The sequence below is a fragment of the Mercenaria mercenaria genome, chromosome 5 (genome assembly GCF_021730395.1).
Source record: "Mercenaria mercenaria strain notata chromosome 5, MADL_Memer_1, whole genome shotgun sequence".
NCBI lineage: Eukaryota > Metazoa > Mollusca > Bivalvia > Venerida > Veneridae > Mercenaria > Mercenaria mercenaria.
The window spans coordinates 19905533-19977621 of NC_069365.1; the positions used below are offsets into that span (position 1 = coordinate 19905533).

General features: G+C 34.4%; 2 protein-coding genes and 3 non-coding genes across 5 annotated transcripts; 2 read left to right on the forward strand and 3 right to left on the reverse strand.

The window, feature by feature from the left end:
- Window positions 1-710: 710 nt before the first annotated feature.
- On the forward strand, window positions 711-5152 carry LOC123558807 (uncharacterized). The gene is made up of 3 exons (XM_053544826.1): window positions 711-1149; window positions 3119-3259; window positions 4595-5152. The coding sequence occupies exons 1-3, from the start codon at window positions 933-935 to the stop codon at window positions 4846-4848; spliced, it is 612 nt and encodes a 203-aa protein (XP_053400801.1). The 5' UTR covers window positions 711-932; the 3' UTR covers window positions 4849-5152.
- Trnat-agu (transfer RNA threonine (anticodon AGU)) lies at window positions 4283-4355 on the reverse strand. Its single transcript has one exon. It is a non-coding gene; the product is annotated as a tRNA-Thr (tRNA).
- Window positions 5153-6785: 1633 nt separating the features above from the next.
- On the reverse strand, window positions 6786-6858 carry Trnat-agu (transfer RNA threonine (anticodon AGU)). The gene has a single exon. It is a non-coding gene; the product is annotated as a tRNA-Thr (tRNA).
- Window positions 6859-11119: 4261 nt separating this feature from the next.
- Window positions 11120-11192, reverse strand: Trnat-agu (transfer RNA threonine (anticodon AGU)). Its single transcript has one exon. It is a non-coding gene; the product is annotated as a tRNA-Thr (tRNA).
- A 5850-nt stretch (window positions 11193-17042) lies between these two features.
- On the forward strand, window positions 17043-41153 carry LOC123558173 (xanthine dehydrogenase/oxidase-like). The gene is made up of 9 exons (XM_053544472.1): window positions 17043-17267; window positions 18181-18240; window positions 28856-28993; window positions 32315-32389; window positions 33316-33368; window positions 34961-35078; window positions 37796-37882; window positions 38984-39151; window positions 40572-41153. The coding sequence occupies exons 1-9, from the start codon at window positions 17043-17045 to the stop codon at window positions 40758-40760; spliced, it is 1113 nt and encodes a 370-aa protein (XP_053400447.1). The 3' UTR covers window positions 40761-41153.
- Window positions 41154-72089: the final 30936 nt, after the last annotated feature.

Here is a 72089-nt window from a genome sequence, read left to right on the forward strand (position 1 = left end):
AAAAAACTGTGCACTACTACTTCCCTTTAGAACATAACCAAACGTCTAAGACGTATCAATATCAATTCACAATTTATGTCCCAGTCTTTCTTTTTTAGAATTTTGTTTAAAAACGTCTAAAAAGTATCTTTCACACCATATGTGCCAACAATTGTCCAGGGAACAATGACTTTGGGTCTAGAATGGACCTGGAAACTAAAACTTAATTACATTTCCCTGTTTCGTTTGGCACAAAAATTAGATGCGGCGGGGCCTGAGAAACTAAACATTATTCTTTTATCTAACTTATTACAAATAACGGGGCCTCCGTGGCTGAGTGGTTAAAGTCACTGACTTCAAATCACTTGCCCCTCATCGATGTGGGTTCGAGCCTCACTCGGGGTTCGAATTCTTCATGTGAGGAAGCCATCCAGCTGCCTTACGGAAGGTCGGTGGTTCTACCCAGCTGCCCGCTCGTGACGAGGTAATGCACGGAGGGGCACCTGGGGTCTTCCTCCACCATCAAAGCTGGAAAGTTGCCATATGACCTATAATTGTGTCGGTGCGACGTTAAACCCAACCAAAAAAAAAAATATTACAAATAACATATTAACACTGAAAACAGAAGTGTAGAGTCTAAATCAACTAGGTGTCATATTAATTGAAACGATGTTTGAACAAACATACAACATAAACGATGATCTTTTAAAACTTAAACCTGTTGCTGCGCCTGAATTGCAGAAGTTCTGGTAAAACAATGCAACTTAACCGACCGTTGATAGTGCAATGATCTTATCGTTCAAGTGATGGATTCTCGATACACTCTTAATATAATATGTTTCAACCTAAGTGTTTCGTATTTTTTGCTCTAGCAAACAGAAATTTAAAGGTATATCAGAAGTAAGCCAGCATTTGATTTTACATTTGTCTTACAATACAGTACTATTTATATTATGGCGATAACACCTGCTGGTTCGTCTGCTATCTTTAGGGCAGCGTTTATGATTTTATCTTTGGCCTTTATCTTGCTGGTTATTGGATTTGTAACGCCGAATTGGACGGAAGAAATAATCGGAAACCTTTTGACATCTACGACAGGATTATGGAAAACTTGTACGGAAGTTGCGGGTGCAGGAGAAAATTGTGGAGACAGCATTTTTGACGGAGAAGGTAAATGAGTTTATTTTCTTTGGAGGTTTTTTTTTTCAGACCGTATGATACTTATAAATCAAATGCCTTAAACAGTTAGGATGAATTACTGTATTCTGTGTTTATTCTGGCGCTTTCATGGTATTTTTTTTATCTAAATTGCAAAAGTATAGAAAGTCGAGTTAATCAAAATAATTAGAAAACAAGTCATTAATTATGTAGAAACTTTTAAGATAGTTTACATATTTCTGGCTATGAAATCTTCTACAGTAGACAAAAGTCTGCTATTTCTTGTACATTAAACAAACCATGACTTGCAATAACATGCTGTTTATTAGATGAAAGAAAAAGGTTTGCGCGTGTTACTTATTACAGTGGTTTAACCTGGTACGTTTCTGTTTTTAGATTATTCTGTGCATTTATATTGTTGTCGAAATTCTAAGCATGATCTACGTTACGCTACCGATGACGTCTAGTTCTTGATGAAGGTTTGTTTCGACTGAGTATAGTTGCTTCTGTCTCACAAATCGAAAACCAAATTATTCTTCCTGTCGACGTTCTCTTCATTCGGAAATATTTGAATATCATATGATAGATTTTTATATCATTATAAATGTACTAAAATGGTGTTACTGAAAATACGAATAATGCCGGAAAGTTGATTTATTTTTATATTTGACTACTCTGGCTAAATGTATATTTTCTGTTTTAGGAAATCAAGAATTTCTTTTTTCATTTCATTCCATTAAGGAAAGTAAAAGGACATAATTTCGGTGTTTTAAAACGCTTGAAAAGTTTGTGCTTATTGAAAGAACTATTAACCTTGAATAGAAAAAACGCTGTAGAAAAACGCATACGTATTCAAAATGGAACGGCCTGGTATGCGCAGTCTATCGGATATCGATACGCCCATCCGATCTACCAACTGGCAGCCACTCTCGATATTTTAATAAATTAATAAAACTGAATTTTGAAAAATATGTTACCATGTAATTGCAAGCATTTATATATATTTAATGTACGATTACAGACTAAGTAATCGACAAAGTTGGCCAAAAATTGTCATTATTAATATTGTTATAATAACTATTATTATTATTGTGTACAACGCCATTGAATATATCATTTATAAAAATAGGCGTTTAATCAAAGTATTCAGTTTCAGTTTTAAGTTTGTATATGCCATGTTTTGTGATTTTCCTACATGTCTGCGATATGTCACATTTTTAATTGTAAAGCGCCCTTGAACGTATATTTCATATGAAAAGGGCGCTCAACAAATCTGGTATAATAATAATAATAATAATAATAAAAAGCCTTAGTTCTAAGATTTCAGTACGTTAATTTAATCGTATTGCACATACGTTTTGCACATAATCGTTAAAAGTTTACACCCGGAAGTAGATGTTCGTGCACGCACCGAAGCTAACTGTGCTATTTTAAAATTGCTAAGTATCTTGCAATGGACGACAGTTACGACGTATTTCCCATGAAAGATTTGAATGTACACTTATTTTAACAATTTACACTGCTTTAATATTGAAAACAAAATAATTTGAATAAGAAGAAGTGAAAACAAAATCTGTGACGAAATTTGATAACTTTAAAGACGTTAGTTATATGCTTTTCTGTACATAGTGTCCGCCTTTAGGTAAACTTTAGAAGCCAAGTAAATAAACAAAGCTTTACAATTTGAACACATTTAAAATAATGGAATGCGCTTTTAGGTGTATTGCATCTATGAATTATGGACATCAGATATATATATATATATATATATATATTAGTTGCCAGTATGAAAATAATGTATTTGATTCCTATTTAGGAGTAAAACGTATATGACTTGTAATTTCTTTCTACAGTAGGATTTCGGAAGACTGTACTAATACCTTTGAACAGTGAGTTCAGAGCCTATGTGAAATTAGTTTGATGACAGCAAAAAAACTAAAGCCACTATCGGTATTTTTTCTGCGATTATTACATATTTCAGGCTGGTATGTAGCTGTACAAACATTTGAAGCCCTTGGTCTGGCCTGTCTTTCTCTTGTGCTTATCATGTCCACCGTGCTATTGGTAGCTGTTTCTAACCATCGACTGGCCAGGGTCAATATCTACACCAGTATGTTTGCAGGTACGTTTTACATTGATAATATACAATGTAAATAATTGTAACTATTTTAATATGAGAATTTTATAAATGAAGGACTATGGTCCAACGGGAAAAGCCACATTCAACGAGTGCAGATACCAATTTAAAAAAGTTTGATTATGTCGACATATTCACGTTTTGAAATATTTTGGATAATATGCGGCATGTACGTTTTGTTAAAAATGTAGACCAATAATTATAAAACTTTGAAGAGAATAACATATTCGGCTAAGTCAATCTAACATATTGCCCTCTAAGCATAATGATGTAAAAAGTCATCCTTAGTATGTTACATAGACAGTGAAGTGATAGATATGAATAAAATAACGTACTATATCAAGTTAATCCATGATGACATAACGGTATGTAGTAAAATATATTTAAAATGTGATAAAATCATGTACAATTGGTTAAAGAATATATGTTATTAGTAACCTGCTAATAAAAACCTAAAATATCTTATGTGAGAAAGTAAGAGAAAACTTTGGATTACATTAAACGTAATCATATTGTCTATATGTCTGCATGTCAATTGAAATTAAACACATGTAATTTTAGAAATATTTAAGAAATAGTAAAAATGAAAACATAACAACACATCATACAAAATGTTAAAACTGTAAGATTACTACAAATTGTGATGAGACATAAAGAGAAAAAAACTTGATAAAGATAGACAAAGTAATAAATAAGAAAGAACGAAACAAAAAAGAAAGAGAATAAGAGTAACTAAGATAAAGAAATAAAAAGACAGATTGTCATATTTATTACACTAAAACTAAATAGATAACTCGTGAATAAAACGGAAAGATTGCCACGAAGTACAATTATGACTGTGAGAAACAAACGAAAATAAATAATGAAGATGTTTCTTAGAAGTGTGATATGAGTGCTAACTTTTTATTGAATTAACAATGTCTAAAATGTAATAACCAAACTCATCCGACGGTAGCGTATTGTCCTCTGGCATCCTCTGAAACGAGGTTTTCAAAACAGTATAATAATAGGCTCCAGAGGGGATCGAACCCTCGACCTCCTGTTTACTAGACAGGCGCTCTAACCACTGAGCTATGGAGCCATATACTGCATCGATACTTTTACTTTGTTCATAACAAATTACTGTTATATCGGACTGTGGTAACAGATATAAGATCACATAGAAATAGCCACAGTAATGTTATTACTGTGCTGAAATGATATATATTGCATACAGGTATTAGATTGTTGGTGTAAGTGCGCATGTGGGTGGAGGATAGACATTTGTTGTGTGTGGACGAGCACTTGCAGATATAATCATAATAATCTTTTCATTTTCAGGCATATTCATTATCATCGGTACGGGGACGTACACATACAAGTCCGAATTTGAGCACATTGGATATTCCTGTTGGGCGTCTTGGTTTTCTTCAGTAACTCTCGTGGTAGCTATTATTCTTCTCGAGTGTGCGCGTAAAAAGGCACACCAGAGAGCGATGTCCCTCACACACTCGGACGTTATTTCCGATCAAACGCACGGTCACCATAGTTACCCGATGCAAGATCTGTCACCTACAAGTAAACATACGAATTAGCCGTCGGAGGTACGTCACGCAGACATCCTTACCCAAGGACAGTCCAGACGCCCAGATTTGTCTGGAAAAGACTGCAACTTAACTGCGATGACAACATATTGCTTGTTAGATAACATCTGATCCATTTTCTCGGATAAGCCACGGGAAACAGATCTACACTAAAGTGTCTGTTGCTGTTGTAATTGCATATTAGTATAAATAGCATGTGGTACGTTTGAGATAAAGTCTAAATATGTAGGTACGCTCATAATAGTTTCTTCTTTCATTTTTTCATGTCCAAGTGCAACATAAAACCAAAACATCCATTGTCTTGTTTGTGAAATTATTCTTAAAACCAGCAGTTAGTTGTACGTGAATAGAAATTATAAATAATTAATAATTTCCTGCAAGACAAAGATAAACATTACTCAGCAATTTTTTACTCTCGTATGTTTTGATTAAATTAAATTATGATTTCTCCGCGTCTATGATTAATTTCTAAAGCTGAAAACATAATATTATACTGATAAAATATTCTTATCAAATTTTAAATACACTACAATTCCTTGAATATTTTCCTCAACTATCTTACTATTAAACTAGAATTAAATTCAAAACTGAATGACTTCATTTTTCAGAAGTAAAACGGACATCCTAAACATTAAAGCGACTGGCCTCCAAATTGTTCGACAACAATAAAAATATTTTTTAGATATCTTGAAATAAATGCTATATTTCTTAAAAAGGTTTTAAAACTTACCTACTGACAAACTTTATGTTACGGAAACACATGAGCATTTGCTGTTTTTACTACTTTTACGATGAAAATCAAAAATGCGTTTGTCACGCTGTTACTCCAGGTAAACTGTCCCTTTTATAAATATCTATACTTTGAAATGATTTTACACTACTTCAGCTATAGCTCTATTGGTTACAACGACGGGAAAAATATCTTTATTGTCGTGGCGGTCCGGGGTTCGATTCCAGAAGCGGTCATCTTTTTTCTTGATTTGGAATGTTTAAAATATTTTAGAAACAAAAATTCATATTCTAATATTCATAATATGAACACTCTTCATTTTGAAAGAAAGATTTTTTAGCCAAACCTGGAGGTCAGAGCCTTTAAAGAAATAGCCATAATAATGCCCTTGATCATTCGTGCACTTAAAGTGATACTACATATTCAAAGTGATTAAGATTCAAAATAGCAGTTCGATCTATCATAATAACGCCTTGACGGTTTTGACAAACGTGCGCATTTCATTAAATGAGAAATATTTACGTCACTCAACTATTTCGTGTTTATACGATTTAACATTTAGTAGTACTTCTGACTCTGGAAAGACATTCTAACAGTTTAAATAGTTTAAATAGTGTAGAAGTTTGAATAATCTACCATTAAATATTTCTAACAATCTTCATGGATCTGGTTTTGTGTTTGTGTGTTCGGGTTTAACGTCTTTCTCAACAATTTTTCAGTCATATGAACGACGGTGTCTACTTGTAGCAGTGAGCACAATGCCCAGCTTTATAGTGCTACCTCACTTGAATATCACTCCGTAGACACATGACATGATACCCTACCCAGTCACATTATACTGACACCGGGCTGACCAGTCCTAGTACTATCCTCTTAATGCTGAGCGCCAAGCGAGGAAGCTACTAGTACCATTTCTAATCTTGGTGGTTGTTTCTAAATACGATATGGCAGGTGTTCACAAGTGCGTTTTAACTTTGTGGGACCTCTAATAAACATTGTGGAACAAGCTTCAATAATTTTTGTACGGAAAAAATTACTGATGTTTGTTACTGCCAGTGTATTATGAGGCATGTTCTACGAAACTTCTAGTCAATATGTAAGCGCGCTGTATAATATAGACATTCACAAACCATTAAAATTTGTTACTGTCGCGTATACATGTTTTCAAAAAGTAAAATATTAACAAAAAACAAATGAAAGGCTCCAGAGGGGATCGAACCCTCGACCTCCTGTTTACTAGACAGGCGCTCTAACCACTGAGCTATGGAGCCGTATAGCATTAATGCGTACTTATCGTGGTTAAGTTTATTCATATATTATCTGACGTTGGTAACAGCTGTCAGTTGAAAAATATGCAATGTATTTTTGTTGTCAGTTTACGATATCAATTAAGTAAACAAATATTGGAGCAGAGGTACGGTTTCCTTATTATTTACTTTATTATTTCTAAAATTAACTGAGATTTGTACGTGTGGTAAGCAATAGTTGCTTTGATGTCGCATTGACATGTAATTATTTTGTAGTGATAGTTTTGATGGTTTGAACCTTGCATCCGTCATTTTTTTTTCTTTATTTATCATGCATTACATACTATGTTTAAGTTCGTTTTTCTCATTTATTGTTTGGTTTCTTATTTTCGTATATAATCCTTAGTGTCTTTAAACGAGTCGGCACTGAAATTATGACTTGGCAGTGCCATTTAAAGGGAAGTGTAATATTGTTATAAAATTTATAAACTAACTCCTTGAGCTCTAAAAATACCACAGGAAAGCTTAAAAAGATCAGACCATATTACACGCGAAATGTATGTAAACATAATTTGTGTTAATCGTGACATTAACGTTAGTGAACAAGTAAGAACTAATTTAACTAACTCGTGTTGTCTTCGTTGAATCGTATTGAAAAATATATAGTTTGAAAAAAAATATTTTTACGGGCATGGGAATCTAACTCCCGACGAAAACGTATAACACGAATACCGTAACCGCTCGGCCAACGAGGAATCACTTATTGTTACTTAATTTTATGTTATTGTTTTTTTTCCTATTTCAAACGCCATAATACTGTGCGATACCTATATATGTATCACTATTTTGTAAAAGTCAAAACTGTTTCAGAAACACAAATTTTGCAAAGTTGTAGAAAGTAATTATTATTTGGTTCATATCTTGTGATATATTCTTGCATGAATACCTTTTCATGAAAACCAATTACAGAACAATCATGAAAACAGAAAGTTTTGAAACAGAGAATGTTGTAAAGTATTCAAACGTTCAAATTCCTGCTATATTTCCATCTCACAGATTCTTGTATCCGTTCTTATTCTTAATAAGATAATTATCCCGCTTAAGACAAGATTATGGTCCATAAATGAGTAAGTTTTAATTTTTACAGTTAGATCTACAAGATGTAAATAAAATCTAGAAAATAGATCCCTCGGAAGCACCGAGAACAAGGTTAACAGTGAAAATTGCAGACTCGATTTGATTGAGGCTGCTCATGAGCAGTAATGAAAAATGCAACGCCGCCCACGCCCACTAGCACCGGCTTAAGCAGTATTCAATCTTCAAATCTAAATGAGTTGAAATCAATGATCCCGAAGGACCAGAAAATACAACAACACTGAGAAGAAGTCGGGGCGACTTTTTACGGCCGCCGCACAGCACTTAACACCCGCTGTTGTGGAGTAAATAAAATCTAGAAAGTAGATCCCTCGGAAGCACCGAGAACGAGTCTGTTCATGAGTAGTAATGAAAAATGCAACACCGCCCACGCCCCCTAGCACCGGCTTAAGCAGTATTCAATCTTCAAATCTAAATGAGTTGAAATCAATGTTCTCAAGGGACCAGAAAATATAACAACACTGAAGGTCATTTCCTTATCATGTAAAAGGGAGTTTCAGAGACTTGTCTAGTTGTATATATAAACTATTCAGACGGTTTACATCCAAGTAGATAATGATTTAAAATAACCAAATTCTGCTTATCTAAACATGTTTATCTGCTTGTAAATATCAAAACACACTCTTCAAGAAAGATATAGCAAACGTATAACTATCAAATTTACGATTTCTGGAAAATTTCAGAGCTTCAATTTTTATACAAGCGTTTTTTTTTGACACGAGTCATAATATATCTCGATTTCAAACATTCCAATAGTATGAATAAATAGCTTCTGTTAAACTAATATTTACAAAAAAATGGAGTCGTTTGTTAAAATCTTACATGTCTTGAAAATTTAAGTCATAGTTGCTTCCACAAAAGATTTAATTTTGAATATATATTTTTAAAAAAAAGAGTACAAATCCCGTTTGTCGAAGATCCTAAAATGCTGTGACGGTTAGAACTGTGAATATATGGGTGAATTTTATAGCATATATCAAATTCCAATTCACATTTTCTATGAGGAAATTTATGTTATTACGAATTATTAGCATATTTATAAGGATGCCGTTTATGTTAGTTCTTTCTACGAATCATCTGGATTCATCCGGGTTATTTTTATCTATTTGCAAAGAAAGGAAGCTATGAAAAAAACAACTAATTAGTTGGAATCATCCTCCCGTTTCATCAATTTACAAATTTTGACATATTTTATTAACAATCACAACAGCAGTTTTAAGTGTTATGTGTAAAAAGTCTCCCCGTACCTGGATTCAGTGTTGTTATTTTTTTTTGGGCGTTTGTGGTCATGGAGTTCGTTTTGCCATCGCTTCGGCGGTCCATTAGCTCTGGTGAGCAGACTCAACCAAACTGTGTCTGGTATTATTTTGCTCTGTTATATGCGGACCTTATAACTGATAATTGAAAAATATCTCTGTATGGAAAATATAAATGATAACTCTTATTACTTTTACCGATTGTCTGACAATTATTTCTGATAAGCAATTACGTAATATACTAATGTATCTCATGACCTTAATACAATCGAATAATGATTTATTTATATGTCATATCAAAGATTGTCCAAGAATGGAAGTAGAGTATATTGCTAAAACAGTAATTCTTGGACATTTCGCTAATCATAATTTAAGTCCTTCAAAAATCTTACTCAGAGGCACTTTTTGAGTTAATTTAAATTGCACACATGTACAATACTCTTATATGTGTTGTGTTTCGCGTTAAATTTGGTGTTTTCTTAGAAAATATCAGTGTCAATATGAAGAAAGAATAAACTTTATTACAGATTACTTGTTTTCAACAGAGTCTGACTTTGTACTAAGTCAATGTTGATGGCTGCATTTGAGTTTCACAGTAGTTATAATTAATGTTCTGTTGTTTGTGCGCGCGTGCGTGTATGCGTGTGCGTGCGTGCGTGTCGGTTGTGTGCACTTCCGTGTGCTGTGCGTTGCGGTTCGGGAAGACTTCGTTTTTGCACTCTTAGTCTGTTGGATATATCTATCCTTGCTTTTTTCTAATGATGAACTCATTCAATATTATATAACATTGCTCAAAAATGTAATAGTGCAATTTTCAATCCATTTTCATTTTTTTTTATTTCATCAAGTGGTCATCTAATTTACTTAAACTGTAACAACTTCAACGAATGATCCTTGCGAGAAAGGTCATTGTTTAAAGTAAACAACAGATTGAAAAATCTATATTATGTCTTATTTATGATTAACATTCGAACTATCGACATATATATTTGACAAATTTGCATGATACCGGGCAAAACATAAATTTTAAAATTTCAAACCTGGTCCTCTGTATGGACTTTAAACAAATATATTCAACAATGCTCTTTAATCGCGTATGTATTGTCCGTAAGCATTGACCTCGTGACTCGTGAATATTTCGCGTATGTTTCCGTAAATTAAACTGCTACTAACCTGAGGTCGTGTGTTCGAGTCCTCTGTCTGACCAGTTTTTTTTTATTATTATTTTATCTGCAAAATTTACAGACGGAAAAATTGTCACACTTACGATTTACCAACGAAATAATCTACAATTCAACATTCTTCTACGTACATGTCAGCAAACCGTTCTACAAATGTCGCTTAAAATCTTCAAGACCGGACAAGTACTAATTTATTCAACGGACAATGCAATGAACTGTTGTAAACGACGAAAAAAGAAAAGTTTCATAAAATAATGTAATATCGATACAATTACAAATACACCAAATTATAAAACGAATGGACTGAACTGAATTCGAACCCATGGTAACGTGATGATTAAAAGTCGGAGAGCTTACCACTACGACATCGTGCCTTTGGTTAATATAAATATTTTCAGGACACATAACGAACACGCCCGTAAATATTGCCTAAGATTAATGATTCTAAATGGACAACTGACTTTGTCATTTATACATGTACCGGGTGCTTATTTTATTTTTATTTTATTTTATGTTGATAAATGATAAATAGCTCTACTAAGCTACCATAATAAGACATCTTTTTTCTTACATAACGAAAACATTAAATAATACAGAAATAGGAAGATGGAACTCCTACCAAAAAGCCGAAAACTGTCGTTTTTACTTTTCACGTAACAAAACAAAATCAAAGGAGTAAACTATAATATTAAAAGGCTCCAGAGGGGATCGAACCCTCGACCTCCTGTTTACTAGACAGGCGCTCTAACCACTGAGCTATGGAGCCACGTGTTATGTGAAGGGTATAAGTTTTATATACATATTTCTACCCAAAAATTGATTTTATTGAACTTGGTCACAGCTGGCAACTGACACTGTACTGTACAGCCGAATGACTACATCATGACGTTATCAGTTAAGTTGTAAATAATGAAAAGTCGATATAGATAGATTTATTTCAATATAAAATGTCCAATTACATGGCAAGTATGACATCAATACATACAACAAACAATAAAGAATTAAAAAAAAATGTTTGTTGGCAAGACATGCAACAATATAAAAGCTGAGGTGTTTTTGAACCGACTCTAATAAATGACAATAAAAAATTATATTTATGGCGGCTAGTTCATTGACTTGCTTGGAAAAATCTACATGAATCAAAAGAAATTTTCTGAGAGGGAGACGCACCTTTAAACGGCGCCTACTATGCCATGGAAGGAAATAACCTGTATAATCCTGACTGTCTTACAAAAACTTTTGATTTTTATTCAAAAAATCTTTTACTATTTCGATGTCACATTGGTTGAATAAAATACTGTCCGGTAAAATTCCAAGGTCTTTCACATAGACAGTGTAGACAACTTTTTAATGAGGTCGGCATATATGAATCTTTTTATTTTATATTCGCAGGATACAGATTCAGACCTTGACTGGCTTGAGCTATCACAAGCCTCCCAGCGGCAACCTGGCAGTGGCAAAAAAGAAAACCAAACACACGTATCATTTACTGTAACTATTTCTTTGTATACAATTTTCAGTGTCCCCTAGCAATGCAAAAAGCAACAGATGTAATATATAACTGCATCTCGTACATCTTTACGTGACAATGCACATGACGCATATGCTTATTAACTACAAAGACATTTAAGGCAGACGTGTCACTAAAAAAAAAATATATAATCTGAAACAGATCAATAGTACAATCGGTAGAATGTCTTAATTTACGTGCTAGTACCCATGGACACAAACAAGATTTCTACAGGCTGACGACGCTCAGTCGAGTGCTAGCTGTGTGGTTCTCAGGCAGGAAGTAGAAAACCTTAGAATTGAGAACCAGATTCTCAAAGACAAATTAAAATATTTTGATCCCTAATTTTGTTCAAGGTTTGACAGTATGATATTTGTGAGCTGAAGAATTGTGCTCATAATAAGAATGGCAATAAATCGGAGTTAATATATCCAGCAAAATTTTGTATAATTGTTAATATCTTTTTATAAATAACAAAGACAAATATCAAACAGGGAATGCCACGCACCAAAAACGCAGCCTCCCCAAAACGAAACCCACAGCAGGCAGACGCGTGCACCACACACACACGCACATACACAGCCAACACATTAGGACAAAACGAACAAACAAAGGAACACACACACACACACACACACACACACACACACACAAAGCCAACACATCAGGACAAAACGAACAAACAAAGGAACACAGTGGGGCACCGCCTTGGAACGGTCAGTGGCAAAAACACCACTGGGGAGCTTAAACCGGTTTATGGTGCGCACCCAACCTCACTCTTACCCCCACCATGTTCCAATGACACGGGACAGTGTAAATAAAAGTAATCCCCTCCAGGTGAATCTCTTACACACGTAATGGAAACAAAAAGGCATGGCATGTAAAACACAAAAATGCTCGTGTATAAATATATAAAAAGCAAACCTTAAGAACCAAAAACGTATGTACTCAATGCCTTTTCAGAAGACAGAGCAACAAGAGAAACACCCTTAAGGGCCCGACGAAACAGGCCAGAAGACAAATATCAAAACAGTTCAGTCCTGGTAGGATTTATAAACTGCTTATCATAGAGTCCAACCTTAAAATGTAGACTTAAAATGATGTTTCATACCTACCCTACCAAGCTGTCCATTTTACCCTATTACCATTTTTGGACTTCCATAACATGCTTCATAATATCATACACATTAACCATGGTGTTGGTGGCTACTTAGCTAGATAGCTATTTACTTATCTTAACCCATATTCTATCTTCTTCACTGTGTGTAGTGCTTTCAGATGTACTCATTATCTTTGCCAACATGGGTGAAAATGTGCTAAAATATTTTATCTAAACTGCTTCATAGACAAGTAAATCTTTTACATATTATATACAGTTAAAACCTGTGTTAAAGACCAGCAGCAAAAAAAAGACGACTAGTACCAAACCTGTCTGCAAAGACCGCCATTTCTATCTACCATCAGACCATTATCATTGATATTTAACCTGTTAAGAGAGACCACCTGTCGACAAAGACCACTTTTTTGTTGTTCCCATGGGTGATCTTTATAGACATGGTTGACTGTATATATTTCATTATAAGTAACAGACTCTTTCACTCAGGAAGTTCTAAGACGTTACATAGAAAGAACACATCAATTAATGTTGGCGCAAATACCTAAACATTCTTCTAGGAGTGAAGAGTGGCTGTAATAATTTTTATTCTTCAAGTTTAGAAGACAGAAGACAAACTACAATGAACCACACATGTTTTTCATCTTGGCCCAATCTAACAACTGAATGCATTAGTCGGCACGCTTAGATGTTTAGTGTGTTAAATTTCTTTTTAGCCATCCTCATCGCCTGTATTTAACAGGAGGCGGCCAATACATGACGGCTAACATAACTAACGCTGTACTTCTAGAAAGAGTAAAAAAAGGAAATAAATCTGAATGTGTCATTTGGTTCATGTCACAAGATACTAGAACTGAGAAACCAAAAAATAATCAGTCTTACTTAAATGTAGTTAATTCATGTGTGAAAAATTTCACTTCTCTAGATAAAAGTAAAACCCGGCCAGAGGATAAATTGAAGCTGGATAATTTCTTGAAGGACAATGTCAAATTTCCAGAAATTTCATTGCATCTGAAGAAACCCAAAGAGAAAGATGTTTTTTATGATTGTTCATTCAAGGAGGTTTCATTTAGTTTAGCTACTGAAGTGCTTGATGTAAGAAATGAAAATCAAAAGCTAGCAAATGAATGTAAAATACTTGGTACTGTTAATACTGAACTTAAAAAGTCTAGAATACACAGAAGCACTGTTAAAACATTGAAAGAAAATTTGGTACACTATAAGAATGTGATTAAAAAAAAAAATAGAAAAAGTGGAAACTCCACAGGTCGCTCAACACGACAAAAAAGAAAATGTTGCAGGCTCGGTTTGAGTGAGCCTGTTCATTGGCGGTAGTTGAAATGCATGATCATACCCGTTTGACTCACTCTTATCTTTTGAATAAAGAAGATCAACCAGATTGTGTACCATGTCAAACACCGCTAACTACATATAAACATATTTTAATCGACTGTGTGGACTTTGCTACACAACGCAGTACATATTATGACGTTCAATCTTTGAAAGAGTTATTTGACAACGTTTCAGTCGGAAATATTTTATCGTTTTTAAAGCAGATAGGAATATACCAAAAGATCTAACACTTCTTATTTTCTTTACATCTTGCAATATTATTATGTTTGCAACTAATATTTTAACACACACGTACATATATTTTTACATTACTGTTTTTAGATATGCCTTACATTTTACATGGATGTTTTCAGATTCGTTTTACATTATTCATAGTGTTCTTTACATTTTAACATGGATGTTTTTACGTATGCTTTACATTTTTACATCAATGTTTATGCTTTACAGTTGGTGTTTGCAATATGACTTCTCCTCGGCGATATATGACCATTTTGTGTCGATTCGCCGTAAAACCCAACTCACTCACTTGAAATGCATGATACCATCCATGCCATATTTATCGCAATCTTTACAGTCTTCATTACAACATAAAAGGTCAACTGTAAGAAGAATTCGACTTCAAAACTCTCGTTTCACTGCAAGAAATAATACGTTATAGCAACGCATTAAAGCTCTTGAAACAGACTGCAAATCTGAATAATTCAATAGCCAGGAAAAATGTTGAGCAGTTTGAAGGTAGGACAAGTACGGCTGAAACACAGGGTAGAGAGTTACAAGAACATGCAGACTGGTTGGCAGATATTGTGGAAGAAGGAAATAATGTTACTTTTTATGGGTCAATTAACAATTAGTACTCTCATGGACTTCGGCATGTAGTTTATCAGTTACTGAGTTTATAAATGTCAGTGCTCAAACTATAGGCAGTGTGATATGGTCAGTATTAAGCTTGGTTGGAAAAACAGTTGATAAAATACCATCTAAAGCAACTATTTTGAACTGTAATATTGAAAGACTGGTATTATCACAAAAACAGTTACATGAACAACTTCCAGGTAAGCAAAATTTAACTTTATATACAGACGAAAATGTATGTACTTGGTATGCGGGAATTTGTGACTAAATCTGGCGAGGACACATTAAGTGCATTTCAGGAAATTTTAGACGATATTGATCAAAGTGTTGAAGCTGATCTCGCATCCAAGAAAATTTTGATGAACATAACAGCAACAATGAGTGACCGTGCTAGTACAGAGAAAAGATTTAATCAGTTATTACAAGAATTGAGACAAACTGTTCTTCCAGACTTATATGTAAATTGAGAGCAGCTTTCACATGAAAACAAGGTAACTGCCAGTACATTACTAAACTTTTTCTGTGGCCTTTACAGTCTTGTACATTTTGCTGAAGCTGGAAACAAGAGTATGATAGAGGTAGAAAATGTTTTTTTCGATGGTAAAGGTCAAATAAGAGATGTTTCATTCAATAAGCCTTCTGAATCTGGAATATTACGATTACATGTAGTTAGAACGACGTCAAAAGCGCTTGCTAGTGGGGCAGATGAAAGTCTGGAAAGCTCGGGGACTTTAATTCGTACGTGAAGGATTTTTTGAAGGAAAATCAGTTTAACAGCATGCCACTTGAGCCGTTTTGTGGTAACCGATTTAACGTTCTGTTTGAAAGTACTGTTGCTGTTTTCTTCTTGCATCGTAAGGTTCAAGAATGTCTTGCAACCTTCTTAAGTCGGTTTTACACGACATTCAAATTCCAGAGTACTTGGCAGGTGTGAAAGATTTAGGTTTGATCAGTCGGTTAGTCACTGGACCGTTATGGTGTTTAATAGAGGACAAGGCTATACATATATTAGAGATGAGTAAACACTCTTGCAGCTGGTGAATTTTCTGAAATATTCAGTTCAGAATCTAGACTTGTTCATGAAAGGACAACTGATGGCTTTTGGTGATGCAACCAGACTCCAGAAAGACACTATGTTCAAATTTATAACCTCTAACTGGGGACAAGATGCAAAAGTAATCACTTATCTGCATGTGATGCTTCTAGCATATAGTGAGCTGTCTGTGAGAATATTTGTAGACCATTTACCCGGTGGAAAGTGGGATAACGTAGCTGACCAATTGAAATTGAAGACGACAAATGTACAAAAGCACAACAAATTTGCCGAGTCTGTATTCGGTTTTCTAGACCAGCTATTAAGGAAGAAGCCTTATATATCGGTTATTTCATCTGAGGCATACATAATGTTCACTGTTAATAAAACTCCAGAATGGCTGAAAAATAAAGACGAAGCAAGAAAAAGGAACTGATTGACTATGCATGTAAAAGTGTGGAAAAAGTGAGGAAGAATTTCAAACAGAGAAAGCAACAGATTGAACAAAGGCAGAGAGAACTGTTAGCACAGAGCTATGAAAGAGCTGAACAGGAAGAGGCGAGACGTGTAGCAACACTTGAAAAGTTCACTGATAAAATACTTTTCTACGGACTTTGGCAGAGTGAGGAATCAGTGGACGATGGTTTACCTGGTATAAATAGCAAAACCGAGAAATTAGAGTCTTTCAACGCTCAGCTTAATTTTAGGCGCTACGTTTTAGCTCAGAAACCAAAGAAAACGGACGAATATAAAGATGTTTAGAAACTGGTCAATCGGCAATGAAATAGAGAAAAGTGAAGACTTCACAAAGCCTTTATCGGTGGAAGAACTGGCGATACAAGTGAAGAGGTTAGTTCGCCACGCCTACAGTGTTGAACATAAGCCGACTGACAACAACAACAACATGCCTTTACTGAAAGGGAAGACCATTCAACACAAGTTTATGGTTGACGGAGAAGAAACATGGTATAATAGCACTGTAATTTCACAGGTCATGGTAAAATAAATTCAATAATAAAAATATTGAAGATTGCTTTTTTCGGAAATTAAATTAAACACAGGTGTATTGTTTCATTATGGCTCATGACCTAACTCACGCAAACTGTGTTTTGCATTAACATTAACATTAACATGGTCTGAACACTTTAGGTTTGCAGAAAGTGAAGTTGCATGAACAAGTACTAATTTTAATAACGTGCTTTCATTTCTATACTTAACATTAGAAGTTGACTTTAAAAGTCATTTTGTAATGCGATTTTTTGTCGTACATGTAGTCATGTTTGTATTTCTTGTAGCATTATTATCATTATAACACTATCATTATATCTAGGTTAACTGTATCATGCTTATAGACTATAGTTGTATAATTCCATTTTTTTAACATTTGATTGTGATGGCTTAATTAATGCACAAAGATTCATTTGCACAGTTATATATTCTTCATCTTGAAACATATTTTTTTTTGGAATATGGATTTTTCAGATTTTAGAATTTAAGATTGTACTGTGTAAATGCCTTATAAAATATGAAAAACATGAAGTAAAGGTATACATGTCCTAAATAGATTGAAACTAATAGTATTTTACTCCGGGGATAACTTTTATTTACACTGTCTTGTGACTTTGGAACATGGTAGGGGTAAGAGTGAGGGTAGGTGCACCATTAAACGGTTTAAACTCCCCTGTGGTGGTTTTGCCACTAACCGTTCCAAGGCGATGCCTCACTGTGTTCCTGTATTTGTTGGTTTTGTGCTTGTGTGTTTATTGTGTGTGTGTGTGTGTGTGTGTGTGTGTGTGTGTGTGTGTCTTTGGGGGAGGCTGCGTTTTTGGAACGTGGCTTTCCCTGTTGGATTGTCTTCCTTGTTGTTATGAGAATGACGCTGCAATTTACAGCTACAAGCTACTGAAGGACTACCAGGAAGGAAATCTGAAGATTGTGGTGAACTAAATAAGGTGAATAAACAGATTTATACGTAACAAATAAACCTGTAAACAGTGTTAAGATAAGATAAGATAAGTTAATCTTTATTTAACGTCGGTTTTAACAAACATTTTAACACTAGCTAATACAAGCTCTTTTCCGACAAAACAAGACTACCATTTAATATACAAACAAACAATCTATATAAGGAGAGAAAGCAAAATTTTAAGCAAAAGATTCTAGTTAAAAACATTAGCACATTCACAAAAATCATAGATTGGAAATAACTATCTATTTACAGAACATATTAAGAAATGAGAGGACAATGCTAATCAAGACCAATGGTCTAAAAACAGATTAAAAAGAAACAAAGAAATAAGAGCTGACAGTGAAAAAAGACACAAGTGTGTACTGGTTGAAAATGTCTTAATACAGGTATCACCTCAAATCAGATTTGCTTTGAACTGATTAGCACTTTTCCCTCATACAAACATAAAATAACAAATAAGCTGAACTAAAGAAAAAAACTTACAACTACAGTTATCTGTATTAAAAGATCATTCAGAAAATTATAAGTAAGATAAATGAAAATATTTTTGCAAGTATGCATCAGTAGCAGCAATCCTGATGCATACTTAGTCACATAGCACAATACTACAAATTAAAATGTGGGGGAAACAACACAACAACAAAAGTTTGCACAATACAAAATAAGGGCAGCAAGCAATAACTTAGAACTAGAATAAGCATAAAAGATAGGCAAATGATTAGCAACAGAAGCAAAAAACAGCATAAAATAATATAGAAAGCAACTGAACAAGAAATAGCACAACATATACAAAGCAACTATAAGCACATTGAGCATTTGCATTTGAAACCACTCCAGATCTGTATGAGTCTCCTGAACTCGCCAAAATCTGTTGTCGTTCTAAGCTCATTCGGTAGACTATTCCAGACCTGGGTGGCCTCAAACCTAAAGCTTTTCTTACCATATGTTTCTGTTTTAATTCTTGGTACATCAAGTGTATTAACGTTCCTGAAAGAATAATTTGCCGAATTAACAGTTATAAGTTCCTGTACATATTTTGGTGATATACTACGTAGGCATTTAAATACTTCAATAGCTATTTGTCTTAATCTACTTATATGCAATGTTGGCATATTTGCCTTACTTAACAGAGTTTCATATGAGGAGTTATAATCTTGATATACAATTTTCAGAACTCTATGTTGCAGTTTTTCTAGTTTTGTCAGTATTGTGTTTACTACAAAAATGCCAGACCAATGGGCAATAATTGAAATTAGAGCGGACAAAACATTTATCAATAAAAAATCTAGTGTTTTGGCTTAAAAATTTACTCAGTCTAGCCAGGATATTTATTTGCTTGGCAGCTTTTTTGCAGATGTTTGACACATGTAAGTCAAAATTTAACAAAGAGTCAATTTCGACACCAAGAAGCATTTTCATCACATGAAATTTCTGTATTGTTTATCTTAAAAGAAGTCAATAAATTTGCTGGGTTTTTTTACCTATGCATATTGCCTGAAATTTATCGGGATTTGCCTGCATGAGATTATTTTCGAACCAGTTAATCATATTTTCGCTTTCATTTTCCAGTACAGATTGGAGAGCAGTGAGATAGAGTATTATCATCTGCATAATTATAGACAGTTGCTTTATTAATAAAATAGAAGATGTCATTTATGAAAATATTAAAGATTAGGGGTCCTAAGATTGACCCTTGGGGACCCCTTTATTAATAGTCATCAAGTTACTGAATGCTTTTCCAAGTTTGACCCTTTGTTTTCTGTCTGTTTAATAGTTGTGCATAAGATCTGCCGCTGTTTCTGATAGTCCATAGGCTTTGAGTTTCAGTACTGTTAAGTCATGGGGGAGACAGTCAAAGGCCTTGGACAGATCCATAAGTATTGCTGCTACATACTCATGTCTGTCCAAGGCACTTTTCCAGTCTTCAATTAATCTAAAAAGGGTTGTTTGACATCCAAATTTTGTTCTAAATGCTGCAAGAACATTGTGGAAGATGTTATCAAAGTGGGCAACAAGTTGTTGATTTATTGATTGTTCCAAGATTTTTGATAAAGTTGGCAGAATACTTACAGACCTGTATTTTTTCTTTTGAAAATGATCTTCTTTTTTAAAAACAGGGGTAATCTGATCCATTTTTAATGTTTCTGGAAACATGTTATTTTTTAAAACATTTATTTATTTAACATTTTATGAGTCCTGAAAGTGAATCAGCGCCAGCTTTGATTATTTTTAGTGGTATATTGTCAATGCCTGTGGCTTTCTTACCATCCACATCATGCAAAAGCTAATGCACATCTTGGTTTGATACCGGTTTAAAGTCAAAAGTTTTAATATTTGGGTTGTTGGCAGAAATTGCTTGTACATTTGGATGTTTACTATCTACTGTGATATTACTATTAATTCCTATGTTTTCAGCTATATTAACATAAAAGTCATTTAGGACATTGCAAACAGTTTTTTGGTCTGTTAAGAGTGTCTCCTTTTCATTCAGTATGATCTGAGCATCATTTTTAGCAGTATTTTTACTTGATAAAAAAGGCTTTATAGTTGGCCAGAAAAGTTTAGATTTGGGACCCCCACCACATCTTTCAGAAAAATATACCTGCATAGAATTTCTTTTATGTTTTGTGACCTTATTTCTTTGTTTTCTGAATTTTTCCGAGTTTTAATTTGATTTACATTTAAAAAAGGAATTTCTCAATTGTCTTTTAATATAAATAGCTCGTCGAAGTTCTCCGTTCATGAAAGGGGGATGGGGGATTGTTTCTTGACTTTGACTTGTTTGATAGGAGCATGCTCATTTACTATTATCTTTTAACATGATTTCATTTGCCCAGTAAAAATCATCTATATCGTCAAAGGTGTGAGCCACATGAAAAGGTACGTGCGAAAGATCTCTGTTGAAAGCTTGCTGACCAAAGTTCTTATATGATCTAAAATTAACATATTTAGGTTGAGTGATATTACATTGTTCCCTAATCGTGGTTGCAATAAGATTGTGACAATCACTCAGTCCACAGTCGAAATTTATGGTGTTACATATTAAATCTGGCCTATTTGTAATGATTACATCTAGACAAGAGGGTTCAGAATTTTTCATTTGACATGTCGGACCTGTGATAACATTGTTTAGGTTGTAGGTGTCACATATATGAGTAAGGGGTTTACATTTTTCTATTTTATTAAGGTCGAAATTCATATCTCCTAGAGTTAAAATATGCTCATAATTTAAAAATAGTTCGTCAAAAGAATAAGAGATAGTCTCTATAAAAATATTACCTTTGGTAATTGGAGGTTTATATATGGCTTTTTTCGTTTAAACATAGACAATTCATAGCACATAGATTCTAATTGTTCGCATTCAAATTCTTTTCTTTTTCTAAAAGGGAGGTCATCTCTAACATATATCATAAGCCCACCTCCATGTTTATTTCTGTCTTTTCTTTCCATTTTGTATCCATTAAAATTATAGATGTTATCATTGTATGAAGCATCAAGCTTGGTTTCTGGTTAAACTAGCATATCTACAAGTTTTTCAGATAAAATTTCATAGGTTTCTGTAAATTTGTTTTTGACACCGTTTATGTTTAGATGAGCGATAATTGGTTGCTTCAGATTACCCTTTCGCAAGTTTCTAAGTTCATATAGGTGATCTGTATTGGTTTCAGAGGAGCGATTTAAAAGTCCTTCTTCAGTAGACAGGTTGTTTAATTCTTCACAAACGGACTGTTCAGAGGTATCGGAAGGTGCAGAATTAAAACTCAAATCCTCTGGCTGAGGTGTAAAACTGTCATTAATGTTAACACGGTTTAGACAATTAGGAGTATTGCCTATAGTATATGGTATACTACTGTCAAACTTTTCTTTAGAAATTAATTTGGTTCGTTCATTGAGAGTAGAATGTTCCTCCATGTAACATGGTATTTTTATAATTGTACTAGTAGGTTGTATGCTACTACTGGTAAATTCAGAGTTTATTGATGACGAAGGTTCGATTATTACAGGTGTCATTGGATCGATAAATGACGTGGCTGTTGTTTTTTCCATATGGTTAATACATATTTTATTTGCAGTGCCATGGTTCGGATGAATTACCCAGCGTAATGTATGTTGCTGGTGTTATACTGGCACATTTAATGTGGATCCATAGCTCACATGTTTCACAGAGTAGTGCTCGATGATTTTTTGCCACTGGTTTTGAGCAGATACCACATGGGAATTTGGTAGGTCCTGGGTTTAGCGCAATATCGCCACCTAGGATTACAAGCAAAAGTCTATGAGTTTTCCTTAGCTGTAGTGCCGGGGCCAGCCGGCTTCTTTGGTCTCGTGTATGGTAGAAAATACACTCTAAAGGTTCGATAACAATGTCTTTTGATAATGTGAAAAAATTCAAGTTGTATTCACATTTGTGGGATGTTTCATGGTAGATATCATTATCAGAGTAGTTCTGGTTTACCTGAGACATGCTGTTCAACACATTCTCAAAGTTTTTGTCCCTCTTGATGAGGAAAGCATGCAAATATACAGTACTGTCAGTTTTAAAAGTGTGTTTACAATCATCATGGTTTTTCAGCGCACAGATTTCCTATTCCAAGCGTCTGATTAGGTCTGGATCAGAGCGCCGTTTTTCTAAGTTGTAAGCGTCAAAACTGTGATAGCATCTAATGTACTATAATGTTAATATATGGTCGTTTTTTGGGTATCGGTTGACCGCTTACCCCTTAGGTGCTAAATGTGTAATATCTTCTGAACGAAATGGAATATCTAAAGGAAATAAAATGAATAATGCTACTCTTAAATAGACCTTTCCAATGGTATATAAAATTTGTACTTTTTTATAATTCAAAAAATGACCTGATCTCATTACTAAAATTATGAGTTAGACCTTGTTAATGCTCTGTCAATGGAGTGACTTAAACATTCATGTTGCTGGAAATGCAAGGTATGCTCAGTTATACGACAGCCTGTTAATCAGGTTGACAAGGAACATGGTGATAATAAAGATATAGATATAGAATCGAGATAATCTATTTAACAAATGTTTTGCCTTTATCAACTGCTACACGGGAGAAAGCATTCTCTACAATGAAGCAAAAAAAAAAAACAAGGAAGAATATCAAAGAGTCAGACTGGAGATGCAGATAAAGTTCCAAAATGATTGACACACGCATGCGCATTAAAATTTCAGAAGTCAAGTTGAATGATTTTGAACCAAAACATGCAGACAGGTGGTAGTTAACTAGGGAAAAGCCCATTACTAAAACAGCTCTTACGGGGCCAGATATTGATATGATTATAATTATTGTAACTGTATTGGTTATAAAATGCTGTTCTTTTAAGTTTCTGCTATGGAGATACCAACACGTTTGATGTAACATTCATTCAGTAAGAACATGCCTAAATGTCTTAGTAGTAAAACACACGAATTCCATTTCTTTCTTAGCGTACAAATGCTAATGCACTTGATACATTCAAAGCAAGTGATTGTCCACAGATAAGCCATCTCCTATAGTGAAAGCCGTATCTTCATACGTAAAGACTGGTTACACTTGGAGGTCAATGGTTAAATTCAATAATGACTTTGTCCGGAGCATTTCTTCTTCATGCATGGAGGGATTTTGATGTAACTTGGCACAAATGTTCACAACCATGTGACGGAGTGTCATGCGCAAGAACCAGGACCCTAGGTCTAAGGTCAAGGTCACACTTAGAGGTCTTCATGCATGGAGGGATTTTGATGTAACTTGGCACAATTGTTCACCATCATGAGACGAAATGCAAGAACCTAAAATTACTTCCCTTTGTTGTTACTATACCTTGACCTTTGAGAAAGGAACCTGCGGTTTGCGCATGACACTCCGTCTGATTGAGGTTAACATTCATGCCAAATATAAACGAGATTGCTCCATGCATGTCAAAGTTATTGTCCGGACAAACAAATCTGGACGGACGCATGCACATACACCGAACAGCCATTTGGACAACTATGTCTTCGCACCCGCAAGCGGGCTCGACAAAAATCAATCTTGGGATTGTATATACATAGGGTCAGTGGTGTCAAGTTCAAGGTCAGCCTAACTGAAAGTTACACCGAGGCGCAGTCGTATAGAGCGTTGTACCAAAGCTACGTTTAGTGTTGTGGAACGGATAGGCCGTGGTTCAAATCCTACTAAGATCCATTTTTGTGATAACAATATTTTAATGCCATTCGTTCAAGGTAAAGTTTACTTAAAATACTTTTTTCTCAAAATGGATCACCAAGAAAAGGTAGTTTCCGGTGTACTTACTGTAGCCAAACTTTGTGTACAGCAAGCTTATCTGAAAACAAGTATGCCCGAGGGCAGAATGCCGAGCCCACCAGCAAGCAAGTGTGACCTTGACCTAGGGACCTGGTTCTTGCACATGACACTCCGTCTCAATATGGTGAACATTCATACAGAGTTACACCAAAATCCCACCATGCATGAAAAAGAAATGCTCCGGACAAATTTCCATTTGACATTTGACCTCCAACTGTGACCTTGACCTTTGAGATAGGAACATGGGGTTTGTGCATAACACGCCTTCTCATTGAAGTAAACATTCAGGCCAAATATAAACAAGATTGGTTCATGCATGTGAAAGTTATAGTCCGGTAAAAATCGGATGCACGGACGAACGGACGGAGACACGCACATGCACCGAAAGTGGCGATAATATCGAGCTAACCGCAAGCGGGCTCGGCAAAAATGGACAAATATCAAACAGGGAATGTCATGGTACAAAAAAAGCAGCTTCCCCAAAACAAAATCCACAGCAGGCAGACGTGCACACACACACACACACACACACACACACACACACACACACAGACACACAGAGCACCAACAGAAACACCCTTTAGGGCCCGACATATCAGGGTAGTGATAAAATGTAGTGTGTCAGGCGAGGGGCGTGTCTCGAAGCACTGAGCGTAGTACAGAAGGAACGCCTTTAAATATATGAATATAAATTAAAGCGTTTAGGAGATGACACGCTAGATCTGTATCACACATTGGAAGATTGTTATGGTCAGTGGTTATGTTTACGTGAAAGTTGCAGACAATTTTCCAAAGTTAAGTGATGCTGGAAAGTTTATAGAAACATATGAGAAAGATAACGCACAGTGCTACACAAAATGGCACATGAGGAACCATGGAATAGACTGTGAGAATCTTCAAATATGTATATTATATATTGCAGCAGTACTTTCTGTTTTTCGTACCAAATATGTTCAACCCCAGACAAGTCATTCCAGTCTGCAGCATACATTTATTAGACAACAGAGTTTAAAATTAAATGTCTGTCGTATTATTTGAGCTTTTTAGCTCGACTATACGAAGTATGGAGAGTTATCGTACTCGATCTATGCCAAGTATTAGGATAGGCACAAATGAAATAGTAAATTGAGAAGGCAGTGGCTAGGTAGCCGGTTCCGGCTACCTACAATTAAGGTCTGGGTAGCCGGCTCTATATATATTTACATATTATATATGAACACGTAAGTGAAGGAAGCCAGCTTCAATAGACTTTGTTATAATGTATCACTATATTAGTTAAATAAATTACATTTTTGTGATTTATTATTTACTGTTTGTGATTTACCTGTTTATTTTTGCCGTATTTACGCATTCATATCGGTCGATATTTTGTTATGTTATCAACAAGTGATCAAAGTGTCGTTATCGTCGTCGGTGTGTTCAAATGGCCTGTTTATAAATTAAAAGGAATTTTTATAGTTTGTTATATATTGAAACAAAACAAACAATTTGATTGAATAGTCAATTGTCGGCGATCCTTTAGATTTTAGAATTGGGTATTTTGATAAGTACAAGTAATTATGTTTCACATTTCACATTTATCACGCTGCCTTGGAATAAAGAGCTTATATGTTCAAACAAACAATTAGAACCAATCAAGATCATTGACTAATAGACAAATCGGCGGAGAAATTATTTAGTTAATTAATTAAAGACGCACCAGGGGCTCACTCTTAGAGCATAGTTGTACATAGTACTTTATCATTGTTATTACTTGATGGATTTTATTCAAACGTAATATAGATGTTCCTCATCATCACCCACATCATATGACACAAGGGTCACTGGGGTTCGAGCCCCTGACCTCATGATCCGTAGGCGGACACTCTAACCGCATTGCCAGCAGCAAGGAATAGAGCTTAAATAAATTATTATCTAATACGATCAGATTCATTTTCCTATTAAACAAAGAAGGCTGAAAACATTGAATTATTATACGACAATTTGCTGTTTTCACGTCACAATTATTACGTCATAGCGTCCAACGGCATAGCGGCGCGCTTGAAAAGAAACCAAATGAAAATGGGCAAAAATTTAATGAATGTCATCAAAGGTGTACTTTAAAGTCCTCGGTAACGTGTTAAAATCAAAATAATATATCCCATTTAGTGGCTTGCTCATTGTTTGTCGTTCAGATGCGTATTAATATATCACTCGGGCTGCGTCCTCGTGATACAGTTCCTTTGCATGAGAACTTCAATGATTTTCAATGACAAATCACTAAATGAGATATATTATTTCTTAAATAATCTAAACTTTTAATACTGATTTGCTTTTCCAATAAGTCTTAAAGACTGAAATGTAAAATGGTAAACAATAATGGTTTGACTTAAACTGGTGTACACTTGAGTCTGTAATTCTTGAAAATAGAAAGGCTACAAAGTTCTGAGAAAGCTTTAAATACTTTAAAATCAAATTAGGTTGAAATAACCATTTATGACATAAATGCATACTACCTCTAAATGAAATATATCTTAAATCTTTTTCAGAGTTGTCATCAATGGAGGGCCACCGTATATGGTCGGAAGACACGAAAGGGGCTGTGCTGTGCTAAGGGGACTTTGATGGTGTCCCCTTTGTAAGCGTTCAGTCTGAAGTCAGGCAGTGCCATCAAGGCAAAGGCAAAAGGAAAAGGAAAGAAGAGGTAATTAGTACAGTCCAACAACCATGTCACAGTATTACTGTAACAGATTATGAAGACCTGATACAGTAAGACAAAGTAGAAGTTTCTTTGTATGGACCAGTATGATAACAAGTTAAAGTGAAATAGACTGGAACATAGTCATTCGCTCTTTATTCTACAATATAATACAAATGTAAAACTTGTACTATTAAATAATTATATTATTCAGCATTATGCTGTAGATGAAGGTAAGACAAAATGTAATATAAATTTCAGTTTGACTATTTGAAGAATATGGAGATGAAATGGTAATATTTTGTATACCATCAAAGATATTTACTTCAAACTTGGAACATGTATTTATTATATAAGGCTATACGAGCAAGCAAGAGTACATAACTCTGTGAAGAATATTGGCTGAATTATGGCCCTTTTTGGACTTGAAAATTGGCTCAGTTTGTGTACATGTCAGAATTTTTGTATTGAAACTTTGAACTCTTGCTTATTGTCATGATGTCCATCTGTAGGCAAGAACACATAAGTTTGTCAACTATTTTAGCTGATTAAAGTCCGTTTTGGACCCTGAAATCAGTTTAATTTTTCATACCAGTCCATATTTTGCCTAACTTGTTTGACGAATGGCTTTAAAACTTTGGCCACTTGTTAACCATCATAGTTTAGACTTCTCAAATATGGCCCTTTTTAATAGAAATCAGTTGAGTTTGGCAAACCATTCCATATTTTGTCAGAACTGTTTGATATATGGGTTTGAAAACTTGAATACATGTACTTGCTACTATCATGGTCACACATTGCCACTTAGTGCAAGACTTATGCAGATCCACAAATACAGGTACATTGTTTGTGGTATCTAATATTTTTTTACTCTGTTGTCAGATTTGTAAAGACTTGGTGGTCTGGCATGTTTGACAATCATATACTGAAGTTTTGTATTTCTGTTGCCTTAGTAATTGTTTTTTAACACAAATGGCTCTCCAGAAAGCAAGCAATATGAGGTCATCTAAGTTGTCTTGTAATATTTTGTAGAGAGTTGGAGATCATGTGTATGGAACCAGTTGACGGAGGATACAGGCAACAAAGAAGATGAATTGCCATGCTTCGATAAGAATGAAAATGGTTGTTAGATTTCCAGAGTATAAGGTATATTTGTGTTATAAATTATACGTTGCAAGAATGTTAGGTTATTGATAAATATGAAATTAAGAAAGAACAAAAGTTTTGAGTCAAAGTAGAGCCGGGTCGGTCATTACTTGTCTAGGGATTGACGTGTCATTTGATCTTGACTGGGGTTTGGCCACTAGTATATTAGTGGTTGGAGTTTCTGTCCCGGCAGAATTGTGTTTTAATCTGCTTAACTGCTAAGTTTTGAAAAACAATGAACCAGAGCCCTCTTCATGACCACAATCTTGTCGAGTGGTAACATACCTACAAATTTAGATGCTTTTACTGCGTTCTTTAAGGATCTTCTAAATGATGTGAAATTAGAGCTCAAATCTCTATAAGAAAGTGCCAGCTTTCTCTCATAAAGGAACACAGTCATTAGCAGAGATTGATCCCCTGATTGAAACATTACAGTAAAGTCAGTATATTATTAACAATTAAAACCTGTTATTTAGATTGATGAGCATGCTTTGCAGTGGAAGAAAAGAATAGTGTCAAATAAGCTGAGAGAAGAGTTTAGTGCCAGTACACAGCAGGAGTTTCGAGTTTATTTAAAGATCCAGGATAATCATGAAGGTCATATGGTTGGAGAGGTTTGTCATTATTGTTTTATGACAAGGGATTCTTACTTTATTAAATCCTTTTAGATGAAAAACATTTCTTTTTATATTTCTATTGTCATACATGATGAGATACGAAAGGCTTGGTTCTTTAAAAACTGGACAAAAATGAGTACTCATACTTTTCTCTTTTCAGCACAGAATAAATTAATTTAAGTTCTTCTTCATGTATACATGTATACAGAATGGATGTTTGGAAAATAGGTACTTACAACCAAGTTCCTATGGTTCAGTGCAAAATAAACCTAGGTAATTTATCAAATTTGAGGAACAACTTTCGGCCAAGAAGTGTGGAACATTGCCTTTAACATGTTTGAGTTGCCTGAATAAATCCCTATTTCTGCAGTGCCTTATTTCTTGTTATAGGAGAGACAATAGTTTGTTTTTGGAAAATGAATTTCTATTTCACTGAAATAGGTAACATGGGAATATCATTGTAATAAATAAAGTTACATACTTCATAGAATACCATACAGAAACATTTTTTTGTTAATTTACTCTGTTTTGTAAACAAGGAAACATAATTTTAAGCCATGTTAATGGTTTTGTACTAGTTAATGTCTGCTTCAGATAGCAACATTAATCAGATACCAGTATTTACCAATTGGTATAGCTGTATTGCAAGATAATTTAATTAGAAGAAAGTATTCTCAGAACTTTCATGAAAATAAGTAAATGTCTTTGTTAATGTGAAAAAGTAAGTATTATTTCAATGATATAATTCAGCATTTTACCGAAAAACAAGAACCATTTCATGTTTTCTAAAGGTTTATGGATAAAACACGGCAAATTATTACCTGAAAAAGTTATATTTTTCAAAATCTCTTAAATGGGTTTTTGAATTAAAGTGACATTGTTACACCCCTTCTTGTTGAAAGCCAGTTTTGGGGACTAAGGAATGCGTTTTTCCATCCATCATTCCATCCGTCCGTCTGACCGTCCACAATTTCATGTCCAGTCCAAAACTCTGACGTCCATAAAGGGATTTCAGTATTACTTGGCAACATATTCCACATGATGTGAAGATGTATCATGCGCTAAACCGAGACCCCTAGCTCAAAGGTCAAGGTCACACTTGGCAGTCAAATGTTGTCCTAGCATGAACAGGGTCTTTTGTGTCCAGTCCATGACTCTGTCAATCTCTTTTTGTCATTCATTTCAGGATTTTGATATCACTTGGCACAGATGTTTCCTATGATAAGACAACATGTCATGCACAAATCCCGGACCACATGGCTCAAAGGTCAAGGTCACAATTGGGGGTCAAAGGTTAACAACTTTTTTTCTGTCCGGTCCATAACTCTGCCATCCATGAAGGGATTTTACTATTACTTGGCACAAATGTTCCCCATGATGAGTCGATGTGCAAAGCACAAAACCCGGACCCCATAGCTGAAAGGTCATGTTCACAATTGGAGGTCAAAGGTCAATCAGATATTTTTCACGGTCTTGTCCAGAACTGTAAATCCTTAAAGGGATTTTAATATTTCTTAACACAAATGTTTTCTACCATGTTAAAGTGTGTGATGCACAAGAACCAGGTCCCTAGGTCTAAGGTCAAGGTTACACTTAGAGACCAGAGGTCAGGTACAAGAATGACCTTTTCTTCATGCATTGAGGGGTTTTGATGTAACATGGAAGAAATGTTTATCACCATGAGACAGATTGTCTTGTGCAAGAACAAGGCCTCTAGGTCTAAGGTCAAGATCACACTTAGAGGTCAAAGGTCAAATTCAAGAATGATTTTGTTTGGAACACATCTTCGCCATGCATCTTATTGTCCAATACCGCATAGAGCCTTGATATTTAGTTTATGACATCATCTCAAGGTATTCTATGAAGATTGTTTAAATTGTGACCCTGGGGTGAAAAGAGGCCCAGCACCGGGAGGGGGGGGGGGATGTGGTTGAAATTTTACATTGACAAGAGGAATGATTTTAATTGTAGTATTGTAAATTTTCCCCATTTGGATGTGGATGTACCTCAGGCTACATCTTATGGGGTATATATTTCTCAATTAATTCGGTTTGCCAGAGCAAGTAAACTTCCTTAGCAAGGCTACCGTTATTACAAATTGCGTAAATATTTTGCTTAATTTTACTATCGTAATTCTGATTTAGTTTTAAAATTCAATAGTAATTTAAAGACACTTCTGCGAGAAGGTATTTCTAAACCCGTTTTTTTATGGGGATGTGGTTTACAAACTTCGTAAGAGTTTGGGTCATGGTAATTTTCCAAATATATTAGGTTATATATATATATAACGTTTTATTAAAAGAGGTTACGACCCAACTGTTTTGAGACATACCGCATGTTTAGTGTTCAACCCGTTTACAGTTGGACACTACGCTTCCCTCTTTGATTATGTCTTTGGAACATGGTGGGGGTAAGAGTGAGGTTGGGTGCGCACCATAAACCGCTTTAAGCTCCCCAGTGGTGTTTTTGCCACTGACCGTTCCAAGGTGGTGCCCCACTGTGTTCCTTTGTTTGTTCGTTTTGTCCTAATGTGTTGGCTTTGTGTGTGTGTGTGTGGTGCACACGTCTGCGTGCTGTGGGTGCTGTGGGTTTCGTTTTGAGGAGGCTGCGTTTTTGGTGCGTGGCATTCCCTGTTTGATATTTGTCTTTGTTTATTTTTTCTAAGGGTCTGAAGGGTGTTGCACATTTCATTTCATATCATGAACTAACACATTTGCACATTTATTTACCAGTCATGAACTAACACAGTCAAAACCTAATCTGATATTATTTGCTAGGTTGGGTTCTTTGCTTCCGAATGAACTTTTCATGGCTTTTATCAGAGACTTATAATATGAATACAGTCATATACTTGGTCCAGATCTTCATAAATAGATGTTAATAAATGTTGAAAATACTGATTTGCTTCGATGTCGTTTCATCTATCATGGTGATTTTCAAAGACATGTGTTTGTACTTTCAACGACGTGGTGCTGCAGGATAGTTGCTCATGTGTGACGAAGTTTGTTCTGCATATACTTAAGCAGCTAATCTGAATTTATAAGAGAAGGTTTTCTATTATGATGTAACGTTCAAAAGACCAACCGAATCTAGCTGATCATTAGATCATTAGATACAGAGATCAAACGTACAAACCTTGGGCGAGACAAATAATTCCAGCTAACATATTTATCCCTTAACCATTATTAATTTCTTAGACATTTGTACAATGTCACCACAGACTGTAATTTATAACCAAGAGAGAATATAATCAAATGAAGAATAATTAAGTTACAACAAAAAGAGGAAGTTGTTACATATAATTTATTTGACTTGTAGAATGCGTGTGACATCCTAAATGAGAGGTTGTCCCGCTTGAAAGATGAGATGCCGGGAAGCTCCTGGGAGGATCTAGTGAGTAGTCATTTCAATTAAATACATTTGAAGTGCATGTTTATAAAAATCCTTTGCATACCAGAATTGTTTGAAAAGGTAAACATTAAAAATTTTCTAAGGCTCATATTACTGAGTTAATCCAGAATGTACACAATCTTTGCAATGTACTAGAAAATGTTGTGAAAATTAAAGACATACTCCTATTCAAAATGTTTTCATACTAAAGACCATTATTGTAGAATTTCATACAAAAGTAAAACCTACACCTCTACGGATATTTGTAATGGGTACTTTTGTGCCTTAAATAAGACATTAACACTAATCAAAGAGCTAGAAGACGTCCTTTCTATTTCTAAAGTTTATAGTGTTAGGTTGTCAGATATTTAGCTTGAGTTCTTCAGGAGAGATATTGTGCGAATCTAGGGAAGAAGTATTTATCTCGGTACAAAACTTTTTGTCCTATTTCCATTTCTACATGCACCATTATGTACATCTTTTTAATCAGGCTGAGTAAAATTGAAGTTCGATTACAATGGACCTATTTACGCCAAAATCTCTTACATATATGTTAATCTGGAAAATATAAACGAATGTTCCAATTGATTTAAAATGTCATTAGTTACGTGAATATTGTCAATTTCACACGCTCAGACGAACTGCAGCCGTTCATAATTGACTGATTATTTGACTTCTGATTTAGGGCTACCTTTTTGTAATTGTTGATTAACCAGTGTACCTTCGTGATTTTGTATGCTTGATATTGAATTGAAGCGATACATTCTTTTTGAAAATAGCTTCCTGAAATAAAACTTAATTGTTAATTTGTACAAACACAATCATTTAATTTCACTTACGAAGTTCTATTTCACTAGGCACACATTTAAGAAGATGAATATAAACTCCCGCTCTAGACTTTTGACCTTACTTACACTTTTTAATTTCAGGTATCTGCAGCATTTTTTAAACGTATACAGTTGTCAGCTTGTGGATTTAACAGGTTAATATATTTTTGTTGACTTCATATTAAGATGTCTTAAAATCATGTCTCCCGCTACGAAGAGTTGCGGAGAGACATTGACTATATGCTTGACGTTAGTCTGTTTGTCTGTCTGTCTATCTGTCTGTCTGTCAAATGATTCCTTGTACAACTTCTTTACACTACAAGGCGGCAAGACTTCACAAAAGTTACCATTGCAAATCCTTGTGCATTTCGTCGGCATGTTCCGGTTTAGTAATCTCCACTGGAGTTATGACCCTTGATTCGTCAAATTTCATGATGTTTTGACCTCTTCTCATATATTTTTCTGCTATTTTTCACCGAACTTTTCAGAAATATAAATGCAAAGACCTATTGTGCCTACTGTCAGCAGGTTCTGGTTCATTCTTGTTAAATGGATGTATAACCCTTGATTTGTCGTATTTTATCATGTCCTCACAATTGTACCTGGTGAAATTACAAAAACAAATCATAAAAGCGCAATTGCAAACTTCGGTTGTGCATAAGGTGGGATTATTCCAGTTCAGTAATTTTCACTTGCGTTATAGCCCTGTATTGTTATGAACCTAGAAGGAGTAATCCATGTCAAGCCTAGATAAGCATTTGATCGGGATGTTCCGGTTCTGTGATTTTCATAAGAATTATAAATAACGCTTGATTTGTCAAGTTCTGTGTTGTCAATTTTCACTGGTTGGAATACCTTAAAATTTCACAAGAGGAAAATCGGCAATCCTAGTTGCGATGATTTTCACTAGAGATTTTGCCGTTAGTTTGTAGCATTTGACAGTTCAACGTATTTAGTAGTGGAAGACATATTTCCTGTGAAAAAAAATGTATATAGATAAAAAAATTGTAGTGGTTATATTTCAGAATATAAGACAATTTCTAAAATTTATAGAAGTCTCCCTCTAAACGTAATGCCTAATTGTTGTAAAAAGTATACTTGACAGCAAAGGAAACTATCCAGATTTAAAACTGGTATATTTTGAAATGAAAAAAAAAATTTTGAATTGTTTCTTCGTACCAAAATTACACATGAAGATCTTTGTGTGATAATTTTTTAAAAATCAATCAACCTTGAAGTCAGTAGTCCCACAAAAGCCATTTGAAAGGCTATATCTTCTGCGCGTCAGTTGCATTGTATCATTCTAATTGGACAGTCGCGCTCAATTCGATTCAGTCGTGCGGTGCAACCAACAATGTTTTTAAAGTTTATACTGTTTTTCGAGTTATTCAATTATCAATATTTCAAATAACAATAAAATTGCACAAAGAAATTTGTTAATTACAGGCTCATATGAATTTCGTATAAAACGGCTATTGTTGGACTAATAACCTCACGGTTGATTGATTTTTTAAAAAATATCACGTGAAGATCTTCAAGTGTAATGTGATATGAAAACACAAGAGATTTATAAATTAAAGTTTTTTTTAAATAAAAAATACCCCAGTTATAAAACTGATTAGTTTCTTTTGCTGTTCAGTATATGTTCCCCTTTCAATATTGAGCAGACAGGAATAATAAAACTTTAGTTTAATTAAGGAATGTAACTAATTAATACGTTGCATACAATTTTTATGTGATTTGGTAGGCCTGCTAAGACAGAAGACTTTGACCCGAATAAAAAGGGTGGAGAACTAGTGGAATATTTAACATATGGAGTAGCCTGCACGGAAGTAGAGATTGATGTTCTTACAGGAGAAACGCAAGTAAGAGTGATACTTCATCCTACTGCATTTCATGCCCACAACAGTTTCGAAATTTATTGTCATTTATCAAACGCATATTGCTTGGTTTAAATGTTTTATTTCGTATCAAGTGTAACGCATTCGGCCCTTTATGACGGTAAAGGTCGCTGGTTCCGAATTGATGTCAGTTCGAAACCACGATTTGTGTGTAGAATTCTTCATGTGAGTAAGCTACGTGGCTAACTTGCAGACAGAGTTTATACCAAAGGCTGGAAAAAACTGAAACTGAAACGTCTATTTTATAAATGATATATTCAATGTCGTTGTACATATTGAAAATAATAGTTATAATAACAACATTAAAAATGAGTGAGTGAGTTGGGTTTTACGGCGAATGACAATTATAATAGTTACAACATCATTGTAACAAACAGTCATGACCGCACCCCTCCCCTTGAAGTCATTTTACCCCTATTGTCGATACCAGTGCTTAAAGCATCTGGTACGCCCAGACGAGCTGCATATATTGGTTCAGAACCCACGGTTAATGGTGCCATCATATGCCGTTTAAGAAAGAAATACTACACACAACCCTATCCATAGAGCCTTACCAATAAGTGCGTTTATTAAACAAACCTCACAGGACTGAACAGTGCTCAGCGTTTCAATAACATATTCGTTCTACATTTCCAAACGTTTTTATGCATATTTGTAAGTAAGTAGTTATGTAAGTGAACAGTTCATTTCTTGATCAGCCAGATTATTGTTTTACCCTAAACGCACGTTCATTTGTAAGGGATTCAAACAGAACTTATGGAAGCGGTGGAAGGGGGGTCAGTTTTTAAATCCAACCAGGACTGAACTGTTTTGATATCTATCTACTGGCCTGTTTCGCCAGGTCCTTAAGGGCGTTTTTCTTATGCTCTGTCTTCTGCAAAGACATTTTTGAGTACTTACGTTTTTGGTTGTCAAGGTTTGCTTTTTATATAATTATACAAGGGCATTTTTGTGTTTTACGTGCCATGCCTTTTTGTTTACGTGTGCTAAAGGTTCACCTGGCGGGGATTACTTTTATCTACACTGTCCCGTGTCTTTGGAGCATGGTGGTTGTAAGAATGAAGTTAGGTGTGCACCATAAACAGGTTAAGCTCCCCAGTGGTGGATTTCCCACTGACTGTTCCAAGGCGGTGACCCACTGTGTTCCTTTATTTGTTCATTTTATCCTGGTGTGTCTGCTTTGTGTGAGTGTATGTTCGTGGTTTTATTATCCTTAGTATTTTGCACCGTAGCTGTCACAAGGTGACTGTTCATTGCCGTAATAAAGACCTATTCATTCAGTAAAACGGCCCTTAGAATTAACAAAAAAGTTATGATGACCCTATATCGCTAACCAGTTTATTTGGCTTTAGAAACATCAAGATAAACATTCTTACCAAGTTTTATCATGATATGGCGATAAATGTGGCATGTAGTGTTAACAAGCTTTTCCTTTGATTTGAGCCGGTGACTTAGTTTTTGAGCCAATATAACCAAGTTTCGAACTTGGTCCAGAAATCATCAAAATAAACATTTTGTGCAAATTTGTATGAAATTAAATCAAAGCATAAATGAAACTTTCATATGGCTGAATGGGCCAAAATAGAAATTTCTGCTCCTTTCAGAAGCAGCCATTCTAGACCCCATGATGGAATATAGCTTGTTTTTGAAAGGAACCAAGATCATATTGCGACATAAGTTATGTTTAAGTGTGGTTAAAATTGAATTGAAAATGTCCAAGATCTATTGTTGTTAAAGATATTTTGCAAGTTTGTATCGAATCAAAAACAAAGATAAAGGGCAAGGGTTGATTTCCTGGAAGCAAACAACACCCATAACGTTGCCATAGAGCCTTGCGTCGGAAGGTACACCCATAAGAAAAAAAGCTGTAAAAGAAAAATGACGGGTTGCTTCAACGATCGTTGTACGTTATAAATATATTCAAAATATCTTAAAATGGGGAATAGTGGTAATGGGTAGATAAAAGGGTCGGATGTTTGGGAAAGCTGGAGCAGTATTCGTACAAAGTCGCAGACAAGAACGTAGAGAAGCAAAAACACGCACATGCACACACACTTACACACACAGACAAGTAAGAAAACAATACTGTTGGGCAGCGGCATACATACACACACACGCATGCACGCATGCGCGCACAAACACACAAACATAAGCAGGAAAAAAATAACAGTCGGGCACCGCTTAAGGACGACCGGCAGACAAAATTATGTTGGACGCGATGACTTACTCATTGTAAAGAGAGGCAGCAAATTCAAGGAAGCGTAAATGCGAGGAAAATCATCCAAGAAGAATCTATATGGCTGCAAAAGCCAAAAATGGCACTTTTGGGCCCTTTAGGAGGCCATAACTCTGGGACCCATGATGGGATCAATTTCGAAAGGAACCGAGATATTGTGCCAAAACAAGTGTGTGCACGTTTGATTAAAAAGCATTGCAAAATGTGGTCTCTGTCGTGTTCACACGAAATTGTGTTACAATGGATATATTAAAAAAATGTTTTAAATAACCTCTTAATGAGTATTTATTTGAAACAGCGTTTTCACATAGGCATTACTTTACTTCTGGTCATGCACACTCTCTAGTCCTCTGACTATGTGATAATAGCTGTATGCTTCAATTTGTATTCAACTAAATCCTTTTACATTATATGAAAAAAGAAGTGGTGTTGTTTAACTTTCCAGGCCTTACAGGCAGATCTATTTATGGACATTGGCAAAAGCTTAAATCCTGCAATAGACATAGGGCAAATTGAAGGGGCCTTCGTTCAAGTGAGTTCTATCATTGTTTGATACACCAGTTTTTAAATCAACAATCAAACACACAAGCATGTCTTACCTTTATGAATCAGCGACATTCAACAAAACATAACAAATTGAAGTCGTTGTCCAACGTACCATAGGAGGAAATTTTATCTGTTTCTACTTTTGTAAAACGTCAGCATCTCAATTTCTTCATAAATGATTTTTGTTCCTTAAGATTAAGAACACTTATTTTTTGCCACTTTTCGAAAATAGATTAAAGACGTTCCATGAATCCATAGTGTCTTCAAGAACTATATACACAATATACCATAATAGTTGAATGTAGTGATTGGCATATAAAAGGAGATTATAATTTAAGATATTGTTACAAAAATAATGATCTTAAAATTAAATATCTAATATTAACATGCCATAAGCCGAGAATAAGGCTTTATTTGTCTATATCGAAATTACATGATGTGCTTAAGGTGTTGTTACAAACTGTCAAGTTATTATCAGAAATCACCATGATAATTTTTGACTGTATAATTATTAATGATCAAAACATTTTACAACAGACTGATACTGATGAACTTTCCCATAATATATTTGTTAACAGTATACTTAATACTTTCGTTTAAAATCGAACACCCTAGTATTCCTGTTGAAAGAACCGTGTACATGAGTTTATTCATCTTATTCAGCCTATGAAACATAAGCAAAATGTAATATCACTGCATAATTGTGGTGAAGAACATGGTTATTTTAATGCTTTTGGATTATGTTATTTGTTAATTTCCTATAAAATAAATGTAGGTGTCCTATTTTATCTCACAGAATTGAAATACTAAGTGCGTAATATTATATAATTATCTAAACAATAAAGTATGTGTTAATTTCTTAGAAAATTATCTTTGAATGTTTGCGCTATTTGATATAGTTATCTGATAACACGGGTAGAATAATTCATTTGATTGGTTTGATATTTAAGCATTGGCAATTTTTTTGCCTGTAACATAAAAAATTAGTTCTAAATAATTTGATGTTGTCATTAGCATAATATATATTTATCATGTCTACAATAGTTATGCGATCTGTGACAAATTGTATAATATTTGACATTCACAGGGTCTCGGAATGGTGACATCAGAAAGTATGGAGATAGACCAGAAAGGTCGGACGAAAAACTGTAGTTCTGTAGGCTACACAATACCAAACATAACAAGTATACCACGTAAAATGACGGTGAGCCTACTAAAAAATCACGATGTTATCACGAGCTTTAATTCTTCAAAGGTCTGTATACATTTATGTTTGTATAAACTTCATTTATTTTATTGTTTGAACAAAAAAGGCTGGAAAAAATAACAAAAAAAACAGCTGAATTGAAGTTATGAAAATCGAAAATTCAAAAAGCGTGTTAGAGGTTTTTGTTGTTGTATTATTATAACTGTGCTTTTCGAATATTAATATATTAAGTGCTTTTGTATTAATCCCTGGCGTTTGGGTAAATAAAGCTGTCACAAAGTATCACTCCATTTTCACCATATCTATATATATATTCTTACTCTAGTGCGGCCCCTCTATAGGTTTGGTATTGTTAAGGGAAGTAGACATATAAAATAAACTGTTAAACGCTACAGTTCTCAGTTCAACAATTTTTTTTATTTATTTTTTTTAAGTATTTTGAAACTTGCTCAATTTGAAAGAATTAGCCGAGATTTTGATAATTTAAAGGGAATTCCTATAGTTTTTATGGAAAACTGAAATAAAGTCAACATTTGTTGAGACATGGGACAGACAATCTTAAATATGAGGAATCTTTAATGAAAAAACATTTTTGATAAATTTGATCGGTAATCAATCAAATGTTGATACTGGTTTATGTTGTATTGACAAGTATCATGCCTGCCAGGTATCATGCCATTCTTTTTTTTTTATTGTGTTTTCACATTGCATTTTAGTACAAAGACTTGTTGTTCATATAATATAAGACAATATCACCTTTCAGATTATTTAGTATTCAATTATAGAAAGATTTAAGAATTTTTAAAACTTTTTTTAACTTATAGCAGATATACATGTAATCAATTTCGTAAGGTTCGCGCCATAACTATGATATCTAATAATTATATAATAAAACCTGTTAAAAGATCACATAATTATATAATAAAATCTGTAAAAAGAATCAACCTTATTGTGCTGTCTTGGCTGGTATTAATAAAAAAGCAGAAAATTATGAAAACGCAGAAAAATCGCTGGTAGTTTTAGCACTAGTGGGTGTGTTCAAAACAATTATTCACAAAAACAAGCCTGGTGACCCATTGTTTTTATTTGTTTTATTGTTTTCAGCACAACATTTCCTGTGTGAATTTGAGAAAAATCCTATGAAAGGAAAAAAACTGCAGGAATTCTCTTTAAGAAAGTGGCATAATTTTGATGAATGTAATTTTAGTTTATGAAACAAACTTGTATTCTGACACGATCCGATTCATTTTCCTATTAAACAAAGACGGCTGAAAACAGTTAATCATTATATAACAATTCATTTTTCTGACGTCACAATTATTACGTCATAGCGTCAAACGGCAGAGCGGCGCGCTGGAAAAGAAACCCATTGAAAACGGGCAAATATTTTATGAATGCCATCAAGGATGTACTTTAAAGTCATTGGTTACGTTTAAGAGACATTTAACTAACATTTTCCTCTATTAAGGGGATAGGAGAACCTACATACCTGCTGTCGTTCTCTGTCATGTCGGCAATTAAGGAGGCAGTACTTGCAGCACGAACGCAAATAGGAAAGAATGGATATTTTAGACTTGACTCTCCGGCAACTGTACAAAGGATCCAAGAAGCGTGCGGTCCACAAATCAATCATTGCATGTTAGAAAGTGCAGATTGATAATCAGTAGAACATCATGCACTATAAAATTGAAAGTAATTGTGTCCAAATGTGCCTACTTCAGTAAGAAAATATTTGATAAAGAATGTTGTCAACTTAATCGGAAATGATATATTTTTATTTGTTTGTTGCAGGTATATTGTTTTGTTTAAGCTTATAAGGTGCTCATTTATTTTATTATAGACGGAGCGCTCATAATGAGCTTTTAGCATTGCCGCATATTCTTGTAAACTATCTAGCCAGTTACTACAAGACTGCTCTTTGAAGGTCTCATTTTCTTTCAGATTCCTTTGAATATTGCACATCCATGCAGAATCCATATTGCCAAGGAAACCTGAAGGAAAACAATTAGTAGTCATCTTCTCTGCAACCGCTTGCCCAATTTCAGCTTATTTTCAGTACAAATTTCCTTAAGACTATGAAAACGTTCGAATGATTTCGTTCCAATAAAAACATAGCCGCCAAAGGCATGCGTACTTTCCGTATATGGCTTAGCGGGAAACTTTGAGAACCTTGACCTTTAAAACTGCTGGTTTGATTTTAAAATCATTTCACAGCCATGTCCGTTTGGCGGCCCAAGACATTCGAACCATTCTGTTTCAATGATGAACATGATTAACCACCAATGAATTGGGTTAGTTTTGCTTGTATGGAAAACTTTGATAATAGTCCTCTGAAACCTTTTTTTTATTTTTAATAAATCATTTACATGTTTCTTACGAGATACTCTTACGAATTCCGTGTGATCGTTTTTCCTTTTTTTCTTTTTTGTTAAAAATGTTTGGAATGGCAGTTTTCTTTAAATGGCTCTATGGAGAACATTTAAAAGTCTAAACTTCTGGCCCGACTTCCAGATAATTTTACTTATGTTCTTTGGTTAAAGTCACTTCTGCGGGAAGGTATATTAAAACCCGCTTTTTATGGGGATGTGGTTTACAAACTTCGTAAGAGTTTGGGCCCAGTTGTATTTAGTAAAGTAATTAAACGTTTTATGAAAAGAGGTTATGACCCAACTGTTTTAAGACACACCACATGTTTGGTGTTCAATCCTTTTACAGTTGGACGCTACGTTCTCCTCTTTGATTGTGTCTGACGGATCAGGTGGAGGCCTCTATGATTAGTACTTCTTAAATCCCACCAAGATTGCGCTATTTTGGTTTCCGTCTTCTGGCCTGTTTTGCCGGGCCCTCAGGGTGTTTCCCTTGTTACTCTGTCCTCTGCAAGGGCATTGAGTACATGCGTTTTAGGTTCTTAAGGATTGCATGTTTATATTATATCTATAAGTCTATAAGGGCATCTTTGTGCTTTACATTACATACCTTCTGTTGCCTTTATGTATGTAAGGGTTTCACCTGGCGGATATTACAGAACAGAAATCGGGCGGCCAAAATATCACATCATTCTTCCATTCGGTATATCTGTCAGAAGCTCCAGTAGCCACCTTCAGGCCCAGTCCTACATTTTTCCAACGAAAGTTAAAAATAACTGAAAACACTAGAAAACTAAATTACCAAGGTTGTTTTGAAAGGGGACCTATTATGCTATTCTGTCTAAATGATATAATGGACAATTGTGCAAAAGTTGCAAGTTATTTGCAGAAAATAGATTATCACTTCATGCGGGGAATCGGTGTACTTTAGGCCAGCATTTTTTAATTTTCTGGTTTACGGGAGCGCCGACCCTACTTTTTGACAAAACAAAATAAAAATAAAAGTCATTTTCAGTATTCTTATTTTCATTTTACCCGCCGACCGTCCATAATTGCTTCTGCCAAAAATAAAAGTTTAACTGTATGGTAGAGGTTTTTAATCTAGCTCAGTAGACGCATGAAAAATGGCGGCTTACATGAATGTACATTGTGTGAAATTAAATAGGAAAAATATACAAGTTTACAGACAATAATCTTTGGAATAAGTTGACAGAGATAACAAGTATTGTAAACAAATTGGATCTGATTAGAAAATACAACATCTAAAGCTTGACATTAGGAGTAATCACATACGAAAAAAGACCTTCACCTGTCAACGCTGTCCAGATGTTGAAAAATTTGGCGTATCACATGTACGAGATTTGTTGTCTGTATATTATAATTGGACAACGATCAAATTCATGTGGGACTGTCAGAAAAATACCAGAATTCATAAAAAAGGAAAGAAACCAAAGAAATGGCAAGACGGAAGAGCAAAAGTGAGTCAACTTGCTAAACACATTTTTTTTTTACTTTGAAGTCTTGAGGGATAGAGAAGAAAAAAAATAACTAATGCCACAATTTTCAGTAGTACTGTTCTATATAAAGTGCAATTTCAATGTAAAATGACACATGTACCTGCAATTGCTTGACAATGATAAATGTGATAAAAGATTCAAACTAGTCAAAATAATTGGACAGTACCGAGTGGAACTAATGGCCATATGAAAAAGATTCTCTCAATATTTCCTAGAACTGCGTAAAATTAGTTTGACTAAAGTTCTAGCCAGCTACTTAACTCAAAAGATAATTATCAGACATGAAACTCCCAGCAATGTTCTTATGTTCACTTAAGTATATCGATAACTTAATAATTCCAAGTCCCATCTCAGTGAAGAGTCTTATAAATCTCAGATAATGTTGTTTGAACACATCAGTCGAATGGTTGTTATTTTGTACACATTTTAACTGAATCAAAATTCAGATTGTTTTGGCTTGTCGTACAATATAGGTGGCATTGACAGTCGGTAAAATATAAAACAATATTCAAGCCACTGAAACTTTACCAAAGCAATTTAATTTTAAAGTCAGTGTGCATAATATTTATCAATTCGTAACTTTTCATTTCTAGTATGACAGTGCCTGTCTTTTAAGACTGCATCTCCAGCGAAGTAATATGCATGTATGCAGGATGCAGACCTTAAGTAGTCATTGTATATCCCCATTTTAATAGCAGTTTTTATTCATGTTTATATAATAAACATTATGCAGTGTTCTTATGATATGACAATGTCAACTGTGGTATATGTATACATGTATTTTATTATGAAAAATGTTTCCATATGTCTATTTTTACTACAAAATAGATACATACAAAAACACAAATAGTGGTATCCTTGATGACTTTGAAAATGGCATTATTCATACAAGCTACACGTGAAGAAAACAACAGTATACTGAGACCAGTTCAGAATAGTTCATTTGTGAGCGTGTATGCAATTTAAGCTTGCAAGCTTGTTTTCTGTGGTTTACAAAAAATAAAAAAATTGTATCCTTTTGGACGTTTTATTTTTATTTATTTGGTCGACTGCTCAAAATTGGGACTTTTATTTTTATTTGTCCCCCCCCCCCCCACCCCGACCCAAATTTTTTGAAAAATCTCCCGTAAACCAGAAAATAAAAAAATGTTGGCCTTAGAACAGGATAATATGTCTTGTATAGAAGAAGATTGTGGAGAAGTTGCAGGATACTTGCAAAGAATAAGTTATTTATTTATATAATTTATATGTTTACACAATGCTGTAACAGAAACAGTTTAAACAAATTCACGTGTACACAAATATTTCAACGTATACATATTTCAGGATATCTATAGATTGCAAAACAAAAGAAATTGTAGACTAACATTGAAAGAACTTTTAACACATTGGAGTCTGTCATTTAATTTTAAATAGATTTTCATACTTGTACTGATATTTCTGTTGATGTTTCTGCGGATCTAACAAGAAATTTTTTTTAACTAATGCCGGCGATCAAGTGACAACAATGTCTCATAGATTTTTTAGCTAATTATATACATGAAAATATCAGCTTACCCATTATACGCTAGATATAAAAGCCAAATCACATGTTATACCATGCTTTTAAAACTGAAATTACATGTTTTGTTATTTATTTAATTTAATCAAAACCAAAACACATATTTATCCCACGTAAGAAACCAAATTTCAGTTCATTCAAGGCGTTTTAATTAATGTTTCGAACTGTCACATTTGAACTTATTTAATCAAGTCTTTCACTGTAAGTTTTTTGTTCATTCTTTAATATCTCATTAAATATTTTTGATATCCGCCTTACGCCGTCACATTTGAGTGTATTTGATATCATATCTAAAGTTTAATATATCTCTACATCGTATACACCACTATTTATGTATTTAAGTCTTGTTCCCGTCGTACTATGTCTTCTAGTACAACAGTGAAGGGGCAGGTAATCCTGACTAGTCACTGGCCATACCCGGTCCCTTTCTGCGCATTGACATGTTTCGTATGTAAAAGGATGTTTCGGGAGGTGCATAGGCTTCTAAGTATTTATATAACTCTGTTAGAAACACAACTCTGTTGGAAACTTAATTTGAGCCATGCCATGGGAAAACCAACATAGTGGGTATGCGACCATCATGGATCCAGACCAGCCTGCGCATCCGCGCAGTCTGGTCAGGATCCATGCTGTTCGCTAATAGTTTCTCCAATTCCAATAGGCTTTAAAAGCGAACAGCATGGATCCTGACCAGACTGCGCGAATGCGCAGGCTGGTCTGGATCCATGCTGGTCGCATACCCACTATGTTGGTTTTCTCATGGCGCGGCTCATTTGACAGTGGTGCCAAAAGATATCGTATGATACCTAAAAAGAGCTAAAAGTGGCACATGAAATATACAAGTTGATATGTATGGTATTGAATAAAGGTATAAAAAACGCATACGGAAGTTACAGGTTAACAGTATGATCCGTTGATTTTTGTTTTCTTTTCATGGAAGTGTATAAAACAAGCATACAATTTTTAACAACAGCAAATATATTTCTTTCGTACATTTAATATGTTGTGTAACTTTTCCAATTATTTTATTATTTTATAATAATCCTCTGATATAATAATGTTAATTGCGATTGTAGAATTCAGTATACCAGTTAGAAATAAAAACAATAATCGAGTTGAAAAGTAAACATGAAACTCTTGAGGTCGCATCCATTTACAAATATGAATGATATACAACTGACATCAAAAACATGGATCCATTCAAACTCTTTGCAGAATATCGTGGGAAAGGTGATCGGATGGTTAATGTCGGGCTCTATCACAGTTATGCTCCTGCTATGTTATCTTTGTAAATGAAATAAATACAAAAGATGAGTTAAGTACTTGCATTGTAATTAATGACGTATTAATGACAAGATTTCATGTCACAATACAACTGTTTGTTACGGAAGTCCAAACATAAAGAGTTGGATCATTTCATGCAACGGATACTGATGTTATTCAATAGTTTTATACATAATGTAGTCTCCTTTTACGCCTCCATTATGAAAGAAATTGAACTGACATACTCAAGACAGTATTTTCAAGTTTAAATAAACATTATCATTGTTTAACAAAACGCAGTCTACAATCATGTCACAATCCCAAACATTTCGATGTGGCCTAAATCATCGATTTAGAGATACGTTCCTGTAGAACAAACTACTCAGGTTTTTAACATACAACTCATAAAAATAACCATTGTCTGACGATATATATTATCACAACAATATTTGTCAGTCCGCCCAATATATATGTCTTAGTAAGATGGTTGTACGAATTCAGAAAAGTGTATATTTTAGAATTATTTACTTGTCACACCAGAATATACCTATCAGTATAATATGGAACTTTATAGTTAATCCTTTCCTCCTTTTAAGATATCTATAAATGAATAGATAACAAAATCTTGAGGTAGTGTATTGTACTACGTAGAGATTGAATCACATGCCTTCGTGTTTACTTTAATATTTTGCAATTATTTCTGATGGGTCAGTTAGTTATGTTATGAAGGTATAAGAAAGCTGTGTCAGATAAAAAAAAATACGATAATTTAAAACAGAAACAGGAATTCACTCCACCATTTAAGGTTTTCATTAGAAATATCTATTTAAAAATATACTAAAGAAGTGTGTAAATGTTTCTTAGAAGACTTTACAAATTCTTGTTATGATAAACACTGCCATAGAAACTTCATTTCAAAGTAAAATATTGCTTAGCAAACCTCGCATTGGTTGAATGTCAGGGTTACTTGCAATACTTCTGACCTTACTTAGCCAGTGGAACTAAAACAAGAGCTGTCGGAGGACAGCAACGCTCGACTATTTAACAGCCTTGTCGCTTGAATGAATAAGAAAGTCGAAAAAGGGGCATAATTTAGTAAAAAAGTAAAATAGGGTTATGGAACCTGCATAGTGCTTATCAGCTCATGACAGTGAACTAGTGTGTGAAGTTTCAATCCTTTCCCATTAGTGGATACTGAGATACCAGCTTACATACAAAAACTTAACCAAAAATTTCTATGTTGAAAAAGGGGCATAATTTTGTAAAAAAGCAAAATAAAGTTATGGGACCTGCTTTGGGCATGTCAGATCATGACAGTGAACAAGTGTGTGAAGTTTCAATCCATTCCCATTAGTGAGTACTGAGATACCAGCTTACATACAAAACCTTATCCAAAAAATTCTAAGTCGAAAAAGGGGCATAATTTTGTGAAAAAGCAAAATAGAGCTATGGAACCTGTGCAATGTAAGTCAGTTTATCACAGTAAATAAGTGTGTGAAGTTTCAATCCATTCCCACAAGTGGTTACTGAGATACCAGCTTACATACAAAACCTTAACCAAAAATTTCTAAGTCAAAAAAGGGGCATAATTTTGTAAAAAAACAAAACAGAGTTATGGAACCTGTGCAATGTAAGTCAGTTTATCACAGTGAATAAGTGTGTGAAGTTTCAATCCATTCCCACAAGTGGTTGCTGAGATACCAGCTTACATACAAAAACTTAACCAAATCGGGACGCGGACGCGGACGCGGACGCCGACGCGGACGCCGACGCATGGGCGAGTCCAATAGCTCTACTATTCTATGAATAGTCGAGCTAAAAACAAACACTAAGTGGGCTCGTCACATTTTAGACGTATATGTATTGAACCAGATCAAAGTGCTCAACCTGAAAAAAAATCAGTTGTTTGAGCAGAAAAAATATAATCCTTGGTAAAATATTTAGAAAAACAACTGCGACATCTCGGCCAAAACTCTATTGTTGGTTCAGATGGCTAGTTACACCTCATACATGTGCGTATGTCAAAGTATGGAAAATATCAAGAAACATGCGGAAACGAAAAACAAATTGTACTGTTAGATGTATATCTGTTTTTTCCTTTAAATAGACTTTATAGCTTAATATTACTCTTCCGTTGTAATGATATAATATGGACATGATAAGGAGTGACAAACAGTGTTCAATCAACAATTTCGTTCTATCAACAGATTGTTTCCCTTGTGTAAAGAAGATTTAGGATAATTCTCGATGACAAAATTTGACGCGCAGTCGTTGCATATTGAGTTAGTGCATACATCCTTTTGATTACTTTCACATAAATTTATGAGATTTTTCTGTTAATATTCATTCGGATATTATCTACGTAATTGTGTTGGGATACTGTATATCATATAGCCTGCGTAATATAATTGTTGTTTGACGCGTAATCGATACAAATGCAGTATAAATACATGATCTGAATGTTGAATCTCTGTAATTTGATAAAAATGAATGTTAATTGATGCCATAGTAATGGGTTACAATTTCTGATCATGTCAGAATCATTGCTGTGTGTGATTATGTCACTTTTCCCGTTGGGCTTTTGTTGTTGTACATGCATATATATACTAAACAGCTCGTTCGTATTTGTGACACCAGTATTTCTTACAAAGAATATGCATGCTCAAACATAACTATTCTTCACATATATTAATGTGTATGTTAAAAAAAAACAGATGTACTTGTTAATATTAAGGTTATAAGGAAATTCCATTCCTATTGGGACAGTGTCCAAGCGTGTAAAATATGGACATTAAGACATAGTGTTTAGCCATATCTTTTGCCGACGTATTGCCATATACTAATACATAAGTTTGTGTAATTTTAGAATTTCTTACTTATGAAAAAGACGGTTTATTCCTATGCGTTGAAATTTGAATAGATCAATTTTTGAAAAAAAATCTATGACAAGATCCTTTGGAAGTATAAAACGCAACCGGGCAAAACTAATAGCAGACTCGGTTTAATCGAGCTCTGTTAGTGAGAGGTAATTTAATTTGCAACATCCCTCACACCCCTTAGCATCGCCTCTAGCGGAACTTCATTATTATTGAAGCCAGAAGGGACAAGAAAACAAAACTTCACTGCGTCCATGTACGGGATACTTTGTACAGAATTGTCAAAGGCGTCAGTCTCTCAATAAAGAAATTTAATAAGATCCTTTGGAAGCATTGATCCTAGCCAGTCCGCATAATTGTGGACTCTGTTTGATTTGTTCTGTTGATGAGAGGTAATGAAATGTGCAGCACTTCCCAGCTCTGGCTTTAGCGGAATTCTATCATAGTACTGATCACAAGGACAATCATACAACAGCATTTAGTCCAGTTACATGGCGACTTTTTACAGACGTCTTTCGGCTGCTGCTGTAAAATCATTGAAATAATCGTTTAGAACCAAGCAGCGTTATAGTAGACTCGGTCTGGTTGATCAAGTATTACTTGAATTTTTTTTTTAAAGTGAAATTACATGACTGTTAGTAATATGAATTATTGCCGTTGTTAGCTACTACAAAACAAATTCATAAGGTGTTCGTTAGCGGCTTGTCAAACGAGGAACTCTTCTATTACATAATTATTCAATTGAACTATACCTGGGGCAAAGTTAAAACCATTGAAAAGCATTTAAACATTTTCATTCCCAAGTAAATGAAAAGAAAAATATATCTTACTGGTTTGTAAATATTCCAAATATCATTAGGTTTATCATAGAACGTACTTGGCAAATGTTATTGAAAGAAAGTATATATCCAGAAGTTGATTAAAGTTACCAATTAGGTTTTGAAAAGGTTCAGTGAGATGGAAAAAATCTACTACCACTTCTTAATTAATCTGACTTTATTTTACAGGTTTTCAAGTATATTTGTCCGTTGTCTTTCATTATAAAAGATGTTTCCCCATTTGGTATCATAGTTTGTTGTCAACTTTGAAAATACAGTTGTATTGCAAAATAGTACCATATTTGAAACATACTGTGTTTTCCGTCTGACTTCACAATGTATAACACATTGACTTTACACTGTATTGATAATTTTGTCATTCACTGTGGTCTCCTTTCAACGTTACGTGGATTTATGACAAAACAATTTTTTAAAACATTTATATCACTTAATCATAATACAATTATTAAACGAAAACCTACCAGATTTCGAGCGTGAAAATTAAATCAATCACGAATCATATTGTAGAAATACCTTATATGTCAACGTTTTATTTATTACCTGCCTCCCACTTGTATGTCTATATACAAAACTAATACGGAACGCCCAATATCCGCACCACTGTGACATTCAGTAACAAAACAAGAAGAATATATGATTATCATTAAAGCCTGATGACAGATATTGCAACCAGTTACAATTTAAATGTTAATGGTAGAGTTATTAGAGACCCAAACTTAGATTCTATCTGGAAATTGCGCATTCTTGCAATAGAACTCAATATATCAAAACTAACTCTTCTGTCATTTCTAAAAAAGCGTGTGAAATATGTTTAGATATCGTTTAGCATTTAAGTTTACAGTTAATAGAAACAAACTCAATTTGATGCTAACAAATTAATGTATATTATGACTCGGCAGTGTGATTCATTGTCATGTAATGTTAAATATCATCCAAGTTTCGTTTTTAGAATTGAACAGAAAGCTAGAGAACATAATGTTTTTTGTGTATCTGCAAATACTTACCTCGTCTAGCTTTCCTTTAAATGCCTTGATGGTGGCGAAATCTATGCAAGTTTCATTTACCTGATATAATGTCAATGGAATCGAGGTGCATTTTCATCTTATAGTAGCCAGTCATTTACTTGTAATTTTATAGCTTTTGCTAAGAATATTTTTCTCTACAATTTCTTTTTCTATCAGTTCACTGTAATTGTTAGGTAGAGACCTGAAAGATGTCGTTGTTTATTTGTGTCGTCTTAATCAAACGGTCACAATTACAATTATAAATACAAAAAGGTCGCCCAACAAGACAAAATGCAGCCTCGATTTGATTGAACCTTTTCATGGACAGTAGTGTGAATGCATGCTACTGCCCACGCCCTCTAGCCACGAGTTGAGGAGAACTTAATATATGCATATGTTATACGTTAAAAAACAAAACATTTTAGTGACATCCGAAGATGTAATCATACGGCGGTGTACATGGAATGTAAGTGATACCAGGGTACAGAATGGAATTCCATGGAAAGCGGCTAAAATAAAGGGATAAGCCTGAACAAGAAAACAATAGGTGGAATTAACATACTGGAATTTATAGAAGGGGTCTGGGTTTATGAAGCCTGCATACCATAGAAATTGCCAAAAGGCATAATTTAAAAAAGCAGGCACCATATCGAAGAGTGATTATACAATATTTAAAGCTATAACCGCTCTTCTACACTTTACTTCAACTTATATCAAACATTTTGTTATGGAAAAAGTTCATTACTTATACAAGTACGGACAGCTAGTTTAGCAGTTATCTTTTAAATTCTAAACACTCTCAGGTAGCATTACTCCAATAAGCATTAGCATTTCAGTCATAAATGATCATACACATTTGAAATGATGTACTATAATTTGTTGCCTTCTATTGTTTAAACTGGCTATTGAATTTACATGCATGAGAAGCATGTCACACCGCATGGTATGAAAAATGACATTACACATTTGTCATGTAATGTCATATTAATATTATAAGAATACCGCAAAAATATCATACTTTATACGCCAGTGATATTCAGACTGATCGACAATAAAGTTAAAATATTTTGACTGGAACAAAACGTAGAAAGCAATTATCCCTAACAAATATAAAAACAGCAGCATTACCTCTGATATTTAATGTGTTTCACTCGTTAGCCCACAAATTTCTCTATATTTGTCAGTTCGAGCCTATGTTATTGATTACCACATTTCATACTGAGTCTGCCTTTGCGACAAGTGTGGATAATTACCAGCCTGCACGTCCGTGCAGTCTGATCATGATCTGCACTGTTCGTCATTCAGTCTGTATGTTTCCGTAAGCACCTGTTTTAACAGTTAATGATACTACTATCCAAATTGAAAAATAGTCAAAATCATTATAGAACTTTAGCGGTGTAAGGGTTATTCAGGATACTGATAATCTCTCAACATTAAAAAACGAGGCATTTCCACATCAACGGTCAGGGTAAGGTCTCCGTTGAGCCAGCAATATAAACACTTTATGAAAACACAGACCGTTTTGAACATTTCATAAAATAGAATAAAAACACATGTAATATTTTTTTTTTAAGAATGCAAAGCAAAACGATCATCACAATAAATTGCTGAAAACTAATTGCTTTACATTTTTGAAATGAGTATAATACTGTTGCTGTGATAAAATCTGACTAAGGTAATAGCAAAAAGTCCAATACATATTATGGTTTAGAAGGTGATATCAAAAGCACCTTCTTTATACATTTATATTTTAATAAATTTCAATCATTTGGAAATGGACACTATTTATTCATTACAATTATTGTCGTTGAAGTACCTAAGCAAAAGTTGCTCATTTTTACGGATAGGACACAAGAAATATATCGCCAAATCTCTTTGAGGTTTTGCGTTGAAACTGTTTGACTGACAGGTTATTAACAGTTTAAAAGAAAAATCAAGAAAGTAAATTAAGATCATTTTTGCCTCGCCGTTATAATTAAATTGAATAAAATGTAAACTGTATTAAGTAAACATTAAACAGTCAATCATTTACCATTTTAACAAAGATTCTGAAAGAGAGATAATATCACAGAATATGAATAATAATAATAAAAAATAATTTTCCAAAGATCATTTGAGATTTTGATATGCCGTAGTTATAAACCTGTATAATGTGGATATAGATGAAAATACTCTCGATGTATCTCATTAGATATTGTTTAATGAAAACGTTCATTGTAAATCAAACATGAGGCAGGTTCGTTACTTTTATATATTAGAGTTTTCTCATGTTTCATTCATAACATGCTAATGTATTTAGTCTGCAGAAGATTTTAAGTTCTTGAAACTATATAACGGCTAATCATAATATTTGAGAGATGGAAAAACTCCCCACTTTCAGGCTCCAATAGTTCAAATGACGCTTTCCAGAGCAATGGGAAGAGACACCCAAATATGGTCATTGTAACAGTGAGTAAAATAACCTGTACATTTAGCAACTTAGCAAAGCGGCTGGATGATAACCTCACATGACATACTTAGACAAAAGCGTCCGTGTTAAATTATACTTCTCATTCCAAAATAACAAAATGATAAGATGATAAAATGATCTTTTAGAGAAGATGGAAGTTTTTTATTACATGCCAAAAATACTCCCGTTTGGTTGATATAATTTTCCTAAGCATCAAACTGAACAGTTTGATGACTTGATAGCAAAACCGTTATTACTACACTGCAAATAAGTTTACAAAATGATATTGATTTAGCAAACATTGATCAGGGAAATAACATCATAATTTGACGACTGACCATACTTCTTGCTTTCTTACATGCTATTGTCTCTTTATGATATTCTTGTGATACATGTGTTACATTGTTCCTTCTTCATTAGTCTAAACTTACTCATCTTGCTTTTGTTCGTTCTGTGGTATGCCGTACTAAATGCAATGTTACTTTCACTGTTTTCTATCTGTGAGTATTTGTTGTATAAAAATAGTGATAGAAACAGAAACTGTCTATTGAATTGGTGAATCAGCTGATACGTACAAGCCAACAGTTGACATGAGAATTATTTAGAGTGTAAAGAGTGTAAGAAATTAGAGCACAGACACTTTCCTTAAAAAAACGGCATTAGTGTCCGGTAACTTCTCCATTCCATATGTCCATATATATACCATGTAGCGCCCTCTCTTGATGGGACTTCATTCGTGCACGTTCGCTTCAAGTTACCAATCGGATGGATTTCCAAAACTGATGTATTAACACATTGAATGTAAATTTTATACCAGTTGTTATTCATTTTTAACATGTCCAAAACAGTATTAATATACTACACTTTTCTGTTCTTATAATATTGAACATAAATATATAAACCGCCACACAGTAATTTGGCGATGGACATATGTATGTTTATGCCAATAAAATATTTGACTTGACTTGAAAAAATTAATATCATTTGGGTTCTATAACCGATGCATGCTATTTGTCCGGTATCCAGACATGTAGCCTAGTCACCACCCGTTTGTGGGTTTAAAAGAAAGGACTTGATATGACTGGAGATGCATTTAAGAATGTCAACTTTTCATATAATGACATGTGAACGCAATCAAGCAAGATGAATTATTTGCCAAGTTACTGTTCCATTAAATACCATAACTCTGAAGCGATCCTTGGAACACATATTGGTACTTCTTCTGTACCGCTTATACTTTACATGTGTAATATCTATGTAGTAGATATCGGTCGAAGTTGAAATTTTCCTGAACCAGCGCAAAATGTGAACATCATTTTGAAGTATAATACGCCAAAGTATTTTACACCTTGTTAAGTACATGTATTCAATTTTCCTCCCTATGCTAAAAATTATTACGAAGTAACTAGAATATCTGCGGATAGAATGGGAAAGAATGTTTTGTTAAAATCGACATTTCTTATGGATTGTGTGCTATATATTAATTTTAGTATTTAAAGGTATCATAGGATCCAGATTTGGTAATAGTGAAACTTTACATGTTGATAAATTAGATGTTAAACAACTTGTTTTGTTACTTCGACATTTTTCAGTGACAGATACAATCAGTACATTATTTCATGTTTCTAAACGTGGTTACTTTGGATACATTTGTAACATCCTTAGCAAAATAGAATACAATAGGTTGACTGTTTCATCCGGACACCATTATCTAGGTATTCAAGTTTGCGACCTTCGCAGTTTTACAGATTACATTGTTTTTTTATCCAGTGTAAACAAGATTCAATGGAAAGGAGGAAGAAAAGATTAATAATTTAGGTTTATCATCTAGTGTTACACTCGGTAATTCAATGTACGTGATCCGTTAAAGGGACTGGAATTGCTATTTGTACTGAAATCAGTATTTTCTTTAAGTATTGTTTGGAAACTGAAACGAACGACAAGGCAGAATCTATAGCGTAGACACGATAAAAAAAAAGGCTGACTTACCTGCAGTACGGCTATCGGAACTGTCTGTTGTGACTGAACGTAATACTTACATGTAGAAGTAAGTTGAAAAAACTTTTAATTTGAAAGTTAAAAAGAAGATAAATAAACAAGAAAATAATAATTCTGATAAAATGCATTGTAGAGTTATGGTTCTTGGTCTACATATTTATTTGATAATGACAAATGAGTGTGCAAAGGTTCAAAGCTGTAGCTCTTATAGTTTTTTAGAAAAGGTGGACCTAAACAAAAAATATAACCAACGCCGACAATCAAGTGACGCCAATACCTCGTGAATATTTTTCAAAATCAGAGGAGCTAAAATTGAATTTAATCATCCAGACAGGTTTAGATTTAAGACACAAAGTTAGCGTGATATTATGCTTATGAAACATTTACAGCTCATCATTTTAAACCAGTCAAATAAACAGCTACCTGCAGATCTATCCTAATATTCTACAATAAATTAAAACTTGTCAAAATGCAATGCAACAGAATTTGATTCAATTCCTCTTAGTTTGTTAATTCAGTTAACCCAGCCAAATTGAATAGAATACTTTTTGACCATTTGAGCATTCGTTACAATTAATTCTCAAAAATTGCAAACGGTGAACTCGAATGACAAAGTATGCAGCTCCGCTATTTAGTTAGTAACTCTACATCATAACAAACGTGGCAGAGTGCAGAAGTTTTGGTTCACATTGACGAACGAGATTCCCCTTAATAATTAATGACACATGCAAATAATATAATGTTAAAGCTGGTAATTAGGGCACATTGTAATCATATAACATCGGTCATTATCCTAATGACTGACACTGACAGCTGATTAAATTTCTTACAACATCTTAAATGGTTTTCAGTTTCTTAAATGCAATGCAATCTTTTCTGACACTCGACGATCTCCTTAAATGTCAAATTCTATCGAAAAGTGAAACCTATAAATGCATCTTTGTAAACGCGATAGAGTAGTCAAAATCAACATCATTTCGCATTCCTTAAAAACCTTAGCTAGTTGTTAGATGCCAATCGTTGTTGATTCCACCTTTTTCACATTTACAATTTAATTGCAAACACTATCTATCAAATAAAAGGCATTAGAAATTTCGTGTAAACTTTAATGGTATATTCTTTCATTATCATAAACTATTTTTAATTATCATTCGCAGTTTTGCATACATAAAAGTTTTTTGTTTGTTTCTGTCTTAAAAGTAATATGTCATAGGTCATGCAATACCAAGTCCACAATAGAATCTATATACAATATGTCTTTAGGAAATATAAATATATGCCATCGAAATATCCATATCTTTGAATTTATTACCGGTAGCTTGCCCCTTACATCTTGACTTAATAATACCCCGCGTCGAATATAGATTTTTCATGTGTTTATGGAACGTTACAGGTAACTCTACCTCGAGTTCATGCCCCTGATTGAAATAAACATGTTTTCACTGCAGTCTATTCTAAGCATCGACTTGTTGAATGAACTTTCGCTAAGACATTCGTCACATTTTTAATGATATTTGATTTCGTGAAATTCTGTTATTTCTTATATTACACGTTTAATTATATTTTAATCCTGTGTAACATTTTACATAATCAATGCAATGGAAAATACAAGTTTGTGATCTGGCATGCCTGTTTATGTCAGTCACTGTAATATTTCAACACTGATATATAAAGATTTGGAGACTTTCGTCACTCGAGACATTTTAAAGACAGTAACAACTTCTGCGTTAAAAAGTGACAAAATTCGACAATAAAGATGAAACTGGAGAAGGTAATTATACTCCAGAAAATGGAAGTATATCTTTGTGACAGTTTCATCCAGTAATGGATGTTTAATGGCGTATATTAAATTTCTCCATCAGAAAACATGATTGAAAGTTATTGTATTTGATGCGTCATAACGAAATCACCTAATACTCTGACACTGGTCTATGCAAACTTTTGATACTTTATACTTAACTGAATTAAATCGGTTTTGTTCCTTTTTGGAGAAAGGTTTAATGTTACGTCAAATGTGCAAAAAAATAAACAAAACGTTCATTGCGCAAATGAAAAATAAAGCTAAGTTAACACATACAGTTGCAACATTATGTCAATATATAAAATTAAAAAGACTGTTTACTTGTTCAAACACAAGAGCACTAATTATTTGCAGTTCCAAACTTCTTCCACTACAATTGCACTGCTGAATTATTTCGAGTATAACCTTCCTATACAAACGACCACCATCAAATGAAAGCAAACATACTTATTCGTAATGTGCGGGTAGCGGTTCAGCATCCACACAAGTACACATGAAAAATGCGAGTGATGGGGTGAGATTAATTTCAGTTTCATTTATTATGATAAACTATATTTTTATTAACTCGACACAAAAGAAATCAAAACGTTTCATGAAAAGTAGTACTTCAGGCTGTTGTGTAACTTGTCATCAAGGTAGATGTTATTATATTTATTGAACGGTAGAAATTCCTATGAATAATTATAAGAAGTACTCAATATAATTCAATACCGCCTTATGCCTCGATCCCTGACTGCGTCATACCAAAGATATGAATAACAGTAATAGTAGCTCCTTTGCTTGGAGTTCAGCATCAACGGAAACTGGGTTCTTCTCCGTGCCCTCTTGCCAATGGATTCCGTTAGACTAAGTGAAGAAGAAGGAATTGTTTCACAATCGATCTAGAAAATAGTATGAACTGTAATAAAATCTGTGAAAAGAATATTTGGAAGTATAAAACGCAACCAAGCTACAAAATTGCAGACTCGGTTTAATTGAGTCTGTGCATGAGAGGTAATGAATTGAGCAATAACGTATACGTCCCGGCAAGCACCGGTTAAGTGGAAGTATATCGCATGTAAAAATGAATGTTCTCTATGGCTGCAAAGGATCAGAAAAACAATAACAACACGGAGTCTAAGTGTGGGGGGACATTTTACAGCCTACAAACGGCTTTTAAAGGTAAACTTTGTGATACAATGTACTTAATAAAATCGTTGAAAAGATCTTTTGTAAGCGTAGAATTGAACCAAGCAACATAATGACAGACTCTGTTTTACTGAGTCTGCTCATGAGCAGTAATGAAATGTGCAACATCTCTATAGCGGAATTCTATCTGTTTTACCGAGTCTGTTCATGACAGGTAATGAAAGGTGCAACATCTCTACAGCGGAATTCTATCTTAGTAAAAATTTACAGGATACCAAGAAATATAACAACATTGAAGTCTAACCTTAAGTCAGTGTTTAAGCAGATAAAATTAATAATTGCATTATTCTGTCCCTTTAAATACAATTGTATATATGTTTAATACATGACCCTTAATCCGCTATGAGTTAAGAAGGAACGTGTATTTTAAAAACTTTTCAGCTTAATTCTGTATTTGTCTTAGCCGTACAAATCTGCTTAATTGATACTTGTTTTAGTGTATGTACTAGTTTTGTAACATACGCAGGGAAGATCTATGTCGCATGAATCTTATTTCCATGGTAACGCTTTTTCTCTCATTGTAAGCAAGTATAAATGACAACAAGTTTTTAGACCGCTGCAGCTTCACATTTTATTACCTAAATGGAATATCAGGAAAAACAAATGAACAGAAAATAAAACAACAATAGTTTGTTATAGAGTAACCAGCTATCCCCGCCTTACGGATATTTTCACAAAACTTGCAACATGTTCTTCAAATAAGGGAGACAGCATATTTTAAAACACGGTTGTGATGTAATCCTTTGTTAGTTTTGTCCATTATATAGGTTATTTTACCGATACCATTCTATACCCACGATTATTTTACTATACCTGTCCATTATTAACCTGTAACTGTCCATTCTTAAAATAATGGATACTTTAAGAATGGACAGGTACAGGTTAATAATGGACAGGTATAGTAACAACCTTGTACGCTGAGAGGTGTGAGTACATCAACCTATGAAATTCAAAAGTTTCAAAATATAAATTGCAACGTTTTGCAGAACTTGTAGCTGCAATAAAAAAAAACCTGATGGGGAACGTATGCCTTTAACCCAAACGCTCCACAAATTATCAGTCAAATGAAAATCAAACAATGTGCCAAAAGTAATTACAGAATGTTAGTTTAAATCTTCAACCGTTAGAAAGTAGTAAAGTCCTTTTTGTGTACTCCTAAATCGCAATAGAAAAGTATCGCAGATATACACCTGGTATGGCATTTTCAGTCAAAAATAGATAAAAATACGCAACGTAGTGTTAAAACAAGAGCTGTCGGAGGACAGCAACGCTCTACTATTCAACAGCCTTGTCAATTGAATAAATATTAAAGTCAAAAAGTGGGCATAATTTTGTAAAATTGCAAAAAAGGGTTATGGAACCTGTACAATGCATATCAACTCATGACAATGGACAATTGTGCAAGTTTCAATCCATTCCTATTAGTGGGTACTTTGATACCAGCTTACATACAAAAATTTAACCAACTGCTTAGTCGAAAAAATGGCATAATTTTGTAAAAATGCAAAGTAGACTTATGGAACCTGAGCACTGCATGTCAGGTCATCACAGTGAACAAGTGAGTGACGTTTCAATCCATTTCCGTTAGTAGGTACTGAAAAACCAGTTTACATATTAAAAAGAGAAAGGTGGAAACTTCACAGGCCGCTCAACACGATAAAAACGAAAATGGTGCAGGCTCGGTTTGATTGAGCCTGTTCATGGACGGTAGTGGAAATGCATGCTACCGTCAACGCACTCTAGCCCCGGGTTGAGCAGAACTCAACATTTACACATGCTAAAAGTACAAAAAGCATTTTAGAGACATCCGCAGATGTATTCAAACGCCGGTGAACATGGAACCTTCAATGATACACGTGTTGAGGCGTGTAATTCCATGAAGAGCGGCGTTTGGTCCCCAGAAAACCTTAATAAAAAAATTCTAAGTCGAAAAAGGGGCATAATTTTATACAAAAGCAAAATAGAGTTATGGAACCTGTGCAGTTTAAGTCAATTTGTCACAGTGAATAAGTGTGTGAAGTTTCAATCCATTACCACAAGTGGTTACTGAGATACCAGCTTACATACAAAAGCTTAACCGAATCGGGACGCCGACGCGGACGCCGACGCGTGGATGAAATAATAAAAAAAAGCGGAAAACCACAGGTCGGCATAAACGAAAATGTTGCAGGCTCAGTTTGATTGAGCCTGTTCATGGACGGTAGTAGAAGTGCAAGCTTCCACGCCCTCTAGCCCCTGGTTGAACACAACTCAACATTTACACATGTTATAAGTACCAGAATGTAACTTAGAAACAGCCGCAGATGTATTCATACGGCGGTGCACATGGAACCTTCAATGATGCACAGAGTGCAATTCCATGATAAGCGGCGTATGGTCCTCAGATAAAATAATGGCTGTGCCCTAAACGAGAAAACAATGGACAAATCGAGGCGCAATCCCTTGATGAGTGGTAGAATTGTGAACTGGACATTTGATTTCACTTTGATTTAAAACGTCGTCTTATTATGGGAAACATGTTTTCCCCAAACATTTCCAAATCGCATGATGAATGGCAGAGTTATGGACCGCACACAAAACAGACCTTGTTAACCTCTGATCTCTAAGTGTGAGTTTGGTTTTGCAGCTGGGGAGCTGCAAAAAAAGGAATGTAGGGAATTGAAATCAAACTGCCCACTTATTTGAAAAAAATCCAAAGATGAATGTTAAAAGTTAGATTGCTCACTATTACATACTCGTTTCTATTCCCCGTTAAGTTACACTGGTACGGGAAACGTCAATATTTTTCCATACACTGACGTCTGAATTTCATATCGGGTGCGTGACGTCATTCAGTGTATGTTCAGGGTCGTGAGTTCGATCCCCGGGCGAGTGAAGATTTGATAGAAGACATTGTGTCTGCTACGGGAAATGTCAATATTTTTTCATACACTGACGCCTGTGTTTCATTCGTTCCTCAGCGGAAGAATATTGCGCTCCTAAAGAATGTACGAGTCCAACAACACCAGAAGCAATTGTCAAGAAACTAATACTGTCATAGATTTTAAAGATGCATTAGCTATACTCTTTCTGTTTTGTTAGTTTGACTTCTTGCTCCATTTAATTGATGATCCGCTGCAAGATTTAACGCACGAAAACAATAAGGAAATGCTCACAATACATAAGGAAATAAAACATGCAAAAATATGCACACCAGCCTGTTCCATCTAGATGGTAGGAAAACAGAAATAATTTACATTTAATACCCGGTCATAAAGGCATCTTGTATACGGAATAAACTGAAAGTCAACGACGCGAGTTTATAGATACTGGTCTCCAATTTAAGACGCACTCGACTCCGATTTCTATCTTCTAGCGTTATTTCCGTTCGAAGGCTTTTAAGTACCTAAAGTATATACCGATCAAAAAAAATTAAATCTATCACATAGCATTTTGTCGTCAAAAGGAGCTAACTATAAAGGCTTTAAATTCATTTAAATGACACCGTTATATTTAATGCGATAAGGTAAAATGCATTTTAATGGCAAAGACTCAAATCAACCTATCACACAGGAGAAAAAATAGAACATCTCAATTACATCCATTAACTTTTTTATTCCAGCAAAGTTCCCTTGATACCTTAACAAAAAAGACAATTAAGATCAAAGCAACGCTTTTTCAGCATCAATCACTTCAAATGAAAGACCAATTACTACACTTTCTTTCATGTAAGATATTGTTGCTCCCATCCATCCAAAATCGCTGTCGGCCAAGGAGTTATAGCAAATAAGTCCAACATAGATAAAGCATAATGGTATGCCGATTACAAATACTTGAGATGTTTCATGATCGGTGTTAAAAGTTACCTAAATGTAGTAATCCCCTTGTTGGATACCTATGACCGACTACCTATATTTTACTGCATCCGTCAACCATAGGACAGAAGTGTTCTCTCTCTCTCTCTCTCTCTCTCTCTCTCTCTCTCTCTCTCTCTCTCTATATATATATATATATATATATATATATATATATATATATATATATATATATATATATATATATATATATATATATATTGCTATGCAATTAACAAATTATATATATTTAACTGATATACATAGACGGTATAGAACAAGGATGAATACCCAGCCTCCCCAAATGTAAACCCAGCACTCGGATGGGCACACGAACAACACAAGCACGCACACACGCACGCACGCACGCACACACACACACGCACAAACACACACAAAGCAAAGCAAGGCACACAAAATGACAAAACAAACAAGTGTACAAAGCATTAATTACACTGCCGACCTGAGACCAGTTTCGTTTTTCAAGATCAGAGAATCCAACTTTGTCTCGCAATTTCTCATTTTTCACTTATTCTTTTGTCCCGAACAATGCAACGGTGTAAAGTTCTTCATTTAGTATAATCCTTATGACATTATAAAATCTATTAATTATTCATTTTACGACAAGATATGGTGTAATTGCAAATGGTTGGTGTTTGTTTACAAATAATGATGTAGCAAAATGTTATCTTAGACAATATTATTTAGCAAGGGAAACATTTATTTACTTGTAACATTTTTAAAAAGGGTTTGCAATTTCACCTTTATCTGATGCTTTTCAAAAATCATCTCAGGTTCCAAATAATTAGCCTAATATAACACTAGTTCATTATACTGGATTTCTTGAACAAGAATATAGTTCTGCCGTCCTAATCTTGTTCTATCTAATCAGAACAGTTAATGAATCTTGTTGCTTTTTATATTGATAAAATAGATAAAGATTTTAGCGCAAAGCGTTTGATTAACTGATATTTCATGGAAATAAAAAAAAAAAACTTTTGCTTCAGAAACTCTGTATTCAAGTTAACTCTTGACGTAATGAATGCGACGTGACAGGTACTTTAGTCATCAAAACAAGGAAGAATATCTAACCACAGCCTCATCAAACGCAAACCCAGCACGCGGCCGCGCACACGACCAACACACACACACGCACACGCATACGCACACACACGCACGCACACACACACACAAATCAAACACACAAGGACAAAACAAACAAATAAAGGAACACAGTGGGGCACCGCCTTGGCACAGTTAGTGGCAAAACCACCACTGGGGAGCTTAAACCGGTTTATGGTGCACCTAACATCACTCTTACCCAATCCATGTTCCAAAGTCACAGGACAGTGTTAATAAAAATTATCCCTCTCAGGTAAAACCCTAACATACGTAAAGGCAACAGAAGGCATGTAACGTAAAACACAAAAGTGCTATATATATGCGCATGTACTCAATGAAGTAAGGCGTCGAGACATTAGATTTTGCAAAGTTATGACAAAATGATTTGTGGAGATGAAATAATACTTTGGTGCTCTTATTTCTGGTTATCATTTGTGGAATAATTAATTGCTCAGCTGGCAATAAAGTAATTTTATCAAGAATATAGCAATTGGTCTAAATATGATTTAAACAGAATAAGATAATGAAAGTACATAATTTAGTTTTGTGATAGTTTTGAAATGCTATATTCATTAAAGGCTGTTCTAACTAAAAATATTATAATTAAAACCATTTTTATTTCTATTGCCAATGTTGAGGCATATTTAGCGTGAAACTGAATTCAATCAATTCTTAAAATCTCCTAAAATATCATTTCATTTGTCAAATTTGTTTAAAATTGCTTATGTATAAAACCCAAAATTATTTACTGAGGATGTTTCCAAGACCATGCCGTTCTTGGATTTGCCTGTTGCAATTGTATACGAGAACTACTCCCTGACTCAGAAAGAACACCTACATCTCAACTATCACTGCCGATAAATAAACCAGCTTGACTTGGTGAATTATCTGTTTATTTCATTTTTTTATGAAACCTCTGCACTTAATTCCCGATATTAACGGTTGATATATCAATGTGGAATAAAAGAATCGCTTGATTTACTTTAAAACGTTAATTTGATGTAGAGTCATTTTCACGTGGAGGGATCTTTTACGCAAAAAGATACTTTTAATGTCCGCTTTAAATGCTTTATGAATTCACACTCAGCGTGTGTATAATAGAAAAACTTATATAGTAATTGCTTTTAACTTGTTATGTCTTCCTGCAGAATAACTTATTTCAGAATTCATCATAAAATGTGAATATAACTATTCATAAGAAAAGTCTTTATGAATAATCTAATCTTTTTTATAGCTGATTAATTTCTATATACTGACGTTTATGTTAAGTTTTATCTCGTAGTTAATTATATTATAAGAAAGCCAAACTATTATTCACCTTAAATAAAACATGTACCGAGATTTCTCGTAATGGATACCTTGGTGTACATGTATTACATCTTTAAGATCATTCATAACTTCCAGTAAGTCCATTACTATCAGTTTTATGATATTAGAAAAATAACCATATATATCATGTATGTTTTGCTGCTATGTTTGTGTGGCAAGAAATCGAGTCATCGTATGCTTTTTGTACAAATATATGGATTTGCCTCGCATTATTAAGCGAATTTAATATTTTTGTATTTGCGCATATACATTAACTTGTATTTTCTTATTTCGGTCCTATGACTAAATCGCACGAGAATACTATACATGTACCCTCACACGCTGGTCCCTCGAGCATACGGGAGAGCAAGAGAGCCATTTCATTTGGTCCCTTGTGGTCTAAGTAGCTCCCATTATTAAAATTTCGGATGAAATTTCATATTTAATGTAAGGTTTTTGTATTCTGTTATATAATTACGTGTCTCTAATCCATATTTGTTTTACATAAATGTTTCAGCGGTCAAGAAAAAAAAACATTACTGATACTTCTTTCAGTAAAAGATAAAGGTAAAGGACTTGTTTATTATAGTGTCACCCCTATTGAAAGGGCCAGCCAATTTGGCTTATGATACACTTTTATTGTGCGTACCAATTACTTCCCAACTCCTGCCACTATGCCAGGCGGATAGAAGTCGGTAACCATTAATTTAACTAGCTCGCGGCTCACGAACCGGCCTTTCCGGAACGTGTCCCATGATAAACATCCCCCGGACGAACGCTCCCCATGGGGCTCGAACCTTCGACCTCCCGATTAACCACTGGGCCACGGTGACAGGCAGTATTCAACATCAGTCATTTTTATCATTATTAAAACATATTACATTTTAATAAAACAGTAGATTAAAAAATCTACAAAAACGTAACCGGCAGATATAACATATGTACAAGATTTAGCAAAGATTAAAACAATTGAAATACCATACACTTATTAGATGGGAATAACGTCACTAAATAACTATCACAAGCAAATCATAACCGTTTAATGAGTTATTCATTATATGTCCAAACCAAATGTGTGTCCGGTTGTGTTGGAAGGTCAAGGAATGAACACACTAAATAGCTGGCCTTCTTTATTCCATATAAAACTGACCAATATCTGGACCCATTTTAAATGTCTGTAACTTACATTTTCTTAAAGAATATTGTGAGGCTGAATAAAAATCAAAAGAAAAGTGGGGTTGAATTATCATACACAGATTAAGGCAATACTTTCATAATACTACAGACATGTATCAAATTAGTTTAAGTTAATCACAATAAAGTCAAGTTCAAGTAGGCGACTGTAGTCCGAGAACCTCTGAAAACTGTTTACTGCCTTCCAAGCATAATTGAGTAACAGGGCTAAAACTTTTGTACCGATGTTAATTAGGCATGCGTTAAAGAAATGAATATATGTAACATAGGCATTTCTTGTGTAAAAGATATCGTAACATTTCTGAATGCTTTGTACTAAAGTTGACTGATAATAGTTCACGGAAACAAGAATTTTTAGATTTATAAATGCAGAGACCGATCGCTCTTTGTGGGTGCACAAAGCCTCTTTACATTTCGATAATGATCTGAATGCTATGCGAGCAGCAGTTTAAGATTTATAAACATAGCCTAATCAAAGTGTGTTTGCCTTGTGTGCTTGATAAATTTACTTGTTTAGAGCCCTGCCTGAAATGGAATCTTTAGATTAACTAGTCTGTCAGACTGATATTATATTTCAACCGTAAATACAAAACATATAAGCGGATGTAATATTAGAGGTCTCTTTTGCTCTTTCTATGTTTCATATGGAGTTTAGCAATACTGTAATGTTTCATTTATTTCACAAAGATGATTTATCAAATGTATACCTCTTTACAACGGATTCTTACATTTGAGGTGATTTGTTTGGCTTCAGATGAGACTGCAATGCGATTAATTGAAAGTACCACGCCGAGAAAGTAATTTAAACAACTGTCAGTGTCAGTCGCCATAAACGATAATGACCGGTATTACACGATTACCATGTGTCCTAATAGCCGACTGTAACGTCATATTATTCCCATGTGTCATTAATTATTTTGAGACCCGGTTCGTCAAATTTGAAGCATCTTATAATAAATGAATCACACGTGGGTCGTTCAAGAAATAATGCAACTACATATATATATTTAACGCATCACGTTGCAAGGTGTTTCAATACGAAAGCTATGGATCAAGTATGTTCATATATCATGGATAAATACTTCGTCCAGACTTTTTGGCATAAAGCATATGATAGTTCATACCTGTAAATTTCTAACAAAGAGTCTTTCTTCACATACTACGTTTATCTGAAACAAGCTGTCGTGAAGTATTTTTCACAAGTATCAAACTCTTAATTTGTTATTTGATCATTTAATGGTGGTACTTTGCTCAGCGATACAGCGGTGTTAATCGTCATTTGGACAGGGCTAATTGAATTCTTACAACTGCATGGAAATATAAATATTTTCTTTAGGATCATATTCGGACATGGTATGATTTATTACATATCCTTTAAGTGGGATAGATGTTGTAAAGCTTAGTTTGATTTGTATACTGTTATAAATAAACAACAATGTGAATGATCTCAGATTTGACAGCAACTTGGCATTGCCATCTGATGTATATATGGCTGGGAATATCAGAACTCAAGCCAATGAAGAAAAAGGTTTTGTCTGAAATGTACTCTCTTCAGCGAAATATTCTGGCTTTGTAAAACCATAAAGCATATTTCTGAATGACACTTAAGTTTGGACACACAAGATATTGGCGATTGTTCTATTTTTCAATTGGCGCAGTTTTGTATTCGTATTCTAAGAACTGTATGTCTTAAAAAATATAATTCAATTGATAAAACATTTGTTGTAATGTTTATTTCTAATTGTGACCTTTACGTTTACAAATTTGAAGGTCATTATATTGGTGGCAACGTTTGATTAACCGAAATCAATGGCGTATCGTCATTTATCCAAATAATGTATAAAAAATCCTGGACTCAGTGTATGAAAATAAAGATTGTTATATGAATAAATGACAAACTTGGATTTCTTAATCTTACAGAGAAACTACAACAATTTTCAAGAAACATAAATGAAACTCAGAAAGTAAGTCAATGATTTATATGATTTCACTCTAGTTAGTCCTAATTTACCCGACATTTTCATCTTGTCTTTGTTGTTATCTCGCTCACATATTTACACAATAAATTATATTATTATTATTATACCAGATTTATAAAGCGCCCCTTTCATGATCAATTTCGCGTTCAAAGGCGCTTTACATAGTTCAAATGCAGCCACACAGGGCGCATAAATTCATCCTCTACTAGTACAGACACAGAGTGATCTGACCAGAGGGACAGAGTGAGACAAAGCCCCCACGACAGAGAGATCAGAAATCAGATACAGGCTTGTCCGGCTAACTTAGCCTAGCTCGTTGCGAATAGACACCCTGGTTCTTTAACGTGCCCAGTGTAAAGCACTGATACACGCAAGGATTGCCTGGGTTCCTGACCAGTACACCTCTAGTTGGGTGGGAAACACTGAAAAGCTTTTCTGAAAATTCCCGAGTAGCTGTCGGGAATCGAACCCCCGACCTCAGGATTGGAAGGCCAGTGTGCAAACCACTGAGCTATCCGTCCACCCAGTTCCATTCTAAGCCCCGGTAACGTTTGACTGCAATGGCAAGAAATCATCATTTCGGTTTTACAGTCTAACCTTTAGATAAACCTGCAAAGGAACTGTATGTTTCTTTATGATGTAAATGCAAAATATCTTCATGATATGACGTACAGAAAACGAAGACGAATAAACATTTATGAGGTTAGATCATCAATCGAATAAGGGAGTTTTGAAGACCACACTAGTTACCTAGTACGCTGATAGTTGAGGCCAGACGTCGATTTAAAAAGGACATCATCAGACCAACAATTGTTTCGGTATATTTCACATTATTTTTAAGTTCAGCAAATACTTTCATTAGCTTTCAGATAATATTACAGCTTCCGTTGTACTTCTCTTACTTCAATGGAATGGCTGACCCAGGTATAGGTAATAGAAATAATACAAAACCATTCTTGCTGTGGTTTTATTATTATTATGTCATTAGCAAGTAAAAGCATTAAAACATTTTTCAAACCGTTACACTTAAAATATATAATTGTATATTGTCACAATGATAACAGAAATAACACAATAGATTAAAATCTGAGTAACAAGTTAACTGAAAATGGCACTTATGAATATTGAATACACATAATGCATAGATAGTGGGACACTGTGGTGCATTAACCAGACTAGTTGAATCAAATTGGCACCGTATTTTGTCTAATGACTTATATATAAGTAAACCAATAAGAGTAAACTCTATTAACCTTAACATCGCGGGCTTAGCGCAAAACGGTTGTAACTTATATGAAACAAAGAAGGAGTTACAACCGTTTCGCGCTAAGCCCGCGACATGTTTACCCTATAACAGATTTATGATCGCTTTATTACATTGACTAATATAATATATAACCACCAGTATTTCAAGCCGATAGTTTAGCTCTAACGCACGACATACAAGGCAAGCGATTTGTTTTCAGTATAATAAAAACATGAACATAGCTCTTTGAACAGCTCACTCTTTCTGTCTTATTTCATCTTTTTGGGAAACAATATCATAGTAAGCTTTTATCGGACTACAAGTTGATCCTAGACTACAAGATGACCCTGGACTACAAGTTGATTCTTACAAGTTGATCCTGGACTACAAGTTGATCACCGGACTACAAGCTGATCCTGGACTTCAAGTTGATCACTGGATTACAAGTTGATCCTGGACTACAAGTTGATACTGGACTACAAGTTGATCCTGGACTACAAGTTTATCCTTACAAGTTGATCCTGGACTACAAGTTGATCCTGGACTACAAGTTGATCCTGGATACAGTAGGATAAATATGCCTTCAGAGAGAATTAACAATCATTGAAATATTATATCTACCGAATAATTATACACGTGATTTAAGTTAAGGAGCAGAATGATTGATGTTTTCCATGAACGGACGGACTGAGACACCAGTGGTATACGCAAAAAGTGAATTTACATTTCGTTACTGTAGGTATATCATTTCATGCAACCTTTACCTTCATATCATGCCGCAAAAACAGACCCAAATTACCCATTTCAATTGCCCGTAATACAAGCTACAAAAAACCTCGCGGGTGGAACAATTATTTGCCCCGTTACTATTAACTTATCAGGTTAGTTTATTCTTCTCTACTTTTCCGAATTTAGTCATTATTAGATGGTCTTCGGTTGTTCAGTAGCAGGTCATATACTGGTATATTAAACTACTAAAATCAGTCTTTGGAAAGGATGCAAAAATGTGTAATTACAATTAAAAAGACGAAAATGATAAGTATCATACAGGCTACGCAGTCTCATAATCTCATTTATTACAACAATGTAATACCCGAAAATATGTTAGTGAATTTGTAATAGAGTAAACGAAGAATGAACAATAGAATTAAATACTTGTAGATAATGCTTCCGAGAATTCTACCCTTACCCATTATCTATATATATCATTCGTTGACATACTGTTCAACAAATATCTTAAGTCCCTAATAGTTTTATAAACGTGGCTAAATACAGACTGCAAGGGAAAATGCTTTAAGGTGCGTTTGGTTTTCTCCTAAAAGTAACATATGAGAGATCGTCCTTTGGAAACACAGTAAAATCGTAGTATAGTTTTTCTGATCGACTCTGAATCATTGAGCCAAAAAATTATCTGCATAAAAAACCACCTTTTACGCCGGTGCCAGTGTTGCATATTTCATCTTTATACACCTTTATAAATTCTGTCAATTATAAACAGTTTGTATTTTACAGGTGAATACGAACAGGGAGAAAGAAACGTTTGTTTGTTTGTTTGTTTTGGGTTCAATGCCGTTTTTCAACAGTATTTCAGTCATGTAACGGCGGGCAGTTAACCTAACCAGTATTCCTGGATTCTGTACCAGTACAAACCTGTTCTCCGCAAGTAACTGCCAACATCCCTACATGAATCGGAGGTGGAAGACTAATGATTTCAGACACAATGTCGTCTATCAAATAGACTCGTAGAACATACGCCCCGCCCGAGGATCGAACTCGCGACCCTGAGATCCGTAGACCAACACTCTTACCTACTGAGCTAAGCCGGCGGGCTAGAAAGAAGCGTACTGTACCCTTTGTATTTTATATATCCGGACTAAAGTCATTTAACAGGCATGACCTGACACAGTTCTATATATAATGCACACAAAAACTGCACTCAGTTCTATTTTAACATCGATAAACTGTTAAATCATTGAAATTATCAATCGATAACAAAACGACAAAACAAAAATAGTGGAGATATATAATAAAAGGGTCAATATAACTGGGATTTTGTATTCGAATCTAGTAGATTTTACCAGATCGGATCACAATCGACGCTTGCGCACCTCGTGTTATCCGATCTGACAAACTTCACTCGAGTCCAGCACAGCATCCCAAATCAAGCTTCTATTATAATAACCCTGTAATATATATTGAAAATAAAAAACAAAAAGCAAGAGTTTGCTAACATATGAGTCAGAGTTTTATTACCGTTACATTGTAAGATTCTCAAGATTGACAAGAAGAAATCTAAAATTGTTTCAGTTACTAATATTTATATTTTATTGTATGTGTGCTATGACTGCTATCGTTTAATCAAACAGGAAAGGCCAACGGTAACCATGAGGCCAACGGTAACCGTGAGCAGTCTGTATATTTAATATAATCGTTGCAAACATATGCAATTATTGTAAGTATGCGTATCTATGCGCAGTAGTTGTTGATTAAAGGAAGACATCGACAATCTATGTGAAATAATTGAATGGCCAATCAAGCAAAAATATCACTTTATTCGAATGATTACTAATGGAATGTTTTGACCGTCTAAAACTTTTATTTTAATTTGTAGATATTGGAGTACCAGGAAGAAACAAAATGTGAATAAGCAAGTTCAAATGTTATGATAATTTCATATTAAATGACGATGTATTTTGTTGCTAAGCCACCTGTTTATAATTTCAAATAAAGTGACTGTATAAAAAGCTATTTCACTGCTCGTAACTTATTCAAATTTGCATAACAGAAAGTTACGGTTTATCTACGATAAAATAAACACAAAGAAATTATATTCTATTGTAAGAAATGACAATCATGGATCCACTTTAACCGTTAACGATATTACTTTATTGTGTGTCAGATCAATTTTGAGATTCAAATTGATGCAATAGATACTAGCTGCTTTTAGGGTAATAAAAACCTAAGCCGAACCAGATGATCAAGCAAAAAGAAGCTAGGTAGTTATAGATACGCTCACTTAATATGGACAGTCTCAGACACTGCTGTATTGTTTTGTTATGGGTATGTTGTGCTTGGAAGGTAACTGCTTCTGTTTGGATCTTTGTCATATCTTCAAGTACTGTAACCATTCGCCTGTACTTGGACACAGTGCTGTTCTCATTTCTGATTACTTGGATCATTCAGTGTTCTTGACTCGATTAATCCGGTGCTAGGATGTGAGGTGTGTTGCATTTTCAATCACCCTTGATGAGCTGGAACAGTGAATATGTTCTCTTCGACACTGTCGTAAAAGTCTCCGACTTCAGTGTTGTTTCATTTTCTAGCCTTTTGGGAACATGGAGTTCAGTCAATATTTATGTTTAAAAATCCGCTTAAGACGGTGCTAGAGGGGCATGATGGGTGTTGCACTTCCAACTACCTGTCAGAAACAGACTCAAACAAA

Excerpts from the sequence above, each read along its gene's own strand:
- LOC123558807 (XM_053544826.1), top strand. The coding sequence starts at position 933 with ATGGCGATAACACCTGCTGGTTCGTCTGCTATCTTTAGGGCAGCGTTT. Across the intron at positions 1,150-3,118 it reads CAGCATTTTTGACGGAGAAG|GCTGGTATGTAGCTGTACAA; the intron begins GTAAATGAGTTT and ends TACATATTTCAG. Across the intron at positions 3,260-4,594 it reads CTACACCAGTATGTTTGCAG|GCATATTCATTATCATCGGT; the intron begins GTACGTTTTACA and ends TTTCATTTTCAG.
- LOC123558173 (XM_053544472.1), top strand. The coding sequence starts at position 17,043 with ATGTTTAGAAACTGGTCAATCGGCAATGAAATAGAGAAAAGTGAAGAC. Across the intron at positions 18,241-28,855 it reads ATTGTGGTGAACTAAATAAG|ATTGATGAGCATGCTTTGCA; the intron begins GTGAATAAACAG and ends CCTGTTATTTAG. Across the intron at positions 28,994-32,314 it reads AAGGTCATATGGTTGGAGAG|AATGCGTGTGACATCCTAAA; the intron begins GTTTGTCATTAT and ends TTTGACTTGTAG.